This window comes from Primulina tabacum, chromosome 1 (genome assembly GCF_025594145.1).
Source record: "Primulina tabacum isolate GXHZ01 chromosome 1, ASM2559414v2, whole genome shotgun sequence".
NCBI lineage: Eukaryota > Viridiplantae > Streptophyta > Magnoliopsida > Lamiales > Gesneriaceae > Primulina > Primulina tabacum.
Genome location: NC_134550.1, coordinates 6,512,277 through 6,566,315, shown reverse-complemented (window position 1 = coordinate 6,566,315; position 54,039 = coordinate 6,512,277). Strand labels below are relative to the sequence as shown.

The window sequence follows — 54,039 nt, the reverse complement described above, 5'->3', positions numbered from 1 at the left end:
GATATCAATTCCATTCAAATCAACTCTGAAAATCATAATAATTCTGTACGGTATCCGTTCTTCAATCCGATTTCGATTATACAATGTCTAATATCGCAAGAACATCATATATGAATCATATCCGATTCTTTCAACATCATAATTTCAAATCATATCAAAACATATCAAAACTTACGTCCAGTTGTAGCATGTGTTGATAGGAACACAGTACTGAACTCGGATTCAAAATCAGAAGGACGGATTGAAATATAAAGGCGTAAGGATTTCTTTCACACATTCTCTGAAGCTTTTCCTCGACCTTTCTCTTTCGTTTCCTAATGTTTACTGAAGGATTAACTTATATATATCACGTTGCATGTCTATGAAACGTGGCTCATTTTCAAACAATTCAGGCGGCGCTCGGGCGGTCAAGAATTACCGCTCGGGTGCTTGCTCGGCGCTCGGGCGGTTAAAACTTACCGCCCGGGCGCAGGAGGTTCTGTCCTCCACAATACCCATTGGCGCTCGGGCGGTCAAAAACTACCGCCCGGGCACCACATCTTCTGTCCGAAGCATACTTTGTTGAACATTGGCGCTCGGGCGGTTACTTTCTACCGCTCGGGCGCCAATAGTTCTGTCCAAAACTTGTACCATTCATATGATTTGCCCAATCTGGTCTCGAAATGGCCCGGCTATAATCACCTCAATTCTTAATCAATAATCTCGGATTAACAGAATCAAAATCTCGGACATTACAACTATCAACTTTAGGACAAGAAAAAGTTTAGAAGAGATGACTTAATGTATTTTAAAGATACATAACTGATATTACTTTGAACATAAAATTTATTTCTTTTTCAATTTCATAATTAAGTTAAGAAAATAATACAATTATCTTATTGTTTATCATTTTGTTAGTTGTCCCACGTCGATTGGATAAAATACCTGGGAGTTGTATGTATGGTCTTTGACAATCTCTCTGAGCTAGCTTTTGGGGTTGAGTTAGGTCTAAGTTTCAATCTTAACAAACAATATCTCTTAAAGTGGCGAATACAAAAGTCAATTTTGCATTAAAAAAAATCTAAGAAAGTATACATTTTCAATTCCATCACGACCCACCAGTTGATCTCCCCCTCCCTAAAAAAACAAAATACCTGTCATATACAATATTTGATGGTCGGAGAAAAGATCAGTGGATGTTGAACTCGAGACATGTCCTAGTTTTGGGACAAATGCACATCTAGACGACACAGTCTCAACCACTGTTGTTTTGGACGTGTCTTACGAATTTCAAATGATCGATCGGTTTTCTACTCTGCTAGACCGAGACCAACTTGATCCAAAGGTGGTAAACGCACGCTATTTGGGCGAGTAATAGTATTATATATTTCAATAATTTGCTATAAAAATCAAAATATCAATTTAACGATTATTATGGTGTCATACCACACAGGTATATAAAAAATTTGCAACTTTGCAAAACATTCCTTAGTATACTTTTGAAGTTCAATAATATACTATAAAAGTTTTGCAAAATATTCTATATTACTAAATATTCAATGCGGAATACAATACATATTATTTCAAATTAGAGAAATATTACACTGCAAAATCAAATTAAATAAATTATATGCATCTTGACTATTTTTGAAGTGTCCAAATTTAGATAAACATGTGTTAAGGTTGGTGTAAAAACTTGTGTGAGACGGTCTCACGTGTCGTATTTTGTAATACAGATATCTTATTTCGGTCACCTATGAAAAAGTATTACTTTTTATGATAAGATTATTACTTTTTATTGTGAATATCGGTTGGGTTGACCCGTCTCACAGATAAAGATTCGTGAGACCGTCTCACAAGAGACCTACTCGTTGGTTGGAGGTGCTTGTTCTCAATATTGAGGTTGTATTATGGTTTCCATAATTCAACTTGTGTATATTAAATTTAGAGTGACCATCAGAGAAAACTTGTAAATTGTCATAGTGATTTTTCTTATTTAATTAGAAAAATATCAAGGGCTTAAATTATTCATTTTCAGAAATAATTTTTACTTACAGGTTAATTCTTAAAATTTTAAAAACAAGAAAACAGATATCAATACTTAAACATTTTTTGTACTTAATTATTATTAATCAAAACTAAATTATACCAATTTGAAAGAACAAGAAAAGGAAGCTAAAATTTAAATTTAAATCGTCTATGATTATAATAATTGTTATTCATTTTTGACCAAATAAATATGAAACGCTAATTATAAGTACTCCAAAGGCGTGCTCTTTGTCCTTCGAAATACACAGCCTCGCTCTGTGCTTCCCAATGGCATACACGGTCCCCGCAAAGGACTTTAATCGGTAAATTGAATATATCGAACATGAGATATTTCGGTCCCCACCACAGATGACAGAAGAATTTAGTGTTTGGATAAAAATTCTCGCAGAAACTCCATCTCAGAACTTGGTTTACGGCGATCGTCTGATTCCCCAGATCATCGTTTTTGGATTGGCATCGAGCGTACAATGGTGGAGAATCGGGAGGTAGTTTGTTAAGGAGTTCGACGGTGTATCTAGGAGTCCAAAAACATCGTTTTTTCTCTTGAGGAAATGCTAGAGAAGAGTTTGTAATTAAAAAGAGGAAGATAAACACAAATTTCATCATGGTTTGAGAAATTTAGTGTTCATATTCGAGGTTCTTTTTATATATATATATATATATATATATATATAGGGAAATTGTTATTTAATAATTGTTACATTCAAATTTTGGAAAGGTAAATATTACAAAAATATATGTGGAATTCACAAGAATACATTGTATCTTATCGAGTAGTTCATGTTTGACCACATTGTATCTTACTTATATAAGTAATATGCATAATTTATATTTGACCGATGCTTGTTTGACCTGACCACAAAAGTCTTTCATATTGTAAAATTGTAACAATTTTGTAAATTAAAAAATGTTATGTAATTAATGGGAAGGAATTCAAATGTCAGGATTATGTCAATGCAATGATCAATAATGTTTTGACTTTTTTTGGATAATTCATAGATTACTGACATAAGTTTATACAATCTAATAGGTCGAGTGGGATTATGTATGCTACACATATTTTGGGGATTTTTTGGTTTGTAGAAGAATGAGATTATTGAACGATTAGTAATTTGATTGATATCTAAACGACAGAGAATGAAGTTTAATATGTTACGATAAATTGAGTAACATTTTTGTATGATTTTCCTAGATGATATAATTTTTTCAACTCAATACAGACCAATTTTCAACTCCGTAACCCACCCTCATTGTACTTGGTCGAACTCTAATGTGGGCGGAAAATTTTCCGATTATGGTGAGCTCGGCAACTGGAAGTGACACACCTGGGTAATAACTTTTAAAAGGTACAACAACTCAAGTACTATATTGATTAGTCTCCAAACAAAGACAATTTTTACCCCAATTAATGTCAAAATATATTAGATATTGCTATTACTATTATTTCAATTTTTATTATATAATTATTTTGGGAAAAAAAAATTTGGTCCTCGAAGAAAAACGTCTTGCTCCTATAGTTATTGTTACTTTATATACACAATTTTTATAAAAACTATCATGAAACTATCTGTTGAGGATCGGGTTGAGTTTAGAAGGGGGGTTGAATAAACTCAACGGCCAACTTAATAAATTCTTTCGAATGATGTGCTAAAATCCTGTTAGAGATTTTAACGATTCTTGTTCAAGTATAAAGACCAGCAGATCACAAGATAATGTGCGGAAAACGATCTGTTGGTTAGTGGGTGAAAAATGATAAAGCCGAAAAGCAGTAGATAGCACAAGGTTTGTTTCTGGAAGTTCGAAGATGAATCTTCTACGTCTCCCCTTCTTCTGTTTCCAGAAGGTATCACTAAAAGTCTTTGGTGAATACAGCACAACAATTGTACACACCCACTTCAACATGACTTACCCTTCGCCTATTGAAACTCTTACCTTTACAACTCAACTTCTTGAATGATCTTAAATTCTGGAAAAGACTCTTTTCCAGTTACAAATTCTTCTATCAATGAAATAATGAAGTGAATAGCTTGAGAAGATATAACGAAAATAGCTAGCACAATATTATCTCAATGATCAAGAGTATGCAATGAAGCGTGTGCTGCTTTTTCAGTGTTTGAGCTCTTTAGATAACTGAAAGTCTAACAATGCTCGAATGATGTTTTTCAATTCAGATTTTTGTTCAATGCTACATTTTTTCTTCACGAAATCCTTCATCTTCATATATAGGCTCTATTCAACGTTCAAAAACTGAACGGTTCTTTTCTTTTTGGTGGTTCAGCTTTATTGCTTAAAATGGACCCTGCAGAATACATCAAAAGTAATCAGTCGCATTTCATACCAAAAATGGTATACCGTCTTAAATGTTCTTGTATAGCATTTAATGGCATTTAATGAAGCAATAAATGCTGGTATCACGTTAATAGATCAACGATAATATTTAGAGACTTTGAGATACGCAAGATTCTGTTAGTGTATATTTCGAATTTTGTATCCTTCTAGTTCTGGTTTTAGCTAAGAAATTATTTAAGCAGGTTTTAGCGCGATACAAGTACTTCTGGTTTACAACATCTACTGGTTCTACTGGTTTTGTACTAATCCAACATCTACTGGTTCTACTGGTTTTGTACTTAATCCAACATCTACTGGTTTTTCCTTAGCATCTCCACAATAAATTTAATTCTAACAATTTCCGCCTTTATGGTGATGCCAAAACCTAGATGTTCTGTGTTAGTAAAATAGAGATAAGAACGGATTAGATAATCAAAACAATTTATATCCAGAGAAAATCACATAAAACATAAATATAAAAGAGACACAAAGAAAACAAAGAAAAATTAGTTTGTTCCAATATCCCTGAAGATGGCTTCATCTGGATTTTGATTCCTTCCAGTTGGTCTGCTGCTACTTGCTCCAGTTCTATTGTCTTCTCCCTTTTTGGCATCATCAAGAAGGACCCTATCAAGTAATTCATCCATTCTCCCAGATAAGTTGTGAATGCCATTTGTCAGTATCTCCAGATAAGGAGTCTGATTAGAAACTTGATCATTAATAGTAGTGAGCGTTTGAGATTGAGAATCAATCTTGGCATCCATCAGGTCCATGGTGTTGGAGATTGATCGAAACATTTCATCATGCTCGGTGATCCTGGTAAATATATCAGATTGAGCAAGCGCGATCTGACTGGAACTTTTGGATATGGCCTGTCGAAAGACGATGGTCTCAGCATGCATTTTATTCAGAGATTCAGCAGTGTTCTTTATTTCCTTAGACATGCGTTCTCGGAAGAATTGAGCATCATGAAATTTGGCGGCATTTTCATAAGATATCCGCTTGACAAAGTCTGAAAGATTTACAAGATCCCTTTGGAGAGCATCAATTTGGAATTCTAGATCAAATGGTTCCATAGCTGGGGAAGGAGTCCTTGCTTGCAATCTTTGTCTAATTTCCTCCATTCGGGCAATGCGCTCAGGAGATTGCAAAGAAGGAATAGAGAATGGTGCAGCTTCTGCTTGAGTCGTAACAGCTGGTTCTGGTTCAGCAGAAGGTCCTTCTGAAGCAGTAGACTGTTCTGTTGGCCCTTCGTCTGGTTGCTGCAAAACAGCAGCATGTACAAATACAGCTTGTGGCTCAACAACAGAGGGTGAAGTATTCAACAAAATTGCCATATCAGCTTGGTAAGCTTCTGAAAAATGCTCAAGTGCTGGAAGAGACGATGAAGCAGTAGTCATAACAGTAGCACTGGCAGCAGCAGTTGCAGTAGCAGTAGCAGATTCTGGATAAGGATCAGTAGTAATAGGAATAGCTTGAAGCAATTCATCTTGTGCTGTTTGGGTCGGCATAATCGATTCGATTACCTCATCAACATAGGCCGGATCATGTACAGAGATCAGAGATGAAGATTGAGTAGGAACTTCTACTGGTACAGGAGTACTAGAGACCTTGACTTCAGGAGAAGCTTTGGTCGGTTCCTCAACTGTCTGATTCTTCAAAATTGCGGAGACAAAAATGAGACTGAACTTTGGAGGCCGAGAAAAGGCCTTTTCCTTATCAGCAGTTTGTTCAGAAAGAATTGTCAGCTGCTCTGACAAAATTTGAATGACATTCTGGTCATGAAAAGCAGTAGGACTTGCAGAGTCAAAATTTGACTTTAAGGTTTTCAGAACAGTGTCCATCTTCTGCATTTTGAATTTTTCCAGAATGTAATTGCGACGATTTATAGCTTTTATCACATTTCGTGTCCCGGCAGCATCAAAAACCTTTTTCTCATTTTCTACTGTTTGAGCATAAACACCAGTAGTTTTCAAAAATGTGATTGGGTGGTAGACACGTACCTTAAGCCAATCGTCAAAAAATTTCATATCTTCTCTGGTTGAGATTTCAACTTCTTCCAGATATAGATTTATTGCTGTTTGAATGGTTGATGTTGCCACCGGTGACTGAGACAACTCAGTAATCTTTTCTTTCTCTTTTTCAGAAGTAGCAGGGACTACTGGTTTAAAAGCAGAAGAACCAGTAGCAGATTCTCTAATGACCACACCAGAAGTTGGTATGAAGCTTTGAGCAGGTGAGGGCCCTGATTCAATAGGTTTGGCTTTGGTGGATGAAACAACAGATGGAAAAACTTGGCGGAGAAGAACATTCTCCAGTTCAGACAGAACTGCCGTTTTCTTGATGCGGATTGTTGTGCGAGGCTTCTTCTTAGCTGGGGTGGGAGGCAGTGAAGCTTGCTGAGTGGGTGCTGCTGATTCTCCAGATTCTGTTTTGTCAGAATCAGACGAGACCACAACTCTTTTTCGTTTAATTTTCTTCTGCCCCTCAATTTGAGATTCTCCAATCTCCTTCTTAATGGCCACAAACTCACCAACGGTTAGCTTTGGTCTTAAAGCAAGCACGCTATCAGCATTAGTCATTGTTACCGAAGAGCCATCCTCTTCTGCTGTTTCAGGAAAACCAGCATCTTTCAACATTTTACTGATTTGTACAGAAAATCCAGTACTTTTCCTGAGAATCATATCCTTCATAATGCGAAACAGAAAACGTCCCCAATTCACTTTTTTTTCTGATGTGATGGCCACCATCACTTGAACCTTTTCTTTTGTTAGTTTGTCAAAGGTTCCAGCCTTAACTAACAAGGCTTTTGCTACTATATCAGCGAGTATCTGGTACTCAATTTTCAGTAGTTTTTTGAAGCAAGAGGGTGAAAGTTCTTCTCCAGTGGCTGAAAAATTTGTCAATGCGATGGACATGTTTTCCTTTGAAATGTCCGAAAGCTCGAAAAAGCCAGAAATCGGTAGGAAAAAAGTGGAACCCAGAAGTACAGCATCAATAGAGATCGATGCATCTCCCTGTGTATAGGTAATCTTGCCTTCCACAACTTCTGCTTTGGCATAGAAATCCAGAAGAACAGACTTGTAGATAACAGCAGGCGATTCCAAGAATATTCGAAGCCCAGACTTTTCCAATGATTTGAACATCTTGACAAGATTCTCATCCTTAATAGTGAGAACAGAAGCAAAATTCACCTGATAAGCATTCAACGTATATGCTGCGGCCATTTCTAAATTTGAAAGAGAATAGAAGTATGTTAGCAGTAGATGCGAAAAAGCAGTAGAGATAAGGAAATAATCTGAGTTCGTAAAAAAAATGAACGGTTAAAGCAAAATATACAGCTGTCAATGAACATAGGGACACGTGTCGATATGTTAGAAGGGAGAGAGACAAAAGTGTCAGTTACTCTACTCATTTTAAAATATTTTAAAAAATTGGCGGGCTGTTCGAGGCGGTTGCTAAATAAACAGAAGCTGATTTGTCATTTTATGATAATATCTACTGGAAGTGGATAAGATGCTGAAACAAATGCAGCACTTCAACAACTTCTGGTAGGTATACTGTTTTATCGAAAAGACAAATCAGTTTCTAATATAAATGCCATAAAGATGTTCCCCCTCAGTTAATGCAGTAGTAATGGATATTAAATACTAAACGACTCTTGGCAATCTTTCAATTTAAACCGTTGAATTTGAACAGTCGCAAGGATCCTTATCTCCTTTGAATATCACTATAAATACCTGCAAGGGTTAAACAAGGTTAAGTAAACATAAAAATCAAATGAAAGAAGAGGTAACAACTGATCCGGAAGCAGAAGCAAGAATTTTCAGAAGACAGCTTGCTGCGATTTCTAAGAAGATGTTGGAAAAATTCGTTCTGCACATAATGATCCTTGGATCATACTCCTGAAGTTGTAATATTAACAATCAAAAAGATTGTTTGCTTTCATTGAGATTGATATGTAGCATCGATCCCTTCCAGAAGCATGCTAATGCAATAAGAGAGTGCTGGTTGATCGATAATGCTAATATCATCTATAATGCCCTGTAAAGTATCTGATTATACATTAGTGCTGACAAGACCCAAGCTTGCTAGATTCTTTGCAAGACCTAAGCTTGCTGGATTCTTTTCGAAAAAGACTCTCCTTCTTCTGCTGAAGTACTTTGCAAAAATACTACAAGCTGCTGATATTACTGAAGACATAAGCTTGATTAGTCTAGAATTTCAGAAGACGTTTCGATTGTCTTGAGATTTCTGTAACTTTCGCTTTGTTTAATGTACTGGAAAATTTCTAATAAAATTTCAGTTGAAGTACTTGATGTTCCTTTATTCCTTTCTGCAAACAACTCAATGTTAGAAGAATAAAAAAAATAAATAAATGATTAAGTTCAGAAGGAAGTAAGTCGTCTTATGATAGCTTCTACTGGAAACTGAAGAAAGCCTTGTTTTGTTAATGAGACATAATACTTTCTGCATCTGACACAAAATCACAGAAGATCAGAATAAAGTTCTACCTAAATTAGTGCAATTATTAAATGAAAATACTTGGTAACTGAACCGATGATAGCTTGATATGGGATGTTTCATATATATATATATATATCTACTGTAGTCAAGACTTTCTCGAGCTTTGGTGCATGATTTTCATCTATAAATATGAACATGAGATAAACCAGATAATCATTCTTTAAGAGAAATGGCAAGTGATAATAGTCCTGATTTGGCTGATGAGTTCATGAGGGAGGTGACCGCTGCAAGAAAGAAAGCAATAGAAGATAAAGAGCTGAAGAAGACACTTGCTACCTGGACTAAAATCCAGGAGCTTAAGTCCTCATTCGAGAGTGGGCGAGCATCTTCCACCAAGGAGCTGTTAATGATGAAGAAATATTATCGACGTCTCCATAGTGCTGATAGTGCAGACGTCGTCTCTGATGATGGCGTCTACCTTCTCATGCTCTTAAAGGAGCAAAAGACTCTGAAAAAGATTGCTTTTTCAGAGGAGTTTCTACGTACCTCCATCGGAGAGCTGACTACTTGGTTGACATTCTGGAGGGAGTACGTTAAAAAAGAAGTGAGAAATATACGCCCCCGCTTCTATTATTTTTAATGAAATTTTATGTCTACTGATTATCTCTATCGTTCAGCTTTTACCTTCTGCAAAATTAAAAACTGAATAATCACAGAGGAAAAGTTAAGCCATAATATCAGATGATGATAAATAATCAAGTTAAATCTATTAATCTAAGTGTATTTCGAAAGTAAGAAAACTTATTCTCAGACAGAGGTTTTGTAAAAATGTCTGCTGCTTGCTGATCAGTAGGAATGTATTCCAGACGAATGTTCTTCTTTTGCACATGATCTCTGATAAAATGATATCTGATATCAATGTGCTTAGTTCTGGAATGGAGTACTGGATTATGTGATATAGCAATTGCACTGGTATTGTCACAAAATATTGGTGATTCACATGCTTGAATTCCATAGTCTTTGAGTTGTTGCTGTATCCAAAGTATTTGAGAACAACAGCTTCCAGCAGCAAGATATTCAGCTTCTGCAGTAGACGTGGCTATGGAAGTCTGCTTTTTGCTAAACCAGGAGATCAACCTATCACCAAGAAATTGACAAAAACCACTTGTGCTTTTTCTATTCAGTTTACATCCTGCATAATCAGCATCTGAGTATCCAATAAGATTAAACGACGAGTTCTTGGGATACCAGAGGCCTACATTTTGAGTACCCTTAAGATATTTTAAAATTCTTTTACCAGCAATGTAATGTGATTGTTTAGGGTTTGATTGAAATCTAGCACAAATGCAAACAGCAAACATGATATCTGGTCTACTGGCAGTAAGGTATAACAATGAACCAATCAAACCACGATACTGAGTTACCTCTACTGAAATTCCCCCTTCATCTTTATCAAGTTTAGTAGATGAGCTCATAGGAGTGGAAGCAGCAGCACATGCTTCCATCCCAAACTTTTTCAGTAGTTCTTTTGTATACTTAGTTTGGTTTATGAAGATTCCAGTATCAAGCTGCTTGATTTGAAGTCCTAAGAAAAATGTTAATTCTCCCATCATGTTCATCTCGAACTGGTCCTGCATTAACTTAGCAAACTTTGCACATAATTTGGGGTTAGTTGAACCAAATATGATATCATCAACATAAATCTGAACTAACAATATGTGTTTGTTTTTGGCTAAGGTAAACAAAGTCTTATCTACAGTACCAACAGTGAAACCATGATTAATGAGAAATTGTGAAAGTGTGTCGTACCAAGCCTTATGTGCTTGTTTCAGACCATACAATGCTTTATATAATTTAAAAACATGATTTGGTAACAAATGATTAGAAAAATCTGGAGGCTGTTCAACATAGACTTCCTCTTGTAGTAGACCATTAAGAAACGCACTCTTTACATCCATTTGATATACTTTGAAGTTTTTGAAAGCAGCAAAGGCTAAGAATATTCTGATAGCTTCGAGCCTAGCTACTGGTGCAAAGGTTTCATCATAGTCTATTCCTTCTTCTTGTCTGAATTCTTGTGCAACCAGTCTTGCTTTGTTTCTTACAACTGTTCCTTCATCATTTAGTTTGTTTTTGAATACCCATCGAGTTCCAATGACAGCTTGGTGAGAAGGTCTAGGTACTAGAAACCAAAATTTATTCCTCTCAAATTGATTCAGCTCTTCTTGCATAGCTTCTATCCAACTGGGATCCAAAAGAGCTTCTTCAATCTTCTTTGGTTCATCTTGAGAAATAAAAGCAGCATGCATGTATTCATTTATCATCTGTCTTCTAGTCCTTAGTGGAGCTGCTGGATTTCCAATTACCAAAGATGGAGGATGAGATTTTCTCCAAATAAAAGGATTTAGATTGTCTTCATATAAAGCAGTAGATTGTTTTGGAGTATCGACTGCTGGTTCTGGAGTATCAGCTGCTGCTTCTGGAATGTGAATGTCTGGTTCTGAATTTTGAATATCCTTGACACGTGCTTCTGCATCATCTTCACTGTCTAATTCCAGATAAACTTTGTCTAATCTTTTACTTAAATTAGATATGTTAGTAATCTCGGGAACACTGCTGTCTTCATCAAAGACAATATGAATAGATTCTTCAACATTAAGAGTTTTATTATTGAAAATTCTAAAAGCCTTACTAACTGCTGAATATCCAAGAAATAAACCAGTGTCAGATTTTGAATCAAAAGCAGCTAAATGATTTTCGCCATTATTGTGCACAAAGCATCTACAACCGAAAACATGAAATTAAGATACGTTCAGTTTACTTCCTTTCCATATACGGAGTCTGATTGTTTTTCTTGTTGATCATCGTTCTGTTTTGTGTGTAGCAAGCTGTATTAATAGCTTCTGCCCAGAAGCGCTGAGAGATGTCTGCATCTGCTAGCATTGTTCTAGCAGCTTTTTTAAGTGTTCTATTTCTCCTCTCAGCTACTCCATTTTGTTGAGGCGTCCTGGCAGCTGAATATTCATGATGAATGCCCTGTTCATCTAGATATATCTCAAGAATCTTGTTAGTAAATTCAGTACCTCGATCACTTTTGATTCTAATGACAGAAACTGATTTTTCATTTTGAATCTTTTTCAGAAGTTTGATCAGGAGGTTACTGGTTTGATATTTTCCAGCAAGAAAAATTACCCAAGTAAATCTAGAGAAATCATCAATAACAACAAGGGTGTATCTCATTCCCCCTAAGCTTATGATAGGGATTGGACCAAATAAGTCCATATGTAATAATTCTAAACATCTTGAGGATGATTTGCTGCCTTTATTTTTGAAGCTAGATCTTACTTGCTCACCAAGTTGACATGCAGAACATACATGATTCTTAATAAATTTTATGTCTGGCAATCCATCGACTAAGTTCTGCTTTTTGAGATTGTTGATAGACTTAAAATTTAGATGATTCAATCTTTTGTGCCACAACCAGTGTTTATTACTTAGAGATGCAACTAAACATGTAGGAGCAATGATATGATCTATGTTCCATGAGATTTTATAGGTGTTGCCTTTTCTTACTCTGGTTATAACAGTAGAATCATCAGCATTTTTAACTGTGCAAGTGTGCTTCTGGAATGCTACTGAAAATCCATTATCACATAATTGACTAATACTGATCAAGTTATAACAAAGATTTTCAACTAAGAGCACATCCTTAATAGTGATGTTACCATGGATAATCTTACCCTTACCCACGGTTTCACCTTTTGAGTTATCCTCAAAGGTTATCTCTGGTTCAGCACAACTTACTACTTCTGATAGTAGACTTTTCTGTCCAGTCATATGTCTTGAACATCCACTGTCCAAATACCATGTTGAGCTACTGATCTTGGTTTTCTTCACCTGTTCCTGCAAGCACAAATTTTAGTATCTGGTACCCAATCTATTTGGGTCCAAGCCTTATTAGTCCATTTGGAACCCACATTTGTACAATTTTTATACTTCGGGTATCCATGGAGGTGTGTGCAACAGAGGGTCTGTTGTTTCTAACATTGTGCATCTTAGTATGTTGTTCTTCCCTTCTGTTTCTGTTGTCTAGCCTGTATCTCTTCTGAACAGGTCTAGAATTGTAGTACTAGTAGTTTTTAACCTTCATAGGAGGTTGTCTTCCTGAGTTGAATCCTCTTCTGATTCTAGAACTCTGGTCAATTTTTTCCTTAGGTTCAACATAACCCAGACCATAATGCATCCTTTTGTTCATCTGATTTACATTCCTTTCTACTGAAGCAGTAGGTACTTCTGGTTTCTGTACCACACTGGATTTCACAAAGTGAATATACTTCCCTTTGCACATATCCAGTTTTGGCTTAGTATTCGTTTCAGAAGTGCCTTCATTATTACAAAATCCGAGACCACTCCTGTCTCCAGATTGTTTTTGTAATTCTTGCATCTTTTCCATTGAAATAGAGGACTTGTTCCAAACATTTACCAGTAGTGATAAATTCTGGTTTTCAGAAAGCATCTTCTGGTATTCTGCTTTTGCTCTTTCATTCTCCGTTTTTAATTTACTCATATCAACTTGTAAATCATTACAGCTGTCTACTTGCAAGCAAGTTATCTTACTATTCTGATCTTTTAAGTCCTGATTTTCGATCTTAACTTCCTCGAATGATTGAGAAAGTCTAGAATATTCTTCTACCATGTCGTGTAATGCTTTGACTAACTCAGTGCGTGTAAATTCATCAGAATCAAAGTCAAATACCTCTCCATATGTCGAGGTTGAATCAGTATTTTCCATCAGACATTTGATCTCATCTTCATCACTTTCACTCGAATGGCTTTCAGAACCAGAAGATTCAGAACTTGAGTCTGCCCATTTGGACTTACTTTCTTCTGCAACCATTGCCTTCCTGTCTCTTCTGGTCTTTTTATCATTGCGTTTGATACCCTTCTTCCTCTGGTCATCCTTCTTTGGTTTTGGACAATCAGCAATGAAGTGTCCAACTTTTCCACAGTTAAAGCATGCCATATCACTAGGTGATGATTCCTTTTTGAAATTGCGGTTGGGACTTTGAAATGTTCTATGATTCTTTCTCATGAATCTGGAAAACTTCTTAACAAATAATGACATTGCGTCATTGCTTATCTGTTCAGCACTTCTCTCAGAAGTGTTCTCTAAAGCAGTAGCAGAAGATGAGCTTGGAGCAACCGTAGTAGTAGAGTTAACAGTAGCTGCGAGAGCTTTGGTTGGTGGATTTACTAAGGGCTCTTCTCCACTTCGAACTTCAAGTTCAAACTCATATGCCTTTAAATCCGAGAACAAGTCGTGTAGTTCTAACTTGTTGAGATCCTTGGAATCTCTCATTGCCATTGTTTCGACGTCCCATTCTCTGGGTAGACCTCTCATTACCTTTAATGCAATTTCTCTATTGCCAAAGTCTTTCCCAAGAGCTGAGAGTTCATTGACGAGGCTGCTGAATCGTTCATCAAATTCATTCATAGTTTCTCCAGCCCTCATCTTCATATTTTCAAACTTCTGCATGGCTACAGACAGTTTGTTTTCCTTTGTTTCTTCGTTTCCTTCACAGATCTAAATTAATTTTTCCCAGATTTCCTTGGCAGTATGGCACATCTTGATTTTGCTGAAGGTATTTTTGTCGAGTGTCTTGTATAAAATGTCCTTCGCAACGTTGTCAAGATTGGTTCTGCATGGCTACAGACAGTTTGTTTTCCTTTGTTTCTTCGTTTCCTTCACAGATCTAAATTAATTTTTCCCAGATTTCCTTGGCAGTATGGCACATCTTGATTTTGCTGAAGGTATTTTTGTCGAGTGTCTTGTATAAAATGTCCTTCGCAACGTTGTCAAGATTGGCTTTCTTCTTGTCCTCACTTGTCCATTCATATCTTGGTTTTTCAAGCATCTGAGGTGCACCTTCGGTGATAGCAATAGCTGGATTTGGCTTTAAGATCTTTAATGGACCATCAGTGATGACATACCACATGTCATCATCTTGAGCCGCAAGATGAGCGTGCATTCTGATTTTCCAATCATCGAAATCTTCTTTTGAGAACATTGGAACTTTGCTGAAATGAGCCATGTCTATTAAATATTTTTCAGAACAAGAATAACTCTGCTTTGATACCACTTGTTGAGGATCGGGTTGAGTTTAGAAGGGGGGGTTGAATAAACTCAACGGCCAACTTAATAAATTCTTTCGAATGATGTGCTAAAATCCTGTTAGAGATTTTAACGATTTTTGTTCAAGTATAAAGACCAGCAGATCACAAGATAATGTGCGGAAAACGATCTGTTGGTTAGTGGGTGAAAAATGATAAAGCCGAAAAGCAGTAGATAGCACAAGGTTTGTTTATGGAAGTTCGAAGATGAATCTTCTACGTCTCCCATTCTTCTGTTTCCAGAAGGTATCACTAAAAGACTTTGGTGAATACAGCACAACAATTGTACACACTCACTTCAACAGGACTTACCCTTCGCCTATTGAAACTCTTAGCTTTACAACTCAACTTCTTGAATGATCTTAAATTCTGGAAAAGACTCTTTTCCAGTTACAAATTCTTCTATCAATGAAATAATGAAGTGAATAGCTTGAGAAGATATAACGAAAATAGCTAGCACAATATGATCTCAATGATCAAGAGTATGCAATGAAGCGTTTGCTGCTTTTTCAGTATTTGAGCTCTTTAGATAACTGAAAGTTCTAACAATGCTCGAATGATGTTTTTCAATTCAGATTTTTGTTCAATGCTACATTTTTTCTTCACGAAATCCTTCATCTCCATATATAGGCTCTATTCAACGTTCAAAAACTGAACGGTTCTTTTCTTTTTGGTGGTTCAGCTTTATTGTTTAAAATGGACACTGCAGAATACATCAAAAGTAATCAGTCGCAGTTCATACCAAAAATGGTATACCGTCTTAAATGTTCTTGTATAGCATTTAATGGCATTTAATGAAGCAATAAATGCTGATATCACGTTAATAGATTAACGGTAATATTTAGAGACTTTGAGATACGCAAGATTCTGTTAGTGTATATTTCGATTTTTGTATCCTTCTGGTTCTGGTTTTAGCTAAGAAATTATTTAAGCAGGTTTTAGCGCGATACAAGTACTTCTGGTTTACAACATCTACTGGTTCTACTGGTTTTGTACTTAATCCAACATCTACTGGTTTTTTCTTAGCATCTCCACAATAAATTTAATTCTAACACTATCTCACATGTTAATTCGGGTCGACTCGGTTTATATATGCAGTGAAAAAATTTGATATAAAAAATAATACTTTTCATATGTTAGGTTGGGTCGGATTGGAAATTTGTCTAACAGAATTAACCCGTGAAATGATCTCATATGAGTTTTTATGAATTTTCTATATTTTTGCAAAGTTGATTTAATTATTTATTATTTTCGTTTCGCCATGAAACAAAAAGAGACTTTGTGTCTTTAATTGTTTTCAGGACATGATGGAATTTTTACAAGAAGCTATTATGTTTTTGGATGGATCAATTTTAAATTATGGATTTAAAGCCCGCTATTCAAAATATAGTAAAATCTCTATAAATTAATATGTAAACAAGGAAATTTAAGACAATGAAATTTTATTAATTTAGAGATACATTAATTAAATAATAAATTAATAATTAATTATTTTTAAAAGTATTTTGAATTAAAAACATAAATTTTATTACATAAAAATTCATTTTGTTTCACCGAATTAATAAAAATAATTCATTATATATATATATATTTTTATTTATTTATATATTTATAAAAACAATTAAGTACATTCACCTATTAGATATACAATTTTGATATATATCATTACATCAAATAGTTGAGTGTCATCTCATCGATACTCGCATAAATACGCACTATGGATATACAACATATTTTTCAAATGCTTCCAACGATTCATTACAAGACTACAATGTCGCGAGTATCTTAGCAATCATATCTTAAATAATGAAATTAAAGAAATAATTGGAAAAGATAACTTATTTTTAACGATATATTTTCACCTATCGACAATTTCAAAATCTGCAAAATCAATTATCCCAATCATATCTCTTTATCACATCATTGGAGCTTTCACTGTTGGAGTAAATTCCATCTGTTCTGGCAAACCAAGAGAACGTATCGTGGCGGAAGAAATGCCAATTCGATTTAAACGAATCGAATTGTTTCTGCTTGTCACCCCACCAGAGATGACAGAAATATAATGTATTTTTAAAAAAACTTTCACAAAAATTCCAAGTAAAATTTTCATTACTAGCAAGTGTATGATATCCAAACTCGTCGTTCTTCGAACCGCAATGCACTCGCAAGAGTGGAGTACCTAGAGGAAGGTCACTGAACACATACACATAAAATCTGGGGGCCAAAAAACAACCGTTTGTTTGTAATGGAAATCCTAGAAAAATGTTCGATATTAGGAAGAGCGTATGGAGTATTTTGGTCATAGTGGAATCCATTGCTTGTAAAAGATCTTATGTTGATGATATATATATATATATATATATATATATATATTTATATAGTTGACCATCAATTATAGATATACAGTTCTGTTAAAGGAATTTTGACTCGTAAAATATCAAGAGTTAATGTAATAATTGCATGAATACTGAACAAATATAAAATGGTCTTAAAAAATCTTAGCAACATTTTCATATTATATTGTAATGATTCAAAAGCTATTTATTTGAGCTGTAATTCAATTTCAATATTATATTAAAGATAATTTTTCTTTTTGGAAAGGATAGTAAAGATAAAATTTACTACACACAATTTTGTTTATTATTTGTCATTTTATAAAAGTATTAATTATCATACTATTAATTGAAAATCTACAAAATCTTATTAACCGTTTCAGATTATGGTAATGATTCTAAAATATTCTGAAGTTGTTTATTTGATTGCAACTCAATTTTCAATTTTGTAGTGAAGACAAAATTTTACTACACGTGTTATTTATTATATATCATTTTTATAATCTGTTAACCATATATCTTGTATTAATTAGTATTGTTACAGAAATGTGAATAAAGGTCAAAAAATTTTAACAGTGAACTGACATTTAATAATTTATAAAATCAAATGGTGTAGGGACATGTATTGTAAATAAGGAAATCTTGTTCATTTCATTATAAGCAGTGCAAAAAAAAAAAAAAAAACCTTTGTTTTGTGGAGTGCAATAACAGGTAAATACATAAATACATTTATCAATACATGTGAAGTCCAACTGATCCAAAGAAACTTGCACTTTGTTGCCGTTTTGGACCACAAGAGAAGCAACTGCCACTTGATTGGGAAAAATACACAAACTCGTTTCACCATTTCCTCTTCAAAGCCACAAAAATAAAGCACAAAATCTGCTTCAGCACCAATCTGGAATATATAAAGGAAAAGATCGAGAGCACTGTTTCAAAATGCAGTAGTAAATGCTTATCCATCAAAAGACTTATCATGTAGACAATATTTTCAATGAGGAACACATAATAGCTGTAACAATTAAAAGTGACAGGATAGAACAACCTATTAACAGATTCAGAGTAGAGAAGCAAGATCTGTCGATAAAAGACACGAAACTCACAACACGTTCATACCTTATAATATTGTTCCCTTCAGTTCTAGGAAAACCATCGATGAGAAATATGTCATTGTAGCTTGCTTCAATGGCTTTCGATGGTAGTTTGAATGTCGTTTCGAATTGTACTATTATTCCTTCCCTGGTTTTTGTTAAGAATCTAAAACTGCAATACGATGTCAGTATAGTAATTGCCACAGTTGTAGGAAGAAAGATTCCTGTCCAAAAAAAAAAAAAAACACTGGTAGTCTTACCCAATTTCACTATTAGAAGAAATTTCCTTCTCAAGAGACCATGAGCACTAAGTGGATAAACCCAAAGTGTCAACGGTCTTTGTACATCCACTACCAGGACCTCCTGAAAAGTACAGCTATCAGATTAAAATCATTCTTCTACAAATTCAGAGGAGTCATAAGAAGAAATCAGCCAAAAGCCGGCAGCGTCGGGTGTAAGCTATTCTATAAATAATATTAGTCCCAATATCTGCTAACAAATAGAACATAAGACGAGATGTGCATTGCATTAGTCTGAGTTTTCAGGCTTTACTGCTTTTTTTTTTTTCTGAAATTAAAAGGTTCAGACTACAGTCATACAAGATGAGCTGAACAAACAGCACCTTTGCTTAGCAAGTGTCTCACACAGTTAATTTTGCATAATAATATCCAACGAAAAGAGTTTTAATAAATTTACATGAATAATAACTTGTTGTGAATTAGCATAATCAACTAAAAATGCTAATTTGCAAGTTGATACAATGGACATAGAATCATGGATTATTTTAGCGCATAATGTATAGCAAACTCCAGAACAAGACATGGATTCAACTATTCAAAAATGTAATTTTCTTGGATGAAATGATGATACACTGACCACTATAAAACAAGAACGAAGGAAAGACAGAATGATTAGCACGTAATCAAGTGTAATAGGCCATATTTATTTAGACAAGAAACAAACAAAAACTAGGTGTGTCATGTTTGATGGGAGGAACGAAAGACTAAAGAAAAAGAAAATTTATGAACCGTTTGCCGGATTAACAGCAGGCATTAGGAACAGAAGAAAACAGGGGTCACAATTATTGCATGTCATTGATCCTGCAAGAAGATAATACAACAAAATACATCAAGGGTGCCGTTGGAAAATTCAGCTGGTTAAGAAATACCGAATATGGTTGACATTATCAGTAAGAAGCATTATCTCCTCGACTGGAGATTATTACCTCAAACAAGAAATTACGAACGAAGGATGGGGCAGCAAATCTGCTAAGTTTCCTCATTCATTTCACTGCATCAAGAGCGGAAAAGTCATTGGCTTCCACCCCAAATACAAGAAGTTTTATATTTCGAGGATGGATAGATATTAGATTGTTCAGAGCTGATTAATTTATATGTAGAATTGCTTTAAAGAACAGTGAAGTAGCTATCTGCAAGATAAAAATATAGACACCGCCAGTGAAAACACATTTTAAAATTAACTCGATACTAACTGAATATAAACAAACAGCTCAATATAAACCACGGCTTCACTTGTTTTTCTTATATTTGTTGTTCTCATAATCAGCAGGTAAAACGGGACTCGTACTCTGGCCTTCGATGTAGAAGTTGGAGAGCTAAAGTGAATATCTTCTAGCTCGAAAACCTTTTAGAGATAATACATTATCTTTTACGAGACATTCAACATGGAAAATGCTATTTTGATTCGGCTTTCATCTAAATCTTTGCCGAGTAAATTTCTACAATTTTAGGAATCTAATCCAGTCAACCTTTAGAAACTTACAGCTTGAATCGCATGTTTAGGTTGACATAGGGAAATATCAAATACTTGTTGGGAGATCAATGTGTTTGGCACACAAAAGACCAGATCTTATATATGCCTGGAGTCTTGAAAACCAATTACTGCATAATGAAGAGCAAAACATTAATGTAGTATTTCGCTTTTGAGGTATTTAAAATCTATTCCAGATAACCGAATTTTATTCTCTAAAATACACTGAACCAAGTATGGAGATATATATTGATGCGGATCGCGCTAGATCGATGGATGGCAGCCGAGCAACTCCAGGATGCTTTACCTTTTCGGGTGGTAGTTTGGTTACATGCAGAAGGAAAAACACAAAATGTCATTTCACGCTTGGAGTGCAAAAAGCTTTATACAGAGGAATATCACTTGGAATTTGTGAAGCATTGTGACTAAGATTCCCCTTCCAGGATTTAGGATATTCTTCAAAACTACCAATTCCACTATGTCGTAACACAAACACAGCAAGTCATATATCTCATAACCCAGTTCAATAAAATACGATGAAAAAACTCAAAGTAGATAAACTCTTCGTGAAGGAGAAGCTGGATAAAAATGTTGAATTACCCCACATCCCTTCATTTTTGTTAGAGCAAGTTACAGTTCTAAATTCAAAAAATAGAATTTACAATTAAATGATGAGCATAGTAATTATTTAAGATCCTGACAAGTTAATGAACTGCCACAAATATCCAAAAGTTGCCTATGTTTTTTACCAGGATCAACATTGATACAAATTCCACCTGGTACGCCCCAATCTTTCCAGATGCATTCTGCAAAATCAAGATTACATGACATTCAACAAAACTCAGAGTCAATTGCATGTTGTTGAATTAGTTCAACCAATAAAAACAAAAAAACAAAAACAAAACTCAGAGTCAGGATTAGGGTTCCACAAAAAAAAAACAAACAAACAAAAGGCGAGTACACACAGCATGGTTGTGAGTGAAATGCAACAATCATATCCCTAAACTGTTATGAAAAATACTGGACATGTGAGACACGATTCAGCTTCTTCAAGTGAATTCCACTAAAAAAACATTAATAACACGTGATCAGAAGATCATCTCATTTTTTTCGACATCACTAATCAATCATGATTATATCACAAAAAAATCCCCAGTAAAATCTTATGCTGTAAATTTACATTTCAGAAGCAACGAAAATTGATATTAGACTGCATGAACATTGGAAAATACAAACTAGAGAATACTAGTCAAGTGATGCAACTGAACGTGCATAACTTAGCTGAAATCGAAATGACAAATAAGAATCCCAAACATAGACTTGTAGTTCACTCAAAAGCATGAAAGGAAACATTTCCACGTAAGGCACAAACAAATATTCCAGAATAAACGAATGAATTTAATTTTAATTTTTACTGTTGAGAAATCGACAATGGAACAATTAGGCATTGTTAGAAATTATATTTTAATTAACTAGGAACCATGGTGAATGAGTGAAGACATATGTTCGAGATCTTATTTACCAAGGGAACGATGGAAGATGATGTTATCATGAATGTATTGTTCGATGCATGGTGACCTCCATGTATTCAATAAGCTAAGCCATGAGAATTAACTGAATGCATTCTCGCACTTTAGTCTTCATTCCTCTAGCGATCATCTGACATGTATCGTTTCGAATATCTTTTCTCTTTGGTATAAGGCATGCATGAACATCCTTCAACTCGTTATCCTCACGCAAGATGTTAATCAACCACTCAAAATTGTAACGGCAAGGGAAATATTCATGGGCCAACATATCTTCATATATCTTCAATGCATTACTGCTTGAGCGCTGTGCACAAAAAGAACTTAGTAGCGTTTCATAAGATCCTTTAGATGGAAAAAAGCCTCTTTTCTGCATATTATGTGTAAGCGACAATGCATCGATGATCCTACCACCCTTACAAAGGCCTTTTACTAAAGTGTTAATCAGAACTCCATCCAGTCCATGCTGAGAAAAACCATTTGAGTTCATTTTATTAAACAAATCAACAGCAAGATCAACTTCCCCAAATTTCATATGCCCATCAATGAGGATAGTGAAAGTCACCATATTAGGATGCACTCCTTCCCTCTGCATCAGATCAAGATGCTCATATGCCTCTTGCATTCTCTGTTCCCTACACAAACCTGATATTCTGCTGTTATACAGGTACAAGTCTTGTATGAGTGGACATTCTCTAATTTTTCGGATCAGTCTTAGGGCAAAAAATTCCATTTCTTTTTTAGAACTAACCGACATTTTAAAACCCTTCGCCCTTGGAAAAATTGCTTTTCGATCTAGTAAATGGAACAACATTTCTTTAGCCTTCTTTGATTTATTATCTGAAAGAAACCATTTTCCCTCATAATATCGAAAATTTCTAGAGACGCCACTGATCAATGTGATATAGGTGACCAGATCAAGCTCAATCTCAGTCTTCTCCATCAAATCAACCAATCTAAACGCAAATTCAAATTCTCTCTTCCTCAAGAACTGCTTTATCAGGGAGGTATAAAGAACAGCGTTTGGCATCAAGCCTTCTTCCAGCATTCTATCAAGATATATGCAACCTTTAATGATCATATTTTTCTTAACTAGCCCAGCTATAAGTGCTGTATAAGCATGGGAACTTGGTCTAAACTCATACTCCATCATCTGCTTGAATAGTCTGTCGGCTAGCTTTGCACACCCATTCTTTGAGTACGCATTAATCATAGTAACAAATATTTTTTCATCGGGATCTATTCCAAATTCGAGCATTCTGTAGAAAAATTTCTCTGCCTCATGAATCATCTTTTGTCTTCCTAAACAACCGATTATTGAGTTATATATGGTGACACTTGGCTTGATTCCCCTTTCTTCAATCTGATCTAAGACATCAATGGCTGATGAGGAGTCCGCATGCTTACAATACTCGTCAACTATAATTGAGAAAGTGGTTTGGTTTGCGACGACTCCTAAATCTTGCATAAATTCAAGAAGGGACTGGGCATCCTGCGTTAGTCCTTCCTGGAAAAGTAACTTAATCAAGGAATTAAAAGCAGTAAGAGAAGGCGAGAAACCAAGATTAACCATCTTTTCCATACAGTTTAGAGCAGTATCAAGTTTTCCTCCCATACACAAGGCTATAATGTATATACTAAATGCCATATTCGCAAAGAATGAGTTGCTTCTGGCAATCTGATCTAACAAATACTCAATTTCAACCATTGCATCATCTGTTGACGTTGGTTTCGCAGAAGGTGAAATAACCAAACTATCAACATTGCAAGATTTCTTGGCTATAGCATGCAAAACCATCAGGGCCAAGTACATCTCATCTCCTTCTGGAAGGTTCTTCACAAGGGTGAAAAAAAGCACAGGGTCCGGAACAACCCCATTGTCCAGCATCTTGTGATACAAGCTGTATATTTCCTCCAACCTTTGTTCCTTGCAAAGTGCAGCAATTAAGACTGTGTAGCAATGAACATTGGGAGGCATATTGCTCTGGAGCATGTCATTAAAGAGCACTAATGCACTATCGACTTTCTGATCTATGCAGTATTTGTTGAGCATGATTTGGTAAGTCACCAAATCGGGCTTTAACCCAGAATCCACCATCTTATTATGCAACAGCCAGCCTTTGGAAAACATGCCCAAATTCACGAACCCATGAATCAGTGTATTATAATGTATAAGAATCTGGCTTACATCCCATCTTGAGCATCCTCATAAACAATCTCATAGCCATCTTCATTTTCCTTCCTTTGCAGTAGGCATTAATCAAGCAAGTGTATGTTAATTGATCCATAACAAAACCGCAGGACTCAATCTTTATACTCAGAATCTCGGCCTCCTCAGCATGACCCCACTTACTGAAACCAATAACCAACGACCTGCACATATTGACAGTAGGAGGCACCCCTTGATCTATCAACACATTGAAAACACGAAGCCCCTCGTCCAAGAATCCTCTAGAACACAACCCATTCACCAGCCTATTATAACATGTAAAATCTAGCACAATTTCACAAGCCTCGTTGATTTTGACGAAACAATCGTAACTCTCCAAAATTCTATCTCTAAAGCATAAGTTTTTAATTATTGCATTACATTCACCAACCCCAGGTACAAATCCCTTTTCAATCAGCATATCAAAGCAAGATTTCGCTTCGTCTAACTTCCCAAGCTTACAAAAACAAATAATCATGGAATTCAGTAGTTCCCGGCCCGGTTCAAGACCTTTACACACTACGAAGTCCCTGTACAATGCCTCAGCCATCAGGGCCTCACCAAAAACGACAAGTTTCCTCACAAGGCAGCCATAACTAACCAAATCAAGATCCAAACCTCTTCCGACGGCGAAATCAACCACCGAGATTGCTTCTGTGGCATGAGAACACTGGGAAATGAGCCTTCGGACCACCTTCCGCGCGGAGGAAAATAAGCCCCGCCTAATAAGCTGCTCTACTACTGAAAAGCACAAATCGTTGTGTGTAGTCTGGGGTGCTGGCAAAGAGAAGGTTACGCCTTGGGACTCCAACGGTAAAGGGCAAGCGCTAAAGTATCTACTTCTATACAATTTATACAGAAAAACTCTATCTTTTCTCATAATTCCACAACCAAAGATTGAATTTTTAGGAGGGGAAAAAAAGAAAAGAAAAATTCACTGATAAGAAGAGGCGCCCATTGGGGAATGCTTGGGAACTCAGCTCTCGAAATGTATGAACTTGGCGGGGGGAAGCAGACTCGGGTCGGGTCAGTCGCAAAGCGGGGCAAAACATTGAGCTACAACACACAATCAGCCTACAATCCTCGTCAAATAACACTATTCCAGGCAGAAAATACTTGTCTATATATGTTGCTTTACATTTATTTTGTAACAATTAATTTCCAAATAATGAAAATGCATTAAAAAATTTAAAATTAAATTATTTTCTACAATTCAATTTTTATTTTAAGATTTAGTATATACAAATATTCTCTTTTAGGTGGTAAAATTGGAAGCAATCTGGATCTTGGGATGTTGTCTCACTCTTTGCTTTATGTTTTATGAGAAGGTCTCACGAATTTTTATGTGTGAGACGTATCAATCCTACCGATATTCACAATAAAAAGTAATATTTTTTCATGGATGACCCAAATAAAAAATCTGTCTTACGAAATATGACTCCGTGAGACCGTTTCACACAATTTTTGCTATATTTTATAAGTAATAGTTAATTGGTGAGTGTATAATGGTAACATTATTTTAATGTAATTTGGTCGTGCCAATGAAAAATCATGACTTAATATATAGTATAAATATATATTTGATGGCTTGCTTAGCTACACAACATAGATTTATTTTTCTCCTTTCTCAAAATAAATTGCAAAATAAAAGTAATTAAGAAAGAAATATTTGGAATTTTTTTATCGATAAAATATATGAATTTCATGTATTATCTTTGTTTCATTTACAATACATATTCAAACTCTACTTTTTCATTCTAATATAATTATTAATCTAATCTTTTGTATTAAAAAATAATAAGTAGATCTTTTGTTAGACGGTTTTATATATTTATTTTCGTGAAACAGGTTAACTTAATTCACACTTAAAAGGGAAAACAATACTATTAGGATAAAAAAAAATAAGAATATTTTTATGAATCAGCTCGGGCTGAAGATATTGACCTATGAGATTGTTGCACAAGAGTATTTGTGAAAAAGAGTAGATGAACTCTCGTGACTCGTGAGACCGTCTCACGGATCTATATCTGATAAATAATTTCAACAATTCATGCTTACAGTGAAGATCAATAATTCTTGTATTAAAAAAAATAATTTTTTCACGAGTCATATTGGATCGAAGAATCTTCTTATGAAATTGACATGTGACAACAGTTTCACATAAACTTTTATGTTTTATTAATATTTTCTAAATTTACGTATTCATTTTATGATTTTGTGAACTATGAGATTTTCGTAAATTTGTTAAAATTGAAAAAAATGTAACATGTTAAATATATTTTTGCACTGAAAAGTTTATATCCCAAGCGACTGACGCCTAACACCTAAAATACTGAACTACTGAACAGGTTATTTACGAGGGATTTAACGTTTTGGTTATCTTAAATATTTTGAAATCGCGAAAATTTTCAATATCCAAGTGACTGAGTGACGTCTGACGATGAAAATAACAAACTACCTTGTAATTAAACCAACGAAAATTTCATATTTGTTGAAAGTTCAAATTTGAAGGATTTTCTTCAGATTTTACATAATTTATTTGCGATCCAATAAAAAAATGATATCTGATTCAATTTAAAACTTTGGGAATCTTGACTCCCAAAAGATTATGTCTCAAGATAATTTCTTAGATCAATTTGTAAACGGCAGATAAATTTTTGGATTAGTTTCGTTTTCATGTCCCTCTAGTTTGTGATGTGCCAAAAAATTTCCACCGACTTGTGAATTTTAGTTGCTTTTGGTCTCCAAATTTAATACAGTTTGATATGTTGTTCATCTACCGTGTTTATTAATGAGATATCTCTCATCTATTTGCATTTAATAGATGAGTGACACAGTTATTGTTGAGCAAGAGGGTGGACATGACGGATGTACAATATATTAAAAATATACATAAATACACCCCGTCGTTAAGAGCGTATTTCTCTAATCTTCCACTTTTTGTTGTTTAAAATACACCCCGTCGTTACGAACAGTACCAATAACACGCGTTTAAGTAGCATCTCCGAGCCAACTTCACGTCGAATAATTTGAAAAGTACTTGTTTCGAACCCCACACGATATGACAGTAGAAAGGCTCGGGATCGTCCTGAAAATTGCAAATATGCCAGGAAAAAAATTGTCCGAGCTTGAGGATTTTGTATCCGGCATCTCTCGCTCCCGACATGCAATGTACCTGTAACGGCGCTGGATTTTGAGAGAGTCTGTCGGATATGAAAACCCGGTAATGATAGCGTGGTTCGCATGGGGGCCGGTCGATTCTGAACGATTGAACGGCGTTAGCCATCACACAGAGGACAAACAAGAAGTTTGCCACACCCAAATATCCCATCGTTCAAAATAAAATTTAATGATTTGTGATGTATTTTGATGGTATTTATATAGTGAAGAAAAATGAGTGTATGTTATTCCATTAGAAGAGTGAAACTGATGTAGCTTGATTTCCTTCCAATTTAAAGAATTTTTTTTACTAGATTGATGTATAAATATAAAATATTTGCATGTGAAATCTCGTAAATTTTAGTCTTTTAATCAGTATTCTCTAAATATTCTTAAAATTAAACGAGAGGAATATCAAATTCAAGGCTTTTCTTCATCGAGCTTGATAATTAAATCAAATTCATCGATACAAACACAATCTAAAGTTGTATCATTAGCTCGCGATAGAGAAAGTGTCGATTGTTTCAAATACATTCATGTATGACCAAGACAAAACTATAATTTCCGATAACTTAACATAAATTTCAATTATGCTTTTTTTTTTCGGATCGGACGATTACAAAAATGTTTAAAATCAATTATCGATTACCCCAGTTATATCTCTTTACTACATCATCAGAGTCATCGGAATCGGAGTAAATTCCATCTGCTCTAGCAAACCAAGAGTATTTATCGTAGCGGAAGACACGATAATTCGATTCAAAAGCATCGAACCGTATTTGCTTATCACCCCACCAAAAATGACAGAAAAACAAAGTAGTTTTAAAAAAGTTTTCGCAAAAACTCCAAGTAAAATCTTGTGTAGGAGCAAGGTTATGATACCCGAGATCATCGTTCTTAGAAGCACAATGCACTAGTAAAAGTGGAGAATCCGGAGGAAGGTCGTTGATCACATAAATATGAAATCTATGGGACAAAAAACAAAGGTGTTTTTCTAATTCAAATCCTTGTAATACGTTTGATATTAGAAAGAGAATAAGGAGTATCACTATTTTGTTCATGGTAGAATGCATTACTTGTAAAATATATTTTTTTCAAGAACTATGTTGATTATATATATATATATATAGAGAGAGAGAGAGAGAGTTGACTATCAATTATATATAACTTGCTTTTAAAAAAATTATTACATTAACTCTCAATATTTTACAAGTCGATGTAATTTTTATTTTATTTTTTTGGGAAGAAAGTTAATGTAATAATGGCAAACAAACATAGGACTTTGGAAATTTACAAAATCTTATTAACCTTTTCATATTATAATAATTATTTTAAGAAATTCTAAAGTTATTTATTTGATTGCAATTCTCAATTTTAGATTTAATTTATTACATGCATTTAATATCTATTATGTATACTTTTTATAATATGTTATCTATCATGAATTATTATAATTAATTTTATAAAAATGTAAATAAAGATCAAAGTTTTCAAATGTGAAACGACATCTAATTACATATAAATCAAATTGGCAGTAGGGACATACATATAAAATTCATTAAAAAAAATTTATTGGACCGAGATTAATGTATCCAAAAGAATGTATTAAATGGGCATGTCAAACATGCTTTTATATTAGAGTAGGTCTCTTGTAAGACGGTCTCACGAATATTTATCTGTGAGACGGGTCAATCCTACCGATATTCACAATAAAAAGTAATATTTTAGCATAAAAAATAATAATTTTTTATGGATGACCCAAATAAGAGATATGTCTCACAAAATACGACCCATGAGATCGTCTCACACAAGTTTTTGCCTTTATTATATTATATGTTTCATGTTATGTAAATCTATGAAAATTCAAGTGGATAATGAAATTTTTATATGTGAGGCCCATTTACTCTTATGACAATTAATGATCAAACAATAATGGTTTGATTTAAAACCTGCAGCGGAAAAAATGTTTAAAATACTTTAAAACGGACCTCATGGCCTAGAAAAATTTCGGCACGACCTCCCCGTAAATAGGACATCCCGAAACTCAAACAACATTTTTATATCAAAATATACTCCAACTAGAGTCATTAAATCAAAAATCGAAGTTAAACAACCTATAGCCGTACTGGCCAGGACTAAGCAGAAATTAAAATTTACCAATTACTCACCAGATCAAAAGAATCTCAGAGTCGACTAAAACACACCACAAAACAACCAATTACTACTACAGATATACGGGACATCTCCCCGGCAAATAAACTACAATACAAGACTGAAACCAACTCAAAACATACATATAGACTAACTGGGAGACTCCACTGAACAGAACCAAGCAATCCAACCTCAATCCCGAGCCCCACTGGCGGAACCTCGGCCTGATGCTGCAAAACGACTCGGGAGATCTACCATGGTGCCCAATAGCAACCACAGCAGCCCCCCAGTAAACAACTGAGGTTAGGATTCTGGTATGAAACAGACCAACAATAACAACAATAACATAAATCATGCATAATCATATAATTAAATGTAATATGCAATGCATGAAAGGCTCAACGAATAATCGGGATAACAGGAGCCAACAAACGGTACGATAACAACTGGAATAATGCTCGAGCAACAACACAGGGGAGCTACATCGTCATGCAACTATACCGCCCTGCCAAGTATGCGAGGTATGCCAAGCTGTGCTGAATAACACCCCTGACTCGGCCTCCATACAGCTGATATGCTATAACGGGATGGCAAAACAGAACGAACTAGATGACACAATCCCAGCGCTCACCTAAAAAGGCTGCACTAACCACGGGATTGTTCAATCACATCTACAGTCTCATGTGTATAGGCCTATCAGCCACACAATGATCCCGAGATATACAACAGTGCCAGATTACAACGAATATCAACAATAGGCTAACAAAAACGATAGGCTCAACATGAATGTCATAACAGTATGTCCGATGCTAAATGCCAATAATATGTCATAATAATAAACATAGATCATAACGAAGGCATTTAACAATTTATAACAGTCAACAATTTATAAACACGATCAATGTAACACAGAATGACAATTAAATATAATTTATGTTTTACCGTCGTATGTTACCGAGCTGTAACATACCTATATCACGAAAACGATCTTCAAGAATGATCAACTAAACTCCCTCAGCCTAGAATAACAAAATAAGCCGAATAATTCCACAACTCATCATTATTTACATTCCAACTATTATCAACTCGATAAACCTTAGATTAATTCCAACGATAACAATCATACTATAATATCTCTCAATATAATACAAAACGATTCGACATAATTAATAGGCTCGCCGAATTATACCTCGACGACTTCCAATGACTGAACCTACAACAATTATCCGATAATTACATCAATATAACGCTATTCGAACGACAAAAACAATTTAAAATGAAAAGGGTAAAAATCCAAATTTCGGCAGCCTACTATTACACTTAGAAGCTGAAATTTCAAACTAGGAACTCACAAGGTCAAAGCTTACTCTAGTCGCTAGCGGTCTCGAGGCGAAAACCCATCGGAAACTCGTCGGATTTATTGTTCACGAGCTGAATAAATTCAGCAAACGAGCTGGAGTTACAGGGAAATCACAAGGCTTAAAAACCCACTCCAACACACAACAAAACTCCAAGGAACTAAGCTTAAATCTCACCTAAATCGTGCCAACAGCAGCAGCCACGAACAGGCCTCGATTTGGGCTGAAACGAGCATCAAAAGTAGCGATTCAGGGTTCAAAACGAAGCTACTGATTTAAGAAAGAAAACCCCTCAAACCGTTCGTGATTTCGACGCCGGACGGTAAAGTTATGACCTCTCCAAAATGAAGGTGCTGAAAGTGACGAAAATTTTGAAGAAAAAGAAAAGGAAAGCTACGGGAATGGTTTGGGAAAATGGCATTCTTCCTTCTCTCTCCAATAAAATAATTTATGTGTGTATGTATATGTATATAATGTAGTATTCATGCCTCTTTATCTCGATTTGCATTAATCTTGCTCTCGTGTGTTATTTAAACTCTATATGTGTTTTATATCGTTAAATTTTCCGATATTCTAAAATACATATTTTTAACACTCCTACAAAATTAATTTGGCATAAATAATTATTTTAATTTACAACTCAATAATTATTCTAATTATGCCAAAATTACCGGATAATTAATTTCAGGACCTTACATTATATGTTATGTATAATGAAAATATGTTATCCTTAAATGTATTAATTCCTTCTACTCGAGTGCGACCGATTATCGAGAACTTAACCTTCCAAGACACAAAACTATATCAAGAAAATTCGAAATTTGCATTCCTTCGAGATATATTAATCGACCATTTGATATCAATTGGCGATCATATTGCAGGTAGTGTAATCAAATATTTATCATATTTAATTAATCTCACTAATGAATGTAATCTATGTATATGAATTAATGAAATGAGCTGATTAATGCATGTCTATACAACCACTATGTTATAAATGTAATCATTGAAATTAAAATATGATAATAGGTGATAGAATATAATTGTCACGTAAAATAATATAGAACTACGGATCAAAAGTAATACTTTTGGTATAAAAAACAATAAAATAATATAGAGCGACAGATCAAAAGTAATACTTTTGGTATAAAAAACAATATTTTTTTCGTGGATGACCCAAAGAGAAGATTTGTCTCACAAAATTGACTCATGAGACCGTCTCACGAGAGTTTTTCTAAATAATATATTACTTAGACATCCGTAACATTTACCCTAAAAAAACCATTATAGTTGGCTAGATTCTAGTCATTTAGCAGCACCATCTATGATATTTGGATAGGTAGGAATAAAAGATGCTTGAAGACTCGCTTGCAAATTTAGATAAAAATTTCTTGAATTTCTCTCTTTTAACAATATATCTCTCATAATTTAGACGTGGTAAATATAATTGTATGAGCATTGGCCATTGATTATTTTATTTGCACATGTATAATGTACTTATACTCACAATATTTTGAGTAATACAATTTTTTACTTTGGGTTATACTTCAGAAATTTTTTATACCTTTGTAATGTTATAAATATAAATTTCTTTGAAAAATTTATTTAATTATTTATCATATTTGTTGTGCCTGGAAATAATACAATGAGGTTTTGTACATTCAAATTTTTATTTTATGGTTTTAAACATTTTAAGCTCACTCTAGGGTTTAAGGACTTGGAATTTTTACGAGAAATTAAGATATGTTTGGATTTATGAATTAGAAACTGCAGATACGAAATCTATGATTAATATTATATTGATGAGTTTACAAATATTTAGTATCAAATCCATTTCCTATATATCAATTTTATCATGTTCATTAATAATTATGAATTTTTCACTCGAATTCGAATGTCATTTGAAATCGTTTATGGAATCAAATATTTCTACCTAAATCAAATTCATCCATCCAAACAAATTATCTAATTAGTTCAACCAACATATATAGAGAATGTTTCCACTTGTATATTCACGTACACTGGTGTACGATTAGTACAAAACTATAATGTAAAGAGTATACTACCATTAATAAATACGAAAATAAATTCAAAAAAAAAACTTTTATTATTGATTATTGTTCCAAAATGCAAAATCACTTATTGATTTCCCAATCATATTTCTTTACCACCTCGAAAGAGTGATCGCTATCAGTGTAAATCCCATCAGGTGTGGCATACCAAGGGTATGTATCGGAGCGGAAGAACTTGAAACTCGACTTAAAAACTACAAATGCCTTATGTTTATTTCCCCACCAGAGATGACAGAAGAACAAAGTAGTCGACATAAAATTTTCACAAAAACTCCAGCTAAAAACTTGACTAGCGGCAAGTCTATGGTATCCAAGATCATCGTCCCCAGAAGCGCAATGTACCAGTAAGAGCGGAGAATCTGGAGGAAGGTGACTGATCACATAAATAATAAATTTTTGGGTCCAGAAGCAACTATGTTTTTCCAAGGCATTTCCATTAGAAATGTTTGGAATTAGAAAGAGAAGGAATATTTTGATCAAAGTATAATATTGCATCACCTGTAAAGATGTTATATTGTAAAGAACGATTTTGAATTTTGATGCTAATTTCAACGTTGAGGTTCCTTTTATAGGCTTGATGCATATACTTGCTGGTAATTTGAAATTCAAAAGAAGATTTCGATTTGTAAAATTATTATGATTTATTGTAATAATTGAAGATTTTTTTAAAAAATAATATAATATGACCTTTAAAATTGCAAAAATGTTGGAAAATTCATTTAATGAGCCAACACGATTTTGAGGCATGGATTAGGCCGGCCAACTCTTTAAAAATAAAATAAAAATAACTAAATTTAACCTACATTCTAAAAAATCTCTTCATATACTTGAATAAAAATGTCTCAAATATGTGATGAAATTGACTATTGACGTGACTAAAAATATTCATACATTAAAAATATTATAAGAAAAATACTAAATTCAAATAACTTGAAAAATTATAAATTCTTACAAGATAAAAAACATGACATGATTAAATTAAAAAATTCTTGAATTTTAAAAATATGGTCGTCGGTAATTTTTCTCTCTTTTGAATTTTTTTTAATAATTTTATTCATTTTTAAATTTTTTTCAAAATATTTAAAATACTTAAAACAGACGGATTAACCAGTTTTACACTCGCATAAACTTGGGTATCGCAAAATGTACTCTAACAGCTTCACCGGATTATAATATTATAGGAGAAAACTTACAAAGATGTGCAAAATATGTACATATTCTATGATTGGAGATATATATAGCACTTGACAATATCTTAATTAAAATCATAGTTGTTATGAATCACATTATGCAAAATTAAAGTTGCAATATTAGGTCGTATATATTTGTTTTTTTAACTCACATATATATTGTCAAATTTCGATCTTATTATATTATCTTTCTTGTTTTTATTTTGAATATTCGTCTTTTTGATGTAGCACCGATAAAATGTTAACGTGTATAGTGTCACTCAGTACCCTCGATAAAAATAATAAAATTACCAAAAACAAAACTACATGACTAAAACTGAAATTTGATAACATATGAGACCAAAATCACAAAGAAACGGACATATAATCAAAATTGCAATTTTCTCTTAAATTTTTTATTTTATGAATTTCTAAAATTTTAACATTTTTTCCATTAAGTATGATAATTTATAAAACTGAACTTCTAGATTTTTTTTTTTACGTATTTGATGTAATTTTTGAAAATATAAATACTAAATAAATTGCAAATGCATGATACATGCATAAATTTATGTACTATAGAGTATTTATCATTTTATCAAAAAATATAGTCATTAATAACAGTAAAAATTAAATCTTTAAAATCGTAAAACATCTTGAAGATATACTTTTTATCAGTTCAAATAACAATATTCTAAATATATGTACCGTGGGTCACATGTAATTCATCGATTCAAAGGCATACATGCGAATAATGATATAAACATCGAGTTACACTTTCTGTTCTTGTCTTTTTATCTCCTGCAGTCCAAAAAAAATTTTTATTTGCGAAAAAATTATTTATTTTTCCATCAACAATTATATTTTTAATCATTTGTTAGAATTTGAAATCCTTCGCGAGGGGCATTTTTTTTATTGGGTGCAATATTTATCCTTGCTTGGTAGAGCGATCGAACCGTGGTTCTTGAGTTTAAAAGATTTGAGTTGCACAATTACTACTAGCTATAGCTTTTGGTAAAGCGGTAAGCACTCAGTCCTATATTTCTCATAAATAATTTATATATTGTATTTTTAGAAGTTAAATAAAAAATATAATGCAATATTATTTGATCAAATTTTTAATTAATATATGGAGTCCAAAGACATTAGCTACTCAAGATATATACCACTACAAGTACGTATAATAATGATGACAATTTTTATACGTGAAGTGTAATTATATTATTTTTCTAATTTAATTAAACACTTCATTTTATGTATTTTTCTCTAAATGGACGATATAGAGTTATGGCTAAAAATTTGTACGATAATTTAATAAGAATTGATAAAACTGATGACATCTGTGCGGGAAGTTAGAAAAAATACAGGTATTCTTTAGTAATTTGAAATCTAACTTAAAGAAGAGGCGAATGAAAAGTCTTTGGTTTACCCATTTTTAAGGATTAAATTTTGAAATTTTAAATTATAAAAGTTATTTTATTAAGTATAAACGAGAGATTTTACAATTTTCAAATTGGAAATTAATTTTTTTTTATTTTATTTGTTAGCTATTTTTTATTTTAAAACACCTTTATTTCTAATTAATGATATGATGAAAAGTAAAATGGAGATTTTACTAGTTAATTTATATAAAATATAATTAATTGAAAATTTTCATTAAATTTTTTCATTTAATTAGTTAAATTTATTTTCAATTAAAAGCATATTTATAAAGTAAATGGTGATTTTACTAGTTATTGAAATTTTATTGCAGTTTTATTTAATTTTTTAATCTTATTTTCAATTAATGACGAGATTAGTTGAAACGATTGAATAATATGTGATGAATTTTGTGTAATTACATGTTGATGTAATTAGCTAGTTTGTTTATTGAATTACATGTGATGTGATTGCGTGGTGAATGATCATATCTTGACTAATGTGCTCAGGTGAATATTCAAGTTTTTATTTATTTTTATTAAATTGTGATTTATCACTTAGCAAAAAGGCTATTATAATCTGTAATTATACATGTTTGTTTGTATTTTTTATTTACAAGTTCGAAATTGGATGAATAAAACATAGATGCATAAATTCGGTAAACAAACAAATGAGTAATTAATGAGATTTTAACATAAAAATAATTTTTTTTAATATGATTCAAAATTTTAAATATCAAACAACCTTCTTCTATTTTCTATTTATTTTTCAGTATTACAATGACCAAGAATAATCCAATACTATCGATTCATAATTACGAACAAATTAATTGACCTAACTACAATGATTGACTTAGAAATTTATAAACTATTTTGAATCCCAAGAAACTGATATATGTTCTTATGAAAATGCACCCTCAAAGGTTTCCCATGGCTCGAACCCTATGACGATTGAGACCATCCATGAATTGAAAAGATGAAGATCTCAAAGCATGATGCTGAACGATGACATCAATGATGCATGAGCTCTAGAAATAGCATGATCTTATGAAACATGAAGCTGAAAGCCATGCCAATGTAGAAGAGTTTTATTGTTAAGAAATTCGTTATGTACGCTAAAATTTTGTTAGAGATCTATTTTGTACCCATATAAGGGGATGTTCTTCAGTCGAAGGTCATAGATCGAAGATGACATATCTCCATGAGAAACTGGCTAGCCTTGATATGATCTTACAGAACGAGTTATCCTTGGATATGGTACTTCAATCTTTGTTTGACTCATTCAAACAATTTGTGATGAACTTCAGTACATACGAGATGGAGTGTACACTTTCAAAACCCCTGAAAGAAGACAAGTTTATTGTTATTGTTATTGTTATTGTTTTTTTCTTCTGAGACCAAGAAGAGTTGTGGGTCTAAAACGAGGAAGATAATGGGAAGCGTTCCCAACCAGCAACTCCAAAAAGAATGATGCCAATGGATTGATTGTGTTGATCGATAGGAAAAACTAAAACAAAAACAAAAACAAAAACAAAAATGCCTCCATTGTGCAAAATCTGGGCATTGGAGGAGGAACTGCAAAGAATATCAAGATCGGAAACATTATGGATCAGATTAATGTTTGTTATATCTAATATTTCCATTAGTTCAGCTTCTTGGGTATTGGACACTGATTGTGTATCACATTTGTACAGTAATATGCCGGCGATGTCAACAAACAGCAAGCTACTAAATGATGAGATCTTTTTAGGCCTCGAAATTGTGCAATAGTTGCATCCACAACTATTGAAAAAGTTAATTTATCTTTAAATTCCGCTTTGGAATGATATTATTTCTATTCATGTTTTGGATATATAAGGTTATTCTTTTAATATTTCAAATGTGATTAATTTGTCATATTGTAAAGAATGAATGTATTATTGGTTCTAAATAAACTTTATATTAAGAAATTTCAATCATATCTTTATCTATATTTTTGAAATTTTAGATTAAAAGACATCACCCCTAATATAAAAATAAGCATTCAACTTATGCAAAGGCACTGTTACGTATAATTTAGAAAAGAAAATACTCCAAAAATAGCTAAGCACTTTGGGTGCCCTGGTAGTATCATTCGATTGTTAAACACAATAAAATTTATATAAACTAATAATTTAATGACCATGAAAACTTATTAATTTAGAGAGGTATTAATTAAATTGATAAATTAATAATTTATTTTTTTGTTTTAAAGAGTACTTTTTTAAATTTAGCAAACATAAATTTAATTGCATAAAAAGTCATTGTGTTTTACTAATGTTTGTATGATATTCATTGTATTAATATAAAAAAATTCATTATATATATATATATATATATAGAAGAATCACAGACTTCACCTAGATTAATATATTTAAAACAAAGTAGTTTTAAAAAAGTTTTTGCAAAAGCTCCAAGCAAAATCTTGTGTAGTGGCAAGTGTATGATAGCCGGGATCATTGTTCTTAGAAGCGCAATGCACTAGTAAAAGTGGAGAATCAGGAGGCAGGTCATTGATTACATAAATATGAAATCTACGGGACAAAAAAAATCGGTGTTTTTCTAATTCAAATCCTTGTAATACATTTTATATCAGAAAGAGAATAAGGAGTATCACTATTTTGGTCATGGTAAAATTCATTACTTGTAAAAGATCTTTTTTTTACACTAATGAAACATACTCTATCATAGAGACGCTATCACGGATCTTTATTCGTGAGACGATGTCAACTCTGCACCTATTGAAAATGAAAATTAATACTTTTGACATAAATAATATTTTTTAAATGAGTCATCCAAATAGAAGATCTGTTTCACAAATTGACTCATAAGACTATCTCACAAGAGTTTTTGTGAATAATATATCACTTAGACACCCGTAACATTTACCCTAAAAATTACAAAAACAAGACCATTATAGTTGGCTAGAATCTATTCATTTAGCAGCACCATCTATGATATTTGGATAGATAGGAATACAAAGATGTTTGAAGACTCGCTTGCAAATTTAGATAAAAATTTCTTGTATTTATATCTTTAAACAATATATCCCTCATAATTTAGACGTGGTAAATATAATTGTATGAGCATTGGCCATTGATTATTTTATTTGCACATGTATACTATACTTATACTTAAAATATTTTGACTAATACAATTTTGACTTTGGGTTATACTTCAGAAATTTTTTATACCTTTGTAATGTTATAAATATAAACTGCTTTCCAAAGTTTATTTAATTATTTATCATATTTGTTTTGCCTGGAAATAATACAATGAGGTTTTGTACTCTCAAATTTTTTTTGGTTTTAAACATTTTAAGCTAACTCTAGGGTTTAAGGACTTGGAATTTTCACGAGAAATTAAGATATGTTTGGATTTATGAATTAGAAACTGCAGATACGAAATCTATGATTAATATTATTTGGATGAGTTTACAAATAGTTAGTATCAAATCCGTTTCCTATATATCAATTTTATCATGTTCATTAATATAATTATAATGAATTTCCATTCCAATTTGAATATCATTTGAAATCATTTCTGGAATCGAATATTTCTGCCTAAAACAAATTCATCCATCCAAACAAGTTATCTAATTAGTTCAACAACATATATAGAGAGTGTTTCCACTTGTAAATTCACGTACACTGGTGTACGATTAGGACAAAATATAATGTTAAGAGTATATTACCATTTATAAATACGAAAATAAATTTTAAAAAAACTTTTATTATTGGTTACCATTCCAAAACACAAAATCACTTATTGATTTTCCAATAATATTTCTTTACAATCTGGAAAGAGTGATCATTGTAAATGGAGTAAATCCCATCACTTCTGGCATACCAAGGGTATGTATTGGAGATGAAGAGATGGAAATTCCCTTTAAAAACATTAAATGCCTTATGTTTATCTCCCCACCAAAGATGACAGGAGAACAAAGTAGTTGCGAAATTTTTTTTCACAGAAACTAAAATTAAAATATTGTTTAGTGGCAAGTGTAGAGATCATCGTCCCCAAAAGCGCAATGCACTAGTAAGAGTGGAGAATCTGGAGGAAGGTCGTTGATCACATAAACATGCAATTTGGGAGCCAAGAAGCAACGATGTTTTTTCAAGGCATTTCATTTCGAAATGTTTGGAATCAGAAAGAGAAGGAATATTTTGAACAAAGTATAATCTTGCATCACTTGTAAAGATTGATAGACTTAATTTAATTATGGTGATGATAGTCAAAACCAGTAGATCATATTAGTTAAACCAGAAAACAATATAAAAAGCAGAAGTTCCCTTATCGTCTTAACAAAGCAGTACTCTTCGAGTACTTATCAGCTTAGAGAAACAGAAGCAGAACTTGTCTTTTGCTAAATCAGATTTTATCGGTCTTATGTTAAATGTTACCGTTACTTTACCAAGTATGAGTATTAAATGCTTCATTAAAGCTGAACAAAGTCATTTAATACGCATTACCTATTTTGATATGAAACAAGACTGATTGTTTTGAAGCCTTTTTGCAGGAACCTTTTTCAAAGCTGTTTCTATCAGAAGTCAAAGAAGTCGTTTTGATTATAGAAGTTGGATTCAAGTTATCTATATATATGAATCAAACCCATTTAAAGAACAACACTGATTATTTTATCAAGGAACATATTATCTATCCAACGTTACATTGAGCAACCGCAAACCAATCGTTATCTTCTAAGCTCAACTTACAGAAAAGCAGTACAAGCTTCATATTATACGTATGATCTTTGGAGATCATTTTGTACTGCTGTTTCTTCATCTCTTCAAGCAAAACACTTTACTATATTTTGAAGAAGAGTTTGTAATCTGGAAAAGAGTCTTTTCCAGAACCTTGTCATATTGAATTATATTGTGTTGAGATACTAAGAGTTTCAGTAGGATAATGATAAGTCCTGCTGAAGTGGGTGTGTACTGTAAAATCCAAAGTCTTTTGGTGATACCTTCTGGAAACAGAAAAAGGGGAGATGTAGAAGATTTTATCTTCGAACTTTCAGAAACAACTATTGTTCTACTGCCTACTGTTCTTACTGTTTTCACCTTACTTCATCAGATCGTTTCCGCACTTATTATTGTGATCTGCTGAACTTACTTTTGAACAAGAATAGTTACAGTCTCTAACAGGATTCTAGCACCTTTTGCAAAAACGACCGTCAAAAGAAAGAGTTTATTCACCCCCTCTAAACTCTACATCGATCCCCAACAAGTGATATCAGAGCAGATTTCTCTTGTTCTGAAAAATTACAACAGATATGGCACATTTCAGCAAGGTTCCTATGTTCTCAAAAGAAGATTTTGATGACTGGAAGATCCGGATGCAAGCTCATCTTGCGACTCAAGATGATGACATGTGGTATGTCATCACAGATGGTCCATTAAAAATTTTAAAGCCCGACTCTGCTATTGCTGTTACTGAGGGAGCACCTCAGATGGTTGAGAAGCACAGAAGTGAATGGACTGGAAAGATAAAAAGAAAGTCAATCTTGATAATGTTGCGAAGGACATCATCTATAAAACTCTTAATAAGAACACCTTTAACAAGATCAAGATGTGCTCTACTGCGAAAGAAATTTGGAAAAAGCTCATTCAAATCTGTGAAGGAAATGAGCAGACAAAGGAGAATAAACTGTCTGTAGCAATGCAGAAATTTGAGAATCTCAAAATGAAATTTGGAGAAACTCTGTTTGAGTTTGATGAACGTTTCAGTAGCCTGGTTAATGAGCTAGCAGCTCTTGGCAAAGAGCACGGCAACAAAGAGATAGCACTCAAAGTTATGAGAGCTTTACCCAGGGAATGAGACGTTAAAACAATGGCTATGAGAGTCTCTAAAGATCTAAACAAGTTGGAGCTACATGACTTGTTTGCTGACCTAAAATCCTATGAGTTCGAACCTGGAAGTAAGAAGCGGAGAAGAGCCCTCATCAAATCTACCTACCAAGGCTCTTGCCGCTACTACTACTGCTACTACTCTTGCTGCTGCTGCTGCTGTAGTTGTTCCACAAGCATTACCTGATACCATCATTGAGAGCACTTCTGAAAAGACCGATGAAAAGATCAGCAATGATGCTATGTCTTTATTTGTGAAGAAATTCTCCAGATTTATGAAGAAGAATCACCGAGCTTACCAAAACCCTAATCGGAACTTCAAGAAGGATTCACCACCTGGTGACATGGCGTGTTTTAACTGTGGAAAGATCGGCCACTTTATTGCTGATTGTCCAAAGTCCAAGAAGGATGACCAGAAGAAAAAGGAATACAAGAGGAATGACAAGAAATTCAGAAGAGATCGTAAAGCAATAATTGCTGAGGAAAACAAATCTAAATGGGCGGATTCTAGTTCTGAGTCTTCTGATTCAGAAAGTCATTCTAGCAAAAGTGATGCAGAAGAGATCAAATGTCTCATGGCAGATATGGAACCAACCTCGACATCTGGAGAAGTACTTGACTTTGACTCTGACGAATTTACCCGAACTGATTTGATTAAAGCACTGCATGACATGGTGGAAGAGTACTCGAGACTTTCTCAATCATTCGAGGAAGTTAAGATTGAAAATCTAAACTTAAAGGATCAAGTCGGTAAGTTCACTTGTTTACAAGAGAACAGCTGCAATGATTTAAAAATTGAGATGAGTAAGTTAAGAACTGAGAATGAAAGAGTAAATGCAGATTATCAGACAATGAGATCTGAAAATCAGAAGTTTTCTGTTCTGGTAAATGAATGGAATAAGTCGTCTGTTTCATTAGAAAAGATGCAAGAATTGCAAAAGCAATCCAGAGACAGAAGTGGTCTCGGATTCAGCAATAATGAAATCATATCTGAAACCAGTACCAAGCCAGAACTGGATACAAGCAAAGGGAAATACATTCGCTTTGTTAAATCCAATGTGGTATATAAACCAGAAGTACCAAATTTTCGAGTTGAAAGGAATGTAGATCAGACGAGCAGAAGAAAGCATTATGGTAGATCAGACGAGCAGAAGAAAGCATTATGGTCTGGGATATGTTGAACCTAAGGGAAAATTTCACCAGAGTTCTGGATCCAGTAGAGGATTCAACTCAGGAGGACAACCCTCTATGAAGGTTAAAAACTACCAGTACTATAATTCTAGACTTGTTCAGAAGAGATACAGGTCAGACAACAAAAACAGTATGGAAGAACAACATTCTAAGATGCATACTGTTAGAAATAACAGGCCTTCTGTTGGACACACCTCTTTAGATACCCGAAGTATAAGGTCACCAAGAATTGTACAAATGTGGGTCCCTAAAGGACTGATAAGGCTTGGACCCAAATAGATATGGATACCAGATACTAAAATTTGTGTTTGCAGAAATAGAAGAAGAAAACCAACATCATCAATTCTACATGGTATCTGGACAGTGGTTGTTCCAGTCATATGACTGGACAAATGAGTCTACTTTCAGAAGTAATAAGTTGTGCTGGACCAAAGATAACTTTTGGGGACAACTCAAAAGGTAAAACCGTGGGTAAGTCTAAGATTATCCATGATAACATAACTATTAATGATATACTCATGGTTGAGAATCTTTGTTATAATTTGATTAGCATTAGTCAACTATATGATAATGGTTATTCTGTAGCTTTTCAGAAGCACACATGCACAGTTAAAGATGTTGTTGAGTTTACTGTATTAACTGGAAAGAGAGAAGACAACACCTAAAAAGTTTCATGGAACTTAGATCATGCTAATGTTTCTACATGTTTAGTTGCCTCTCTTACTGATAAGCATTGGCTCTGGCATAAGAGATTGAATCACCTGAATTTAAAGTCAATCAATAATCTCAAGAAGCAGAACATAGTTGATGGATTGCCTGATATTAACTTTGTTAAGAATCATGTATGTTCTGCATGTCAACTTGGAAAACAAGTGAAATCTAGCTTCAAGAATAAAGGTAGTAAATCAACTTCAAGGTGTTTGAAATTATTGCATATGGACTTGTTTGTTCCAATCCCTATCATGAGCTTAGGGAGAATGAAGTATACACTTGTTGTTGTTGATGACTTTTCTAGATTTACATGGGTAATATTTCTTACTGGAAAAGATCAAACCAGTAGCCTCCTGATCAAGCTTCTGAAAAAGATTCAAAATGAAAAATCAATTTCCATCATTAAAATCAGAAGTGATCGGGGTACTGAGTTTACTAACAAGATTCTTGAGTTGTATTTAGATTAACAGGGCATTCATCATGAATATTCAGCTGCCAAAACACCTCAACAAAATGAAGTAGCTGAGAGGAGAAACAGAACTCTTAAAGAAGCTGCTAGAACAATGCTAGCAGATGCAGACATTTCTCAGCGCTTCTGGGCAGAAGCAATCAACACCGCATGCTACACACAAAATATAACCATGGTCAACAAGAGGCACAATCAGACTCCATATGAAATATGGAAAGGGAGTAAACCTAGTGTATCTTATTTTCATGTATTTGGTTGCAAATGCTTTGTGCACAATAACGGTAAAAACTATTTGACTGCATTTGATTCAAAATCAGATGCTGGACTTTTTCTTGGTTGTTCTGCAGTAAAAAAAGCTCAATAGAACTCTCAATGTTGAAGAATCTGTTTATGTTGTCTTCGATGAAGATAGTAGTGCTCCTGAAATTTCTAATATGTCAAATTTGAGTAACAGATTAGACATGATTCATCTGGAACTGGATAGTGAAGATGATGTAGAACCCAGTGTTAAAGATGATTAAAATCCAGAACCAGACATTCCTCTGGTAGAACCAGTTGTTCAGAAACAAGATATACCAGAAAAAGAAGTGAATATTCCAGAACCTGCTACTGCTTCGGCTGAACCTGATTCAAATCCATCTAACCAGAAAGATATTTCTTTAAACCCTTTTGTTTGGAGAAAATCCCATCCTCCATCTTTGGTTATTGTTAATCCAGCAGCTCCTTTGAGAACCAGAAGGCAAATGATTAATGAATATATGCATGATGCCTTTATTTCTCAGGACGAACCAAAGAAAATTGAAGAAGCTCTTCTAGATCCAAGCTGGATCGAAGCCATGCAGGAAGAACTGAATCAATTTAAAAGGAATGAAGTTTGGTTTCTAGTACCTAGACCATCTCACCAAGCTGTAATTGAACCCGGTGGGTATTTAGAAACAAGCTAAATGAAGAAGGCACTATGATCAGAAATAAAGCAAGACTGGTGGCCCAATGTTTGAGACAAGAAGAAGGAATAGACTATTATGAAACCTATGCACCAGTAGCAAGGCTTGAAACTATCAGAATATTTTTAGCCTTTGCTGCTTTTAAGAACTTCAAAGTTTATCAAATGGATGTGAAGAGTGCCTTCCTAAATGGTCTACTACAAGAAGAGGTCTACGTTGAACAACCTTTAGGTTTTACTGATCATTTCTTACCACATCATGTTTTCAAATTACACAAAGCTCTGTATGGTTTAAAACAGGCACCTAGAGCATGATATGACACCCTCTCACAATTTCTTGTAAATCATGATTTTATTATTGGCACAGTAGACAAGAATTTGTTCACTTTAGTTAAGAATAAACACATTCTATTAGTGCAGATTTATGTTGATGACATTATCTTTGGATCAACTAACCCCAAACTGTGTGCAAAGTTTGCCAAATTGATGCAGGAACAATTCGAAATGAGTATGATGGGAGAATTAACATTCTTCCTAGGACTGCATATCAAAAAACTTGAAACTGGAATTTTCATAAATCAAGCCAAGTATACTAAGGAGCTACTGAAAAAGTTTGGCATGGAAGCATGCTCTGCTGCTTCCACTCCTATTAGCTCATCTACTAAACTTGACAAGGATGATAGTGTAATTCCAGTAGAGGTAACTCAGTATCGTGGTCTAATTGGCTCACTATTATATCTTACTGCCAGTAGACCTGATATCATGTTTGCTGTTTGCATTTGTGAAAGATTTCAGTCTAACCCTAAGCAGTCACATTATATTGCTGCTAAACATATTCTGAAGTACTTAAAAGGAACTCAAAATGTCGGCTTATGGTATCCTAATGATTCATCTTTTAATCTTATTGGATATTCAGATGCTGATTATGTAGGTTGCAAACTAGACAGGAAAAGCACAAGTGGTTTTTGTCAATTTCTTGGTGATAGGCTGATCTCCTAGTTTAGTAAAAAGCAGACTTCCATAGCTACATCTACTGCAGAAGCAGAATACCTCGCTGCTGGAAGCTGTTGTTCTCAAATACCGCGGATGCAACAACAACTCAAAGACTATGGAGTTCAAGCCTCTCAATCACCTATCTTCTGTGACGATACCAGTGCTATTGCAATCACGTAAAATCCAGTACTTCATTCCAGAACAAAGCACATTGACACCAGACATCATTTTATTAGAGATCATGTGCAGAAGAAGGACATTCGTCTGGAATACGTTTATACTGATTTACATGCAGCAGACATCTTTACAAAACCTCTGCCTGAGAATAAGTTTTCTTATTTTCGAAATATACTCGGTTTAATTGATTTAACTTGATTATATTGGTGTTACCATCCTGTTAATTATTATCAGTTATATGTTATTCGACTAACATTGATTTATTTGCAGAAGAGTAAGGAGACAACATCGTGTAACTACTGAAATTTCTTGAATCAGACATATCGAATTGGTGTTATTTAACACTTGTTATCTTATAGACAAGTCACATTTAATATTGAAGAAGTTGAAGAGTCGCAAGTCAACCGAAACGTCTTCTGATTTATTCAAACGGAGTTTTTTTTATCCGTTATTTATATTTACATTTCAATAAAAGCAGTAGATAAACAAAGATATGACAAAATGAGTTTTTCATTCATAAAACCAGATGCATTACAATATTTTTATCTACTACATTTGTTGATATCAGCAGTATGAAGTACTTCAGTGCAAAGTACTTCAGCAGGAATCTAACTACGGATTGCTGAGATCCCCTCTCTTCGAATGATTGTGGTTGTGGAAGAGATGATTCCACAGCTTAGTCCTAATAATTTCGAACAATCTAACTGATTGTTCATATTATAAACCGATGAATTTCTTCCAAGTCTTCATATCTTGAAAAAGGATGTCTTCAAACATCTTCTTACGAGACGCTGGAAATTGCCTCTGGATCTCCTCTGCTGATTCAGACTCCGGAGAAGACTCCGAGAGATTACTTGTTCTACCCATTTGATTTGATAAAAGTATAAATGACTTAGTTTGTGAACTTGCAGGTACTTATATAGGGTCTCGGGAAGCTGAAGAGATGGCTATCTGACTACACGAATACCAAGAATCATCTATCATTCCCTCAGATTTCGTATCTTCGTATTTATTAGTTGCATTAATTAAGGGGGAACAGTATTGTTTTCAGACTTATATTTTCGTGCTTTGGCAGAAGCAGAAAGGATGTTTGTCTTTTCGATAAAACAATGTGTGTACTGGTTTTGTATCCAAGTGCTGAAAATATTTCAGTACCCTATAACTTCCAGTAGATATTATCATAAAACGACAAACCATCTTCTGGATATTTTCAGTAATCAATTGTACAGCCCGCTCTTTTAATTACTTTTCAAATTTTGAAATCATTAGTCTTTCTGACACACTTTGTTTAACTTTTCAAAAATCAACCGCAAACATATTGACACATGTCCTTATGTTTCACTGACGGCTGTACATTCTTGAATCTTAACCGCCTCTCTCATCTCATTTCACCTTTACGCTTTTAGACTTTTGCTTACCATCTACTGTTTTCTCTTGCACTCATCTCACTTGCAGATTCTACTTCATACTTTCTCTAAATTGAAGAAATGGCCGAAGCATATGCACTGAACGCCTATCAAGTTAACTTCGCATCAGTCCTAACAATCAAGGACGAAAATCTTGTGAAAATGTTTCAAGCCATCGAGAAATCTGGTTTAAGAAGATTCTTAAAAGCACCTGCTATCATTTACAAAACTACTCTTTTGGACTTCTATGCCAAGGCAACTGTACAAGAAGGAAAAATCATCTATTCTCAAGGGAACGCATCTATTTCCATCGACGGTGCCTGTAAGGTCCTGGAATTAATTATCCGGTAATTTTTGCATAATTAGAATAATTATTGAGTTGTAAATTAAAATAATTATTTATGCAAATAATTTTAGAAAGTGTGTTAAAAATATGTATTTTAGAATATCGGAGAATTTAACGATATAAAATACATATAGAGTTTAAATAACACACGAGTTCTTAAAATATGTAAAATCCGGATAAAATAGACTCAATTTATTAAATGTTATGGTCAATTATTACACACATATACACAACTTATCTAAGGGAAGAAAGGAAATAGAAAAGAGAGAAGAAACCCAATTTCCGTCAACCTCATCACCTTCAAATTGGAGAGGCCATAACTTTACCGTCCGGCGTCGAAATCTTGAACAGTTTGAGGGATTTTCTTCCTTACATCAGTAGCTTCGTCTTGAACCATGAATCGCCACTTTTGATGCTCGTTTCAGCCCAAATCGAGGCCTGTTCGTGGCTGCTACTGTTGGCTCGGTTTAGGTGAGATTTAAGTTTAGTTCCTTGGAGTTTTGTTGTATGTTGGAGTGGGTTTTAAGCCTTGTGATTTCCCTGTAACTCCAGCTCGTTTTCTGAAATTTTTTCAGCTCGTGAACAGTAACTCCGACGTGTTTCCGGTTGGCTACCGCCTCGAGACCGCTAGCGACTAGAGTAAGCTTCGACCTTGTGAGTTCCTAGTCCGAAATTTCAGCTTCTAAGCGTGATAGTAGGTTGCCGAAATTTGGATTTTTACATGTTTCAGTTTAAATCATTTTTGTCGTTCGAATAGCGTTAAATTGACGTATTTATCGGATAATTGTTGTATGTTCAGTCATTGGAATTCTTCGAGGTATAATTCGGCGAGCCTATTAATTATGTCGAATCATTTTGTGTTATATTGAAAGATATTCTAGTATGGTTGTTATCGTTGGAATCAATCTAAGGATTATCGAGTTGATAATGGTTGGAATGTAAATGAGTTGTGGAATTATTTGTTTTATTTTATTATTTTAGGTAGAGAGAGTTCAGTTGATCGTTCTTGAAGATCATTTTCGTGATATAGGTATGTTACCGCTCGGTAACATATGACGGTAAAATATAAATTATGTTTAATTGTCATTCTGTGTTACATTGATCGTGTTAATGACTTGTTGAGTGTTGTAATTTGTTAGATGCCTTCGTGTGATATATGTTTATTATTGTGACATATTATTGGCATTTAGCATATGACATACTGTTGTGACATTCATCTTGAGCGATATCGTTCTTGTTAGCCCATTGTTGATATCCGTTGTTATCTGGCACTGATGTTTATCTCGAGATCATAGTGTGGCTGATAAGCCTATACACATGAGACCGTAGATGTGATTGAACAATCCCATGGTTAGTTCAGCTTTTTGGGGTGAGCGCTGGGATTGTGTCATCTAGTTCGTTTTGTTGTGCCATCCTGTTATATCGTATCAGCTGTATGAAGGTCAAGTCAGGGGTTTTATTCAACACAGCTTGGCATACCTCGCATACTTGGCAGGGTGGTTTAGCTTCATGACGATGTAGATCCCCTGTGTTGTTTGTTATTCGTGAATCTACTGCAAGGTCTTCTGCTTTTAGACCCGTGATACATGCTTTATCTTCGGGTAAAGACAAAGGAAAACTCATTGAAGAACCACCATTTCACGCCGCCAAATCATCTATTTTATCGGGTATAGATCTTCATTTGGAAGAGATTGAGAAATCTGCCAATGAAGAAATGACTTTCTTTGATGATTGGCACAAGGTTCGAGTATTCCATCCTCTCACATTCTTCAGAACACCAGGTGCATTTCGAAAAATGGTAAATAATGAAGAGAAGGTATTTGATCTTGCCAAGACGGAAAATGTAATTGAAGCAATGAGTCACCGAAGTTTCATTCTTGAGCAGCTTAAATGACAGAAGCTGGAATCAGTGTTGAAGACTCTTCAGTCAAATTTTGATAACTTGATTCCCACTGCTGCTCAGGATCAGAATGTGATCCGTATTCTAACTGACCGATTGAGAATGATGAATGAGCAACTTCTTGCTCAGGAACAGAATTTTGAAGAATCTGTACCGTATTCAGTAGGCTTCATTCCAGACTTTGCTCAGACTAAGCCAGTTGAGGAAAGGATTATTGCTCCTCCAGAAGCTAAGGTCTCTAGTACTCCTGGATCTCAAAAGTTGCCTACTCAATCGTCTTCTCTTATTTCTGTTCGTGAATTGGCTTCAGTAGAGGAAGTCATTCAATCTATTGCTCTTAGTGTCTCTGCTGCACCGGAAGCAGCTCAGGCTGATGACATGGTTCAACTGGAAACTTCTCCGGCAGCCCCACACCTAGCAGAATCGGATGCTGCCCAATCTTCATCACCGCCAAATTTGGAGATTTTCTCTACTGCACATCAAGCAGAAATGGTAGCTATCTTGAATGATCCAATTCCAGCCACTGAACCGTTGGAGGCCATAGAAGCCAAGCAACCAGAAGAAGAGCACTTCATGAATCCTCTGCTACTGCTGAAAGATCTTCTGCTGAACAGTCTTCTGCTATCACTACTGCTCCACCAGATCATGTTTCTTCTACTGCCTTAGTTGTCCTTGCTACTGACTCACACTCTCAAATTTCTCATATTGCGCATCTTACTGAAATCAAAGGACGAATGCTCGCCAGAAGCCCATCCCCAGAAGAAGAACAATTCAATCTTGAATCTGAGATTGATATCCTGAGACGGAACTTTGACAGAATTTCTGAAATAGTCAAGTAATTATCCTACGAACATGCTGGTCAAGTTGGAGCCGCCAACCTCTTCCAGGAACGCATGACCGAACACGTCTTCAACGCGGCGAAATCATTGTCCAAGCTTCAAGTTGAATCCGACCTTTTCAGAAAGAATGTCTTGACCAGTCACGCCAACCTCGTTCTGGGTCAGTCCGACGTTAATCAAACTGTCTCTAATCTCACGTCGTCTCTTCGCACAATTTCGATAAAGCTGAAGCTACTGATTTGAAGCTTGGATCCATTGACGCCAAGATTGAGTCCCACTCTCAATCCCTCCAGGCACTTAATGATCGTGTCTCGATTCAAGCCGCAATTCTAGAAATGGTGCATAACAGCATTATCCATCTTACTGGTCGAGTTGATGTATTGCTTACTCGCTTTGATGCCAAAAAGAAGGAAACAGTAGAACGAATGACAGAAGAAGGAAGAACTGAAGGACATGTTGCAGAATCATCTTACAGAAGTCAAGATCCTAATGAAGATGATGCTCTATTCAAAGATATTGGGACTGATGATTAATCTTTCTGATTAATACTCTTTTGAACTTTGATTTACTGATTATTTACTACTTTGTTATCTTTGATATCTGTTTTTCTGATAATTGTTTTATTCCTCAGCACTAACTTCTAGGTTTTGGCATCAGCACAAAAGGAAAATTGATATATTTAATTTAATTGTGGTGATGATAGTCAAAACCAGTAGTTCATATTAGTTAAACCAGAAAACAGTATAAAAAGCATAAGTTCCCTTATTGCCTTAACAAAGCAGTACTCGAAAACAGAAGCAGAACTTGTCTTTTGCTAAATCAGAACATATTGATCTTATATTAAATGTTACCGTTACTTTACCAAGTACGAGTATTAAATGCTTCATTAATGCTGAACAAAGTCATTTAATACGCATTACCTATTTTGGTATGAAACAAGACTGATTGTTTTGAAGCCTTTTTGCAGAAACCTTTTTAAGCAATAAAGCTGTTTCTATCAGAAGTCAAAGAAGTCGTTTTGATTATAGACTTTGGATTCAAGTTATCTATATATATGGATCAAACACATTTAAAGAACAACACTGATTATTTTATCAAGGAACATATTATTTATCCAACGTTACATTGAGCAACCGCGAACCAATCATTATCTTCTAAGCTCAACTTACAGAAAAACAGTACACGCTTTATACATCTGATCTTTGGAGATCATTTTGTACTGCTGTTTCTTCATCTCTTCAAGCAAAACACTTTACTATATTTTGAAGAAGAGTTTGTAATCTGGAAAAGAGTCTTTTCCAGAACCTTGTCATATTGAATTATATTGTGTTGAGATACTGTAAGGCCCTGTAATTAATTATCCGGTAATTTGGCATAATTAGAATAATTATTGAGTTGTAAATTAAAATAATTATTTATGCCAAATAAATTCAAGAAGTGTGTTAAAAATATGTATTTTAGATTATCGGAGAATTTAACGATATAAAATACATATAGAGTTTAAATAACACACGAGAGCAAAATAAATTCAGACCGGGATAAATGGGCTTGGGTTACTATTTTGGTGATCCATTATTATTATTAAATGCATACAATACACACATATCTCATTCAAAAGAAAAAAAGAAACGAGAGAAAGAAGAGAAAGGAAAGAAAGAAGGAAACCCCAATTCCCGTCACCCTTGGAGCAACCACGGCAAAATCGCGATATCTCCTCCGTCCGGCGTCAAATCTCGATCGTTCTGAAGGGGTGTCTTCCTAACATCCTAGGCTTCGATTCAAGAATGAAATCACGAATTTTGAGCAAGGAAACGAGCAGATCGAAGCTCCATTTCGTGAGCCCTGTTTCTGTACAGTTTTTTGGTGAGTTCAGTTTTTGTGCTTCTGAAATTCGAAGTTTTGTGTATTGTGCGTTAAGAATCTTGACTTGTGGTTCAAATAGAACTTGTATCTCTGTTTGTTAGCTTTCTATAGCCGCTAGAATCATCGAATTTTTATAAGAAACGGATTTGTTATGATTTTTCTACCAAAATATGTCAAAATGGAATTCTGTGTTGGAGCTGTGTACAACACCTACTGTAATTCGGGTTTATGGAATTTAAGCGCTCGGATTCTGGACTTATGATCCAAATACGAGTTGTAGAGCTATGTGTTGTCTTCGTAATGATATAAGATTCGTTAAATTCCATTAAGAATTGAGCAAGTTATGCTTGTTTTTCTGGAACTGCTCGGTGTATGAGATTCTGTCCGCGAATTCGGAAGTAGCAGTGTGTTCTTGAAAATTCTGAGAATAATCTACTGAGATTCTGAAGATGGTTTCAACTAAAGAAACTTAGATAATTGAGTTATCTTTCATTTCCATTTGGCGGATATTTATTTGAGTTAATATTGAGCGAGATACGAATTTTATGCTCTTTTGTGCCAAATCGGACATTGGTATGGAATGTAGTTTTCATGATTGGCTTATTGTGGTTTTGTTTAGGCCGAGAGTCTTGAAGAGAAGTTGATATTGGAGTTTCAAGTTGGTAATAGGTATGTTACAGCTCGGTAACATACGACGGTAAAACATAAATTATGTTTAATTGTCATTCTGTGTTACATGGATCGTGTTTTTGACTTGTTGACTGTTGTAAATTGTTAAATACATTCGTTGTGATCTATGTTTATTATTATGACATATTATTGACATTTAGCATCGGGTATACAGTTATGACATTCATGTTGAGCGTATCGTTCTTGTTAGTCCATTGTTGATATCCGTTGTTATCTGGCACTGTTGTTTATCTTGGGATCATTGTGTGGTTGATAGGCCTATACACATGAGACCGTAGATGTGATTGAACAATTCCGTGGTTAGTGCAGCCTTTTGAGGTGAGCGCTGGGATTGTGTCATCTAGTTCTTTTTGTTGTGTCATCCTGTTATATCGTATCAGCTGTATGGAGGCCGAGTCAGGGGTGTTATTCATCACAGCTTGGCATACCTCGTATACTTGGCAGGGCGGTTTAGTTGCATGACGATGTAGCTCCCCTGTGTTGTTGCTCGAGCATTATTCCAGTTGTTATTGTACCGTTTGTTGGCTCCTGTTATCCCGGTTATTCGTTGAGCCTTTCATGTATTGCATATTACATTTCATTATATGATTATGCATGGTTTATGTTATTGTTGTTATTGTTGGACTGTTTCATACCAGAATCCTAACCTCAGTTGTTTTCTGGGGGGCTGTTGTGGTTGCTATTGGGCACCATGGTAGATCTCCCGAGTCGTTTTGCAGCATCAGGCCGAGGTTCCGCCAGTGGAGCTCGGGATTGAGGTTGGATTGCTTGGTTCTGTTCAATGGAGTCTCCCAGTTAGTCTATATGTATGTCTTGAGTTTGTTCAGTCTTGTATTGTAGTTTATTTGCCGGGGAGATGCCCCGTGTATCTGTAGTGGTATTTGGTTGTTTTTGTGATGTTTTGAGTCGACTCTGAGATTCTTTTGATCTGGTGAGTAATTGGTAAGTTTTAATTTCTGTTTAGTCGTAATTGGTAAGTTTTAATTTCTGTTTAGTCCTGGCCAGTGCGGCTATAGGTTGTTTAACCTTGGTTTTGTTTTAATGACTCTAGTTGGAGTATATTTTGATATAAATTGATGCTTGAATTTTTCGGGATGTCCTATTTACGGGGAGGTCATGCCGAAATTTTTCTAGGTCCTTAGGTCCGTTTTAAATTATTTTAAACCATTTCCGCTGTAAATCTAAATCAAACCATTATTGTTTGATCATTAATTGTGCATTAGAAGTAGATTGGCCTCACAGATACTAAGAGTTTCAGTAGGCAAAGGATAAGTCATGCTGAAGTGGGTGTGTACTAGTGCGTACTGTAAAATCCAAAGTCTTTTAGTGATACCTTCTGGAAACAGAAGAAGGGGAGACGTAGAAGATTTTATCTTCGAACTTCCAGAAACAAC

General features: G+C 34.3%; 1 protein-coding gene and 2 long non-coding RNA genes across 7 annotated transcripts; 1 reads left to right on the top strand and 2 right to left on the bottom strand.

Moving 5' to 3' along the window:
• Window positions 1-17,970: 17,970 nt before the first annotated feature.
• On the bottom strand, window positions 17,971-25,018 carry LOC142537766 (pentatricopeptide repeat-containing protein At5g62370). Its single transcript, XM_075643263.1, is given in 8 exon segments — window positions 17,971-18,225; window positions 18,444-18,590; window positions 18,679-19,518; window positions 19,644-19,708; window positions 20,201-20,495; window positions 20,938-20,994; window positions 21,711-23,881; window positions 23,883-25,018. Coding segments are annotated over 2 exon segments (3,018 nt in total). The 5' UTR covers window positions 24,804-25,018; the 3' UTR covers window positions 17,971-18,225; window positions 18,444-18,590; window positions 18,679-19,518; window positions 19,644-19,708; window positions 20,201-20,495; window positions 20,938-20,994; window positions 21,711-21,784.
• Window positions 25,019-29,490: 4,472 nt separating this feature from the next.
• On the bottom strand, window positions 29,491-31,281 carry LOC142517135 (uncharacterized). Of its 4 annotated transcripts, none has more exons than XR_012812904.1 (3): window positions 30,769-31,281; window positions 30,586-30,686; window positions 29,491-30,446 (listed from the first exon to the last, which is right to left on the bottom strand). It is a non-coding gene; the product is annotated as an uncharacterized LOC142517135 (long non-coding RNA). The 4 variants fall into 4 exon arrangements; XR_012812910.1 differs by having other exon boundaries at window positions 30,601-30,686; XR_012812898.1 differs by having other exon boundaries at window positions 30,586-30,664.
• A 16,319-nt stretch (window positions 31,282-47,600) lies between these two features.
• Window positions 47,601-53,568, top strand: LOC142537759 (uncharacterized). 2 transcript variants are annotated; one of them, XR_012818572.1, is made up of 3 exons: window positions 47,601-47,824; window positions 47,929-48,383; window positions 53,344-53,568. It is a non-coding gene; the product is annotated as an uncharacterized LOC142537759 (long non-coding RNA). The 2 variants fall into 2 exon arrangements; XR_012818571.1 differs by having other exon boundaries at window positions 47,601-48,383.
• Window positions 53,569-54,039: the final 471 nt, after the last annotated feature.